At 30.4% G+C, this 72,089-nt stretch overlaps 4 protein-coding genes and 1 long non-coding RNA gene across 9 annotated transcripts; 2 read left to right on the top strand and 3 right to left on the bottom strand.

Annotated features, from left to right (window-relative positions):
• Positions 1-375: 375 nt before the first annotated feature.
• On the bottom strand, positions 376-5,172 carry LOC109814673 (trifunctional UDP-glucose 4,6-dehydratase/UDP-4-keto-6-deoxy-D-glucose 3,5-epimerase/UDP-4-keto-L-rhamnose-reductase RHM1). 2 transcript variants are annotated; one of them, XM_029274626.2, is made up of 4 exons: positions 5,037-5,172; positions 2,550-2,919; positions 1,294-2,469; positions 376-1,052 (listed from the first exon to the last, which is right to left on the bottom strand). In XM_029274626.2, exons 2-4 carry the CDS (start codon positions 2,907-2,909, stop codon positions 606-608), a joined length of 1,983 nt encoding a protein of 660 aa, XP_029130459.1. In that variant the 5' UTR covers positions 2,910-2,919; positions 5,037-5,172; the 3' UTR covers positions 376-605. The 2 variants fall into 2 exon arrangements, with proteins under 2 accessions (XP_029130459.1, XP_020234746.1); XM_020379157.3 differs by having other exon boundaries at positions 2,550-2,911.
• Positions 5,173-20,972: 15,800 nt separating this feature from the next.
• PDF1 (protodermal factor 1) lies at positions 20,973-23,291 on the bottom strand. 2 transcript variants are annotated; one of them, XM_020379159.3, is made up of 3 exons: positions 23,041-23,291; positions 22,285-22,615; positions 20,973-21,521 (listed from the first exon to the last, which is right to left on the bottom strand). In XM_020379159.3, exons 1-3 carry the CDS (start codon positions 23,207-23,209, stop codon positions 21,188-21,190), a joined length of 834 nt encoding a protein of 277 aa, XP_020234748.1. In that variant the 5' UTR covers positions 23,210-23,291; the 3' UTR covers positions 20,973-21,187. The 2 variants fall into 2 exon arrangements, with proteins under 2 accessions (XP_020234748.1, XP_020234749.1); XM_020379160.3 differs by having other exon boundaries at positions 23,059-23,291.
• A 6,867-nt stretch (positions 23,292-30,158) lies between these two features.
• LOC109814679 (xyloglucan endotransglucosylase protein 1) lies at positions 30,159-32,935 on the top strand. Its single transcript, XM_020379166.3, has 3 exons — positions 30,159-30,669; positions 30,986-31,179; positions 32,420-32,935. Exons 1-3 carry the CDS (start codon positions 30,370-30,372, stop codon positions 32,820-32,822), a joined length of 897 nt encoding a protein of 298 aa, XP_020234755.1. The 5' UTR covers positions 30,159-30,369; the 3' UTR covers positions 32,823-32,935.
• Positions 32,936-39,856: 6,921 nt separating this feature from the next.
• On the bottom strand, positions 39,857-41,938 carry LOC114916925 (uncharacterized). 3 transcript variants are annotated; one of them, XM_029274627.2, is made up of 2 exons: positions 41,372-41,938; positions 39,857-40,296 (listed from the first exon to the last, which is right to left on the bottom strand). In XM_029274627.2, exons 1-2 carry the CDS (start codon positions 41,826-41,828, stop codon positions 40,220-40,222), a joined length of 534 nt encoding a protein of 177 aa, XP_029130460.2. In that variant the 5' UTR covers positions 41,829-41,938; the 3' UTR covers positions 39,857-40,219. The 3 variants fall into 3 exon arrangements, with proteins under 3 accessions (XP_029130460.2, XP_029130461.2, XP_082926105.1); XM_029274628.2 differs by having other exon boundaries at positions 41,352-41,937; XM_083069979.1 differs by lacking the exon at positions 39,857-40,296 and adding an exon at positions 40,341-40,444 and having other exon boundaries at positions 41,352-41,937.
• A 22,644-nt stretch (positions 41,939-64,582) lies between these two features.
• LOC145954370 (uncharacterized) lies at positions 64,583-66,580 on the top strand. Its single transcript, XR_014431575.1, has 2 exons — positions 64,583-64,771; positions 66,353-66,580. It is a non-coding gene; the product is annotated as an uncharacterized LOC145954370 (long non-coding RNA).
• The last annotated feature ends 5,509 nt before the right edge of the window (positions 66,581-72,089 follow it).

Raw genomic sequence — 72,089 nt, 5'->3', positions numbered from 1 at the left:
AATATGAGAATTAATCTCTTTAAATTTTTTTAATAAATATTAAATAGATAGACATGTCTTTTCAACATGAATTTTTTACATTTTCAAAAATCAGGATTTGAACTTTCGTACACAAGATAGTTACTTAAATTGATAGGTAGTCATACAACTCTAATAAAGATACAAGAAGGTGTTTAAAAGTGGTTTAAGATAGTAAATATAAATTTGTGCTAAGTTTTTTAATACATGACTTATTAATAAATAAAAAACTATGGACTCATGGGCTGTTGCAACTACTTTTGCTATGGAACAAAATAGTTGTGTTATAAAATACAACATTAGCAAAAAAAATTACAAATAAAACCCAATGAAGGAAATACAAATGAGGAAAAAAGGTAAAAGAGATAAGAAATGTCATTCAAATTTATTTATCTAAAAGAAAATTTGGGTGGGAGGGGGGATGGAGCTATAAGATACATTAGCTTATTGAACATAATATTGACAAAATAAAACCTAAGAACAGAAACTAAATGCGAAATACTATCAAACTAATCCAGACAAAAAGAAGGAAAAATACCTAGATAGAGACCAGGTGTATACATTTATATAATGATTAATTATGCTACTCAATAATCTAAGTTTTTCTTTTCTGGTTCAAAGACATATTTGATCAACGAGTCCTTAACATGCAACAACTCAGGAAATTCCTTCTTCAGTTTTGATGAATCCATCTCATTAGTGCTTGGAGAAGGGATGTGAGCTTGTTGTTCAAGTGTAAAATTATCCCATTTAAAACTAGGGTCAACATAATCCTTGTACATCTCAAGAATCTCATTGCAAGTCACAACACCAGGGTTTGTGAAGTTCCAAATGCCTTTGCAATTCCTTTTGGCCATCTCAATTGAAATGGGTACAAGTTCATCCAAAACAGTGACACTATTTGGAATGTTAGCCACTTTATCAGACCTTGTTATCTTAGTGATGAAGTTATGTGGGTTGCTGAGATCAGATGATACTGGAAAATGGAGTCTTACGGTGCATACATTTTCATATTCCTTTAGGAAATCTTCAACCTGAAATCATATTATGATAAAAATAAGTTAGTTACCCTGCAAAAAAGAACAACAAAAATAGCATATTGGAAAGGAATTTTACACCGTCATCTAATCACATTCCATTATGTATGACAAGTTTGTTAACTTTGGGAATAACTACTTTATAAGTCATACCAATGATAATTTTTGACTAGTTGATATAGTAAAAAAGTGCATAGAAATTGAACTTATTGCAAAGTGTAAGTTTTGTTGAACCTACCTTGGCTTGTGTTCTAAAATAGAAAGAACCGGTGGAATTTGTTTTGCCTTCAAAGTTACCACCAAAGGCATAATGCATCACGGGGAGACCATGATCTCTGCAAACATCAGCCAATGTTAACACACTAACAAAAATCGCATGTATGGTTTCTGGCTTATGAGCTTCAAACCATTTCACATTTAATGCTCCATTCACACCAGAAGCATTGAAAACATGAGTTGGTTTAATGGTCCTAATGTCAACCAAGATTTGTGACCTATCATCCAACCTCGCTGTTCCATATTCAAAGGGTATCCCTTGCTTCTCACAAATGTTTCCTATAAGTCCCCCAATCCACCCTGCACCACCATATATCAAGAACTTCAAAGATGGCTTGTGTGGTGACACAATATTGTTCCTTGTAGATGAAACCACCATTTTGTTATGATTAGAATGGTTCACGTCATCAACATTAGAAGCATTTTTGGTCACATTTGTGACATCATTGCATTTCTCAACTCCTGGCATAGTGAGCATTCTTGGATGAGGAAGCAAAGCACCAGAAACATCACCCCACCAATCATGATTCTTAACATACCAATCCATGGTTTTCCTTAGACCCTCTTCCCAAGTAGTGCCCTCAGACCACCCCAAATTCTTCAGCTTCTCATCATCCAAGAAGTACCTTTGGTCATTGAAAGGCCTATTCTCCACAAACTTGACATGTGTTTCAGGATCCAAAGAGAAAAGCTTGCATATGTCCCTTGCCACATCAATCACCCTTCTCTCTTTCTTTGTCCCTATGTTGTAAACATGCCCTACCTCACCCCTATGGAGAATGATCTCAAAAGCCTCAGCCACATCCTCACAATAGAGATAACTCCTAACATTGGACCCATCCCCATGAATTGGGAGAGTCTTTCCTTTCATAGCCAAGAGCAAGAACTTTGGAATCAGCTTCTCAGGAAACTGATTTGGCCCATAAACATTGTTCCCTCTTGTGGTTATAACAGGCAAGCCATATGACCTACCATATGCCATGACAAGCATTTCAGCACCAGCTTTTGTGGCAGAATATGGATTGGTTGGTAACAATTGAGAAGCCTCATGATTTCCCACCGTTGCATCCTCATCTGTCTCCCCATAAACCTCATCAGTGCTCACATGAATGAACCTCTTCACTTGGTCACGTGAAACCTGAAATAACAACTCAAATTTTCATTTTCAAATATCTAAAATAACCTGAAAGATTTTATTTTATTTTTTCTCAATAATACCTTGCAAGCCTCTAAAAGCACATGTGTGCCATAGATGTTGTTCTTGGTGAACTCAAAGCTGTTGCCAAAGGAGTTGTCAACATGGGTCTGTGCTGCAAAGTGCATTATGGTGTCAATGGACTCGGTGAGGAGGATGTAGTTGACCAAGTCAGCACTGCCAATGTCACCCTTGATGAACTTGAAATTTGGAGATGAACGTGAGGGAATTAGGTTCTTCAAATTTGAACAATAATCAAGCTTGTCAAGAACAACGATTTTGTAATCAGGGTAATTGTGCACTATCCTGTTGCATACATGGGATGCAATGAACCCTGCTGCTCCAGTTATAAGAATGTTCTTTGGCTTATAGGTGTTGGCCATATCTGCATAACTTTGTTCAAATCAATGCAATTTCTAGTTACATTTATATATATATCACAGGTTTAGCACAAAAATGTTGAATCATGTCACATATAAGAATGTTTAGGAAAATTTAGGACAACCTCCTAAACCCCACCCCCAGGCTAAATATCTATTGTAGAACAATTAAACAACAAAACTCTTATTCTATTACCAAGGTTGATCTAACAATAAGTGATGTTTAAGACAAATTTTGAGATAATTTTTTTTAATGAGAAAAACATATGTTAGGTCTTTTTGTCAAAATGTGAATTTTTTTTTGTCAATATATGAACTAAAAATTTATAACAAATACTGAATCTAAAATTTAAACTTTAACACTCTTACTACTTCCTATGTTAATTAGTTACGTTAATATAAAAAGAAGGACAACATCAATTACATACGCAACAAATCCAATTCCAAATAATAAAATATGCAGATAAACAAGTAGGACAGTGTCTACCTTATCGGTAATCAACGTAAAAAATTTTCACCTTATTAATCAATTAAAAATTATCCTATATGATTTTCTAATTAAATTCGTGTAGTAAAGTTAAATATAAAACAAGTCAACCAAAAAATACAGATTATGTTATGTTTCAATTTTCATTTAAAAAATGGAGGTTTCAAAAGATGGGTCATATCAAACAAGTTTGCCAAGATAACCCAACAACGTAAAAAGACAGTGTTGTCATAATGCAAAAAATTGTTTAGGCCCGTGACCCTTAGGCTTTGACTATTGTGGACCTATCAACAATGGGTTAGGTGAAATTGTAAGTCTTTTTTATTGATTTTTTAAAATGTTATTATTAACCAAAATTGATTTTTCAAGTAAGTTTTAATATAAGTTAAAATATATTTTTATATAAATTAATGAAATAAATAATTAAAAATTGACATATTTAGACTTTGATTACATAGATAAGTAAAAAAAAATTGTATATAGGTCAATAAGCTAATTAGAATAATATACTATACGAAGTTGGAACAAAAATTTACTAGTTCAAATTACACTTGACTCTTATTACAGGAAAGTTCTCATTTTGCTCAAATGGGGTTAGCTTGAATTAGTCAGGCATCGAATAAAATAACATCTTTTCAACATATTTCAGTAAATTCTCATATGATAATTTGTTATTAAATAAATGTTTAGTTTATAGGATAATTACATTAACTTTTTCTTGGAGCTATAATAGTAATTAAACTCATCATTCTTGGTTGAAAAATTAGGCTTTCCTTTCTTATAGCACTATCTTTTTTAGCTTTCTAAGGAGGTTATGTGTATAATTCGTGTATAAAGTTAATTGTGGAATGTGTAGTTTTTCTTTTTAATAAGGGGTATTAATGCCATGATGTGTAAATATGTATAATAATATTTAAACTTAAAAGTTAAAACGGTAGGTCTAATTCAATAAAAAGAATGCAAACTAGATATAACTATCACTTTCTTCAAGGAATGTGATCTTAGTTTATTAATCCAAATATTTTTCTTAATTAATTCCTTGATTATTATATCATTTATGAACGACACTAGTCATAATATTTTAAATTTGAATCAATAGTTAATTCGGTAGAGATATTGAATCAGTGGATTCGCAGATCAAATCAGTGGGTCTAGCATGAACACATATAAATAAATTAAAATATAATTTAATATATATATATATTTAAATGGTTTAGTGGTAATATAAATAGTCCTCAACCTATTCACCATGGCTCAATTCCTGCTCACTACAATTTTATTATATCTTTTACTGAAAAATTGACTCACCCTCACACTAGTTCATTCACCAAATTAAAACCAGCCTTAACAATGAAGCAGAAAAATATAACTAGAAATAATTGCCTGATTTAGTTGGATGAATAGAGTGCATTAATTACTATAAATCTTTTGAGATCAAGTTCCATTCTAATGGATTAAAAAACCACAAACACAAAAGAGTATAATATAGTAAGAAACTAAAATCCGAAACAAAAAACACAAACAAACACTATTATAGTAAGAAACTAAGATGCGAAACAAAGACATAAGTCGCATAACACAAAAGATCAAAATCTTCAATTAATCATCGAAACTCAACAATTCAAAAGTGGGAAATAACTTACAGAAGCTCCTAAGCAATGGATCAGAAACTGAAGCAAAAATGGAAGTTTGGTTAAAAATAAGGGAAGAAGACGAGGGAAAGTGTGAGCATGAACAAAAGATCTTGCACCATGTATTTATAGTTCATAACAATAATAATAATAGATTAATATATGGTTCTCTTTGTTTCATCACTCTCATGGTGCACGAGTTACGTTTTTTTTATTCCTCGCTCCTATCTTTCTCTTTTCTTTTTTAATTTATTGCTGTAAAAATAAAATAAAAAATTCAATCACAAAACGACAACCAACAATCAATGTATATTGGCACGAGGTTCATAAGTTTTAATAACTTACCAATTAAGTGGCTGACAATTTACAATTAACTAATAGTTTATAAGATAGCAATAAATTAGGAGTTAAAATGTCAGAAACTTATAAATTAATTGATTAAAATGAAAGTTATGATAAAATTAGTTAACATGTTAACTGATTAATGTAAAATGGAATATTTATTTACTTAATAATAAAAATTAGTTTCTAATGAATTAAAAAGACAAAAAGTTTCAAGTAAATTAATGAAGATAACAAATGAAAGAGGAAAAAAACCTAAGAGCTTCTCTCTATATATATATATTATTAAAGGTAAAATATTCTGTTAAATTTTTTTACCGCTTAAAACTACATAGTTAGAACTCAATTTTTTCTAGAATTTTACCGCCTTTTAAAATTCAAATATATATTTTTTATTAATTTTAAAATAAATTTATTAATATTTAATAAATTTAATGACACTAACGTCAATTAAGGACATAAATTTCATATTAACTCTATATATTAAATTTGCAGGAACATTTTCTACAAATTTAAATTCAGAAGAAATTTATGCGATATTAATAAATATATTCTCATGGAACAATGAGATATTTGATTCAATTTTTAACTATGTTTTTTGCTCTTTTTTTTCTGGTTCAAATCTATTAAACTTTAGGCAAAAATCTCAAATATAGAAAATCTTGTGTAATAATTATTTAGATTCTTTATATTATATTTTTTTAATTTCACTATATCTGTGTTATTTTCTTTTTAATAAGTATGTGAATTTTTGAAGGCATTTCCAATGAATTTTTAAGGTATGTGTTGATTTTTGTAATTAGAATTTTTTTTTAATATTACTCGGAAGTAACTTCAAGAACCATATGTTTTACTTGTTAAAATATATATCTTTTGAAAGTAATTTATGAAATTATGTTTTAAAATATTTTTCTAAAAAATTATATAGAAAGTCCTATTAATAACATTTAAACATAAACTAACTAACCATTTGACCTGAGATCTCACTCTCGCTAGATACCATCAAATTGAGAATTTTGTTTTTTTAACAAGAAAAACGAAGATTATATATAAATATAAATAGGTACAAGGGGTACCTAAAGCCCTTTTACAGAAATGGACACTACATAACTATCAATGATTTGAAATTATCTGTCCACTTCCTACTTAACATTATCCTTTATTTATGCCTTTCGATCCACTGTTTATTTATACCTTTAATCTAGCTAAGCACAAACCTGGATTAGCACACCATTGAAAGAGAAAATATTCAAACTTATCAGCTAGTGTTGATAACCAAGCCCATGAGTAAAACATGATGTCTTTTAGTAGATTTTGTTCTTAGAATTGACCTTTCTTAAAAATACACTGTTTTCTAAGATTTCATGTACACTATGTAGTAGTACACTACACAACCTGCCAGTATATCAACTCCATATTGGACCTCAGAGAGGTAGAAATGACAAAAAAAAAAAAATGTTGGTATTACAAGTAACTTCCAAAACATTACCTCTTAACTCACAATTTATTTGTATACTACATTAATTATAATCATATGCAATGGACACATTAAAATCTAATCACTACCTAATAATAACGAATGGTTATTTGTGACACACAACACAAATATTACTAGTTTTTGTAATCTATTCCAGGTTGTAATTATGTTCTTACCTGATAAGCGATAACTACTTCTACCAAATGAAGTTCAATTTTCATACATAGTTAATATAAAGAATTTTAATCTATCAATCAATTAAAAAATACTTAATACATAGTTGGTTTATGTCCATTCAGTTTAATCCCATCACAAGTAAGCTATTATGTCTCTTTGAAACAGTTTGGAAATAAATCTCCATAAAAACATCCCAATAACTCAAAAGACAAGTCTGTTTGAAATAGTCTGGAAATACGTCTCCATAAAAACATCCCAAAATCTCAATAGACAAATAAAATATATTCAGTTTTGCATAATCTTTGAATACCATGTGTTGAAAATAAAAGATGTTCCATATGCATGATATACCATTGTTTACGGTGGAATTTGATTTAAGGATTCTTTTTACTCGGACTAGCACAATCAATGTTTCAATTTAGGTATGTTAACGTTCTTATGTATTTGAAACACAGTGCAAAGAAAAGAGACAGAGTGGAAACTTTCAAGAATTGCTTGTCTCTAAATATTCTTTAAGTATTATCAAGCAATAATGTTCATGTATGTAAATACTTAAATGCACAGAATGAACAACACGTATATTAGCAATGCAAATCATAGTTCATTTCGTACAATGGTCAAATTACATTACACTTGAAAACATATTGATCAAAGTATATGAATACACTATGTGATTAAACGAAGAACAAGAAAACTATTCTACTTCTACTCCTAAAAAGAGAAAAGAAAAGTGGCCGAGAAGTAGTCATACCCAAAGATAATTCCTCGTATGGAAGCCATGTGTGCAGACAGAGAATGCTTCAGAATTTGGTTCAAGTATGAGTTTTCCGACCTCGTAAAAGGCTGAAATTGGTCTATTTATAGAGCTTCTCGAGGACAGTTTTCTTTTACATGCAAGCATTGTGGGTGGGTAACTGCTTTTCCTATCAGCTACGTGCCCGTAACTTCCCATAATCGCCTATCCCACGTGTTTTTTATCGTTTCGATTGTTTTTTCGTAACTGCTCCACTTCCCTGTTTAGGATGTCCACAAAAGCTTCCATTTCGAGTAGTCTTTGCTTTCTTATAAGGAGTTTTGTGCATGTTTTTTTAAAAGTACTTTTATATAAAATTCACCTTTGAGTCTTTTGAAGAGATTCAAATCTCCCTTTTAGCTTCAAGTACTCTTGTTAGTTACTCTACTATATACAAAGACAAATGACAAATGAAAAATATCCAATCTGAATTCGAAGAAATACAATGATAAAAAAGTTCTACCTTTTTCAAATTACAACCTTCTTTGCTATCTTACCGATCTAGTACTTCAAGATCAACACATAAAAACACACAAAAAAATAAACCCTAATAGAGGTGGTTTTAGATAATATGTAAATATGAATAGAAAAAAACATATAAACCTTTATAAAGAGAGGAATTAGGAAAAAGAGAGAAAAAAGAAAAAAGAAAAAAGAGAGTTTGTCTTCTTTTTTAACCTATGCATAACATATATATATAGAATTAGAAACAAGATAAATCACATGTTACAATAAAAAACACTAAGTGAAGAAGCACTAAAAGAGCAATAGGAGAGAAAATTATGGCAAAATCAAAAGAGGAGTAGTTTGGTCACCGTGAAGGTATGGTGACAATGCGGTGCGTCGAGTGAATAATATATAGTGCAGTGCTAAGTTTGCGGTGGTGCTAGTAAAGAATGTGGTGCAATCCAAATATAATTAAAAAACTAGAAAAAATTTCAACACCTTTTCTAATCGAAAAATATAGATTTCTTTTTTCATTTGATTACAATATTTATTTAATATAATTAATTAAATATGAATCTGGTATAATAATTATTATAATTTACGTAGAAAAAACTACAAAAGCATAAAATAAATTTATATAAAATTATTCAATAATTTTTCATTAGATAATTTTATTTTAGAATTTATAATTAAATTAAAAATTGGTTACTATCATCAAATTATTGTATTTATAAAATTTATATACTTAAATTACTTATTATCTAAATTAGAATTATTAATAATGAAATATTTATAAATAATTCAATTGCTTCACCTTTTCATCAGAAATTTTGAAGAGTTGATTTTACTTTTGGAAATAAGTGGTGAAAGGAAAGAATTTTTATTATAATAAAAGGAAGGAAGTGTGTGATTCTTTTTTCCTGCTCAAAATAAGGGTACTTATATAATTTTATCTTATCATAATTATTCTGAATTTTATTTTTTATTTTAATAAATTCTGAACATAAAAAAATCCTTCATCTTTCTCTTTGTTTTATACAAAAGAAAAACCCTTCTTGTTCTTCTCTGCTTTATACGTTTCCCATCAAATTGCTTGTATTTAATTGTCTTCCACTCAGAGAAGCAATTATGGATATTTATTTCCTATGTATTGGTTGCAGCTTTTCAATGTCAATTAATCTCAATTATCCTCTAATAAGATTGTGGAGGCTGCTAGAGTTTAAGAATCTATTGCAAACAAATTCCTTGGAGATGATTTTGGTGGATGAAGATGTTTTTTTTTCATAAATTATAACAATTATAAATTTCATTGTTGGACAGTGTAGTTCTTATTTTTGCTTCTGTTTGAAATTTTCATCTTCACAAAAAAAAATATGATTAGTGAAGATATTATTAAAAGTTTTATCCTTTTTACTTTCATCTTCTTTTTAAGGGACATGACTCAGAGATTTATATTACTAAAGGACATTGTAGCAGGGACAATTGACTAGAAAATAAGAGTTCGTATAATAAGATTGTGGAGGCTGTCAGAGTTTAAGAATCCATTGCAAATAAATTTCTTGGAGATGATTTTGGTGGATGAAAAGGTTTTTTTTTCCCATAAATTATAACAGTTATAAATTTCATTGTTGGATAATATAAATTTTGTTTTTGCTTTTGTTTGAAATTTTCATCTCTACCAAAAAAAAAATAATTAGTAAAGATATTGTTTTTAGAATCAATTACAATGAGTCAATGATCTTAGTAAAAATATCGATAAATCTTTCTGCACGCATGTTATTTTTTAGAAGTTAATGTATTTTTTCCCTTTATTCTTTTAATTATTTTTACCTATTATAATTCAAATAATAACCTTCTTTTAAAACAAATAAAATTGGTCTGATTCAAATCTTTCAATTTTTCTTTTAATCAAATCCTACAACTCAATATCTTTTTTTAAAAAAATTTAACGTCACTTTTTTATGTACAAATCATTTTGTTTAAGGCTAACTACCGTCAGTTTTTTCTTTTGATAATATTTTTTTAACATGAATGAAAAGTATCTATACATAACTTCTTATGTATTGATTACAACTTTTTAATGTCAATTGATAATTTTTATTAACAGAGAAATATTGCACGAGATTTGAATCAAATCATATAATACCATGAAGATAAATGTACACCAATCATATATGTTATAAAAAAATAATATTGTTTCATATTTTATTAATTTTATCTTTTAAAATTTATTATAAAATTTCTAAATATAAAACTAATTTATAATTATTAAAAAATAATATATAAAGATATATTGTAATATTAATTATATTTATGTGTTTACACAATTTCTTTTTAAACAAATATTATAAATTTTGTTTAGTTTTTTTTTTCTATAATGATTTTCAAAATAATTAGATTTTATACTTTGATTACTGATTCAAAAATTAAATTAAGGTTTCTACCACTAAAGATGTTACACAAGTAAAAAGGAAAAATAAATGAATATCAAATAATTACTACAAAATTAAAAAGTTACACAAAGAAAAAGAAAAAAAATTCAAAGGTTAGTATATTTTTTGATTAGTGATGGTTGGTTAAAGTAAATAAGACAAAATAATCACTACCACATCAGATAATTAAAGTATTTGGTTGTTGGTTACTTTAAAATAACAAAACAAAAAACTTTGAAAGGTGGTTTTACTGCGCATTTGGTGAATGATTTTTTACATAAACTCAATTAATAAAAGTAGGTGGATTTTTCTTTCTTCGATGATCATTTGGTGTTTTTTTTCTTGCAGTGCATGATTAAAAGGTATTTAATATTAAAATATTAAAGTCCCATTATATTTAGATTGTTATGTTAGAAGCTGTTCATTTTTTATTATGTCACAGGTAGTACAGAGTTATTTATATGACAGAAGATAGACACTTTATATTTTAAAAGAGGTATATGTTATGTTATTTATTTAAAGTATTTTATTAAAATACATTATTATAATATTATTATTCTCTCTTTATTTTTTATTTTTTCTTTTCTGAATATTCTTCTCTCAATGTTATTCTTCTTCTTTTTTTTTTTCTCTCTTTGAACACAAATGATTCAATTGATGGATTTATCTACTGCATCGTATATACTGTGAGTGATTATTGATTTCTAAAATTTAATCACCATCCAAGCTGAACATGTTATGTCTCATACATCTGTTGTATATATATTTCTTCCTCTGTGACTATTCTTCTCTCAATATGACTTTTTTTTTCTCTTTCAATGCTAAAGATCTCATTGCCTCATTTATTTATTGCCTAACATATACCGTGCAGGTGATTTTTAAATTATCTAACCTTTTATTTTCTTGCCAAACTATAGTTTTCTAAATGTTTATGGTTTTGATTCATATTGAAAAGACAAAGGGTTGTTGTATAACTCTTTATGGTTGTTTGAAAGGTTTTAATTGTTAATTTAAAAGGAAAAAAGGAACTTAATAGGTGGGAATTTGGCTTCTACTAGTACACCGCATACCCTCCCGGTAGTATTATCCTTTTAGATTTGGTTCCCAAGCGAGAGTCATTTAAGAGAATATATAAATAATTTTATTTATTGACAGGTTGAACTTATTAAATTTTCTTTCAATGCTAAACATTTTAAATTATTTATAATAGATATTTAACATTTTCTTTAGTTTCTTCAGATTTTGAGTATTTAGAGACAAGTAGTGTTATGGATGATAATGTTGGAAAAAAAATGAAATAACTCAAAATCATTCGATGAAGATGTTCAATATTGTAATTGTAGTAAATGTGTCAGAGTGTGTCATTAAAATGTCACCAATGGCGAGTGATAATATGTCCCAATGTTACATATTAACAATAAGAAGTTTTTCTGTCAAAGTATTTAATTATATAAAGCACTTTAAAATGTAATTAATATATGAATGTGTATTTTATAATTACAGGAAATAATATTCTAAGTGATCATTCCCGTGGGTATTATCTAAATGATTTTATTGAAGAAGTGTGAGACCCGTAGCTTATTCTTTTTTTTGCCTCACTTCTCTCACTTTCATTATTCACTCATATTCTCTTCTCCCCAATTTTCCTACTCATTGTTGCTTGATTCTTCCTTCTTTGGTGAGCTAGGTGCTGAGTAGCTGGTGATCTTGCTGACACTTCTTCTCCTCCGTTCTTCATTTCCTCAAGCTTGTTCTTCTTCTTCGTTCAAGCTTCTCTTTCTCTTGCAGCTGTCCCGGAGCTTAGTTTTTTCTTCACACTGAGGTAAGGGAAGCTAGGTTTTGTTGGTTTGGGTTGAGAATGAGTTGAAAAACTCTTGAGTTGTTTGATTTTGGATGATTGACGAGCTATTTTGATGAAATTTTCATTTTCGGGTTTTCGAGGTTTTGGGTGAAATTTTGGGGTTTTGATGATTCGTGGTTGCATGTTGAAAAAGAAGGGATTTTTGTGTTGATTGATGAAAATGTGGCATTTTGGGCTGGTTTGCATGTGTTGGGATTTCTCTGTTTGCAGGTTGTTGTTCAAACATGGAGGAGGGACTGTGTTTCTGTCACAAACGGCTTACTCATTTTGAAGGGCTGAGCCCTTTAGGGGCTGCGTGACAAGGGAGAGTTTCTGGAGCAAAATGGCTGAGCCGTTTTAAAGTGTTGAGCGCTTTTGAAACGGTTGAGCCATTTTGAAGGGCTGAGCCCTTTGGGGGTAGAGAGCTAGAGGAGAATCCCTGGAGGTAAAGCGCCGAGTGCTTTGGAGGCACTGAGCGCTTTTTTGCTTTCAGAATTTGACTTTCTAGTCTTCATGAAAGTTGTAGCCTTGGATCTTAGATTTCCAATGGCGTTGGAATCACCCAAAAAGGAGTTCTAGAACTCCAGATATGGCTGTTTTAGTGAAGAGGGGTCAAACTGTCAGCATTGGTTAAGTTAAAAGTTGTTTTAGGTGCTTAGGTTGATTGGTGTTGTTTGGGTGGGTAATTTGGCATGATAGATGAGTTGTAAACAAGACGGGTGAGTTGTATTATATGTTGTATGTTGTAAAGTTGTTGATCATGCTATTAATAATGTTTGAGTTGTTATTGCTGTTATGCTGAGCTGTGCCGAATGTTGTTTATGCTGATTAATGCTGTGAGATGTTCATGCTGAATTATGATGTTTAAGCTATGTTGTATAATGTTGAGCTATGCTGTATGCTGTTATTACTGTTATGTTGTGTTGTGCTGCATGCTGATATGAGCTGTTGTAGGCCGTAAGGCTGAGCTGTTGTAGGCCGTAAGGCTGAGCTGTTGTAGGCCGTAAGACTGAGCTGTTGATCACTAAGACTAGAGGAGATGTTTTTGAAATTTCTCATCCCATGTGTGGATTGAGTAGTTGTGGTGCTCTTAGAGCCCAAATTTGTTGAAAACCCTTCTTGGGAAGCTGATCCTTGGAGTGGTCATTGTTGTTCTCCTCTAAGTTCTTAGTGATCCCGTGTGTAGGCAAGGTCGAGGCACACGTGTACAAAGCGACCACGGTATAGGGGCCAGGTCGAGCTATACCGCTTACAAGTGACCAAATTATAGCTGATATGCGTGACGACGCATTGTGTGTTTATTGCTGTTTATGTTGTATATCTGATGAGTTGTATGCTGATGATGTGCTGATAGGTGTAGCTGTTTACCATTCATGTATTTATATATATGTATGCTGATTCTTTTCACTAGCTTACCCTTTGTTGTTTCCATGTGGTTTAGACTACGATGATCATACGTTGTATGGGAGCAGAGCAGGGATAGGTTGGTGTTCTGAGGCAGGTCTGCAGCTGGCAGATGTAGTGGATGTATTTTTGATGTTTTGTTGTTTTAGCTAGTTGTGTAGCATTGCTGGATGAATTTTATATACTCTGTTTTTAGTCCCAGATTGGACCTTGTGTATATATTTAGCTGCTTATATATATGCATGTTCTTCTGTGGGGTGCTGTGGTGTTGTTGCTGTGTGTGTAGTGACCAGCCGGGTCGTTACAAGAAGTGCATCCAATCAAGTAGAATTATGTAATATTCTATTGTTGGATATTACTAATGGTAAAATTAAATTTTGTAAAAGATGTCTGCTCCTTCTATTTATATGTTTGAAAATTAATAATTATTCATATTTTCTTATCATTATTACTAGGCGCCAACAGTCAAAATGTTACCCCCTCTTTTGCTGGAGATAAACTATTATTTGGTAAAGTTGCACCTATGTAACGTCGATGTAATATGTCTCAATCTTCTGATGTAACAACTGTCACGTTAATAGGTTAGTACTAACCAAATTTTTTTGATATATTATTTATTTCTCAAAATTATTTATGGAGAAACTTATTTACAAGGTTAGTTTTTTTTCAGTCAATGATAGCACACATAATGCACATCGATTTAACACTGTCTTAAATAGAGTTGTTAGAAGAGGTGTATGTATGACAGAATAATTTACTCAATCTCCATTGTCAAATGTCACAAATGGCAATTTATGAAGTCTTATTTCTTTTGATATAACCATATTATTTAATTTTATAATGTTTATGTTTCCATTTCTTATTTGATTATCCTTTTATTTTGTTATTTTGTAATTAAGATATTATCTAGCCAAAGAGCAAATCGCACATCAAATCAAAACAATGAATTTGATGACATGTTCGAAGAATGTGAATCAAATCATAATAACCATGCACAAGGGAAATGATCACAAAAGTTAATATGGAACAATGGTAGATTAATCAGAACTTCAAAACATAATGTAATTATTGATGGTATACATGAAGATGTATCCACTACCGATTATATGTCTTCAATATTGTATTTTATTTTAAGTTTTATATTTTAACCATTAATCTATTACATGAAGACTTATTATTTTCTTATAATAATAAACAGTTTATCCTACTTGTGAGTGCCAAGAATGTGGAGCAATGATGTGGTATTCTAAGAGAGTGCAAAAGGGTTACAATCCAGCAAATCCTAGATTCTCTTTGTGTTACATGTTCTACTGAAGGACAATTAGGTACACCTAATGATTTTTATACCCTTGAATTCCTTAATATTATCACTGCTTCTGAACTTCCAAATCATGAGGTGAAATTGAAAGTTAGTGTTTTGATAATGTTGTTGAGAAATATAGATTAATATTCTAAGTTGTGTAATGGAACTAGACTTATCATAATTCAGTTGGGTAAATATGTTTTGGAGGCAAAAGTGATATCAAGCAGCAATATTGGACAAAAGGTTTTTATTCCTCGATTGTCCTTAATTCCATCATATAAGAGAATTCTTTTCAAATTTCAACATAGACAATTCCCAGTAAATGTCTTTTTTGTCATGACAATAAATAAAAGTCAAGGACAATTATTGAAGCATGTTGCCATCTATCTTCCACAACCTGTTTTTTCACATGGCCAATTATATGTCGCAATATCTCGAGTCACATCTCGCAGTGGACTAAAAATTCTTATATGTGACGATGAGGTAAATGGTTCAACATCTATTACTAATGTAGTTTATAAAGAAGTCTTTTAGACTCTGACATAAGTAACTTGCATTTTTTTATAATAACATTATAAAAGGAAAATATGTCTACTTTAGTTCTAATTTTTCAAACATTTCATCAAGTTTATTTTTCATGATGGATGTGTTCAGGAATCATTACATAATCACTGTATAAGGTAAAAATTTAATTTTTTTTCCTTTCTATTTGAATTACTACATCTTTATAGCATTTTAATATTACACATCTTATAAGTTAATTATAAAGTTTTTTTCTTCAGGTTAATGCATTAACTCATATTGTAGATGTTGATGTTTTTAAAGCTGAGACACAATGCAATTTAGTTTTTCTAATACATTATATTATCATGTTTTCAATCATTTATCATTATTGTTTCATTTGTATATTCAAATTTTTTTTTCATGTTACGTTGAGTTCAATTAATTTTCACAATTATATATATATATATTAATTATTAAAATAAAATTTATTAACTATAATAATTTATTTTTCGTGCAACGTACGGGCACAAGTATGACACACGTTTAGTAAGAGAGAATGAGCACTTACCATAAAACTTGGATGGAAGCCATATCCATCGAACAATTAATTTCTTGGTTGTTTCTTGCGTCGTAGTCATGAAAGACTTGAATGGAAGAACTTTGAATCAAGAGTTTGAATCTGCTAACTTTTTCCCTATGAATATTGAATATATAAGCTCTTAACATTGTATGTTTTTGTAGTACTTCGTGTAGACAGTTCGAGTTCATCTAATTTTTAATTATATTAAATTTTTTATTCATAATAATTATTTTAAAATAAATTTTTTAATTTAATTATAAAATATTTATTAATGTAATATGTTTTATTTTACAATATTAATATTATAAATTTAGATTTTGTTAAATAAAATATACATTAAAGAGAAAAGTCAAATCACAAATTTGTAGTATTGTTTTCTATCGGAATTAAAACGCATCAGGGACAAAATATTAGATTCACATGTAGTCTCATTAATTTCACCATTTTTCCCTGTTCATTGTACCACAAAATTGCCAAGTGAATTATATTTAAAAGTATACATTTTTATTTTTATTTTCTAAGTACAAGAATTAATCGATTTAACTTATTATTACATAATTATTTTATAATATATTTAATTTAAGAAATTTATTTGGTTTTATATTAAATATTTTTATTTTAGTCATTTATTATAATTATTAATATTTATTTTTATAAAGAAATTACCTGTAGACTTTCTTGTAGATTTAAACTCACAACAAAATTTGCAATTAATTTTCATTAGATAATTTTATTTTAAATTTTATCACTAAATTAAAAGTTAGTATTGTTAACTTATTACATATCTATAATTTTTTTTGTATCTTATTTTTTAAATTAATTTTTTAATGATGAGATATTTATTAATGATTTAGTAAAATATTATTTTATTAAGAAAAAACTTTATTATTTTAAACTAATAATTTAAATATTTTTTTTTAATTTTTCCTAATGATTAAAATTTGCAAATCCGTAGGTAACTTTACATGTGAGTTTTCCTGCAACTTATTATAATATTGCCTGCGAATAATACTCATAAAAAGGATTGCATAAAGAAAAAAGTTTCCTATACGACTTTTTTACTAGTACAAAAATCACTTTTAAAATTGGAATTTTAAAATCGGCTCTCAAGCAGCCTATGTTAAAAGTGACGCAGTAACAATTTTGTAAATAATGACATTACTTTTTAAATCGGTTACCTTTTAATCAATTTTAAAAGGTCTCTGATGCAACTTTTAAAATCGGTTCTTAAGGAGCCGATGTTAAAAGTAGCTTTTAAAATCAGTTCTTAAGTAACCGATTTTAAAAGTAACACTTTTAAAATCGGCTACTGAAGAGCCGATTTTTTAAAAATGTTACTTTTAAAATCGGTTACATAAGAACCGATTTTAAAAGTGCTACTTTTAAAATCGGTTACTTAAGAACCGATTTTAAAAATCTTTTAAAATCGGCTCCTTAAGAACTTTTCAAATCGGTTACTTAAGAGCCGATTTTAAAAGCTACTTTTAAAATCAGCTCATTAAGAACCGATTTTTAAAAGTGCTACTTTTAAAATCGGTTCTTAAATAACCGATTTTAAAAATGTCAATGCCTAAATTTATTCTCTTTCCCTCCATTCTCTTTGATCTTTCCCTCTATTCTCTTTAATTTTTTCCTCCATTTTTTTTACTCTCTCTCGCACTCACATCTAAAGTCCCTAACTTCTCATTTTCTTTACAAGACTATATCAAGGTAATATTCTAATTTTTTTCTCATGTCTTGCATTTTCGTAAATTTCAAATCTGGAACGGGCCGCTCTGCAGTCAGAACAGCCCGTTCTGGTTGTAGTACGGCTCATACTGCAATCAGAACGCGTCGTTCGAATTGGAGAACGGCCCGTGCTACAATCAGAACGGCCTGTTCTGCAACCAGAACGGGCCGTTCTAATTGCAGTACGGGCCATTCCAGACTACAGTTTTAGGCCTTTTAAGGAAATTGGAACGACCTGTGCCAATTTAAAAGTTTAACTTTTAAAATCAATTTATGCATGACAGATGTTAAAAGTCTTACTTTTAAAATCGGTTGATGCATGTACTTTTAACATCGGTCAATGACCGATGTTAAAAATGCTACTTTTTAAAATTAGCTCTTTTAAAATCGGTCAAAAAATCGATTTTAAAAGTAAAAAATGACCAATTTTAAAAGTGTATTTTTTACTAGTGTTTCTGGAATTTATTTTCCATAAAAAATAGTTTTTATATTAAATAAATTCGTAACAATTCATAAAAAATTCTTCGCTAATTTATTTTGCAGAAACATCACCAAAAATTTCCCTGCAAATTTTTATTTGTAGGAAAATCCACAAATATTTCCTGCAAATTTTTGTTTGTAGGAAAATATAAAAAAATAGTGAAAATTCAAATGTTATCTGTAAATTGTAAAGAAGTCTATTAGTATTTAATAAATTTAATGACGTTAATATCAATTAAGGATATTAACTTCATATTTATTATATGGATTGTGTAATTAATAAGTACAAAATTTCTCACCTATATTATTCAATTTTCTTTTTGCATTCATCATGGGAAAGATAAAAGATACATTTTTTTTCCCTTTCTTCTCTTTATGTTATCTATATCTATATCTATCTATATTTTATTAAAGGGAGAGTACATAGTTTGTTATAAAAAAAATTCTGGTCAAAACTACATAGTCAAGGCCCACTTTTTTCTAGATTTTCTTTTGCCTTTTAAAATTCAAATATATTTTCTATTAATTGTAAAATGACACTAATGCTAATTAAAGACATCAATTTCTTCATATTGACTTTATGTGGATTTCACTATTAATAGTTATAAAATTTCTTTGTTAAAAAAAGTATAAAATTCTCACTCCTATGTATGAATCAATTTCCATCCTACACAAGACTATCAATTTATCTCCAGCATGATGGGTCACCATGCAAATAAGGTCAAATTGGGTCATCCTGCAAATAAGGTCAAATTAGACCGATGGTATAAATAGAACCAAGACATTTTGTCCTAACTCGCTAAGCCCTACAGGGTTAATTGTTGAAGTTGGGCTAGCCCGCAAGTTTACGAGTTGGTCCATTAAACTAATAAATGAAAAAGTTGGAATTATTATCAACCTATAAATCTATAATGTATTATTATGTAATAAAATAAAATAAGATATAATAGTAGTGATAGTTTTTGACTCTTTTGTATTTGTTTATAAAATTGTGATTACAAGCTTAGAGTTATGATTAGTTGCAATGAGAATTTTGTTGCTCTCGTTGCACCCTTGATAACTTCACCTCTTAATCTAAGTTTAGGGTATGATGATTGAGACAAGTGAATCTAAGAACGTCGAATTCGAACGGGTTAAGAAACCTCTTAATCTAAGTTATGATAATAAATGTAATCATAATTTAATCACTAATACAGAATCAATTATTGACGTATTATCTAATTGTTAATTTTAAATTGCAGTTCAGTAAGATCTGGACCTATTATAGTTAATATAAATAATATCGTATCTTGAGGTAAAAATATTATTCATTAATTGCATTTAATATATTGAAAGGATAACTTATTTGAGCATCAAAATGTCTATTGTGGGTGCACTTAATGTGTCTGGGCAACTAATTAAATTGGGAAGTAAAGAGAAATGAAAACATCTACGAGAAGGAGAAAGAAATATCTCTATGTAGGTACAAAAATACTATATGATTTTGTAAATATAATCTATGTAGATCACTAAACTTTCAATAAAAATAAAATTATCCAATAAAAAATTATTAAATATTGTAATATATATATATATATATATATATATATATATATATATTACACATATATGTATGTATATATTTAAAAAATTATATTATTAACAAATTATTATTTGATGAACTAGTAGCCTAATAATTGTAACTGAATAAATTATAGCTTAAATATATAATAAATCATTTGATCATTATATTTGCGTCAACTTTTTTGTTTTAATATCTTAACCAGAAGACAGCCTTATAGATATATATATATATATATATATATATATATATATATATATATATATATATATATTATTTTCGGAATAATTAACTAGGCACTAACAGTAACTGGTCCTATCATTGTATTCACTTGCTTCTTTTCATATAAAGGGAATTCCTCTAGGATATAAGGGTAACTCCTTTTCGTGTAAGTTTGTTTACACACATGTATATAGACATCTAAACCATGTACTTTATGTAACTAGGAAACAATCCTAGACAACTTTAAACATTTAAAAGGTTGGGACCTTGCTCGAACGTCTACAAGACTCACCAATCATCTATTTGAATTGATGCCTCCGGCTACTTCAGAATTATTACTCTATTTGGGAAATTAAAGTCAATCCATTTTGACCCAGGTTAAAAACACAGGGATTTAGGGTCCCTTCTTTGAGGGTTTTTTTTTCCATAAAGAAAAACAATACCTTTTTTTCTTAAAAAAATAATAATTAAAACATGTGTTTGAAAAATTATAAATATTTATGTAAACTTTTGGAAAAGGATAAAAATTTAAAAAAAAATGTCCATTTTATAAATTTAAAATGATAACTTCTTAAAAAGATTTATCTTATATAAGTACTTTTTCATTTAAATTTGTAATTTTATGAACTAATGAAGGTCTATATCCTAGAACCATCAATTACGACAATAAATAAACTTTATTCAAAACCAAAACCATAAAGTTTGCATTAAATTTCGAAGAAACAAGATATCCATCTCAAGACATATTAATTAACACATGTGATGAGGAACCTTAATTAAATGACACAAACTAACAGAAATCTTAGATATAAATGCTCTTAACTGAGTAAATTGACACACCAAATGAAACTAAGACTAATTAATCAATCCATCTCATGGTCTAGGCTTCATTCTTCCTTCATTGGCCATCTTGAAGAGCTGTGCTTGTGCTGCCGCAGCCTTGTTGGAACTGAGTGATTCCACAAATCTGTCCCTGACTTGGTTGGTTGTGTAAGGGAACTTGTTGTTGACCAAGGAGTTGAGGAAGGAAGCTGTGCCTTCTCTGTAGAGTGCTCCAAGCCCATCATTTCTTGTGTTAGAAAGAGCTTGTGGCAAGCTCATACCAGGACTGAACCCTGGAATAGTACTTGTGGCACCAAATGCACTCCCTAGGGTTCCCCACCAGCCAAGAATTCCCCATATGATTCCTGGATGAGACCTCCAGTAGCTGAAGGTTCAAGGAAAATTAAGGATCCATCAGGTTATATATATAACTGGAAATGATGTATATTATCAAAAAAAGTTTTTTTTTTTTTTTCATATCTCTTGAACATCTTGAGAGAAAAGAAAAGAAATAATCGACATGATAAGCCATGTGATGTACAAATAAATAAATAAAGAAGGATGTAATAAGGAAAAGGTTCAATAAAATACATAGAGTAATGTGATTTGTATTAAAATTTTCACAACATTTTCAATAATAAGGAGAGAAATGAAAGGAAAAAGGAAATAAATACAAAGAAATGAGTAATTTAATGAAAAAGATAAAAGGAAGAATATGATAAAAAAAATTGTAATTTTTTTTTTGTTGGAAATAATATTACTCTAAAATATTCCAATATATTAAGTAAAAAATATTCATTTCACAACACTCTTTTTCTGTACCTCTTCTTATACCCTAGCTTATCCACATGAGATAAACAGCTAAGTGACATGAAAGGAGGAAAAAGAGACAGAGAAAAGTGCAAAGGTGACTCTATCAAGAAGAGTTAAAAGTGGTGTAAAATAATTGGTATAATAAATATATTAATTGTATAACCCATGTTATTTTCATATCATACTTTTTCTTTCTTTTGTGTGCAAGGGTTAGGTCTAAACTCTAAAGATAGAGTAACCACAGAGGTAAAAAAACAATTTTTCTATTATATACTTTACTGTATCTTACACATATTTAGTAGGTAACGTTGAGCAAAGTTGTGCAATAAACTTACTTGCATGTGCCAGTGAAGGGAGATGGGGAAGGAATGAAAGGTGGTGAAGGGATACTGGGGGTGCCAGGGTCTACTGGTGTGGTTGGTGGGCTCACAGTGACAGGTGTAGGGGGGCTACCACCTCCATGAGATGGTGGGTTGTTATAGTATCCACCTGAAGGAGGGTTTGATGGTGTTGATGGGGTTGAGGGTGTTGGATCATGATGTGGGGGTGATGATGATCCACAGTTTCCACCTGAGGGTGCTGATGGAGTTGGACGGTAACTTCCACCACCATGTGAGGGTGGAGAGCTTCCATGGCCATGAGATGTAGGAGGAGGACTGTGTGAGCCTGCAGTGAGTCAAGAAGAAGACAATGTATATCATCTTTTTTTATCGATAGAAAAGATTACAAATAATAACAAAGTTTTACCCTAAAACTTTACTCGTTGTACTCTAACCTCTAAAAGTAAGTCGACCTATATCATCTAAATGGATGATTGGAAATTCAATCAGAAACCCTACCACTAGATTGATCTTAGAGACAAAAATAAGTGGAAGCTACGACCAGTAGTTTCTTGGTTTCTTAGTAGATGTGCAAAGTTATATATCTGAGATGAAACACACTATAATCTTTTAAGAAACATTTAATTTGGTCATTTGAAACTTCATGCTACGTAAGAATAACAAATATAATAATATTATGCTATGAAAATTATTATTTTTGCTTGGATAATTAATATTGGACTAATGTAGTACTTCAGTTAGAGGGATTACACAAAGAATCAGTGAAACCTGTGGGGGAGCTTCCTGCATGTGGATCTGGCCAGTAGTTCTTCTGATCTTCAACAGTGGTGGAGATTACAGGAATGATAAGGTGCTGAGAGAGCAACCCAAGAAGCATCGTAAACATGGTAATAGAGACATGGCTTCTTTTCCTCTCCATTGCTTAGAACACAAGAGAGATAGCAGAGAAAGAAGGGTTAAGAGTGGATTTTGGAGTGGTTTGGAGAAGGGAGATAGCATGGAATATAAAACGGTTCATAGAACTGAATTGTAGTAGTAAATATTAGCAGGTGGGAAGTGTGTGTGGTTAGTTGATGTCTTGCAGGGTGCATTTACTCATGGTATTAATTCCCTACTTCGTGTAATAAAGCCTAAAATATTCTGAAAAACCTTGAACATGTTTTACACATCTAAATCCTCTCTCCCCAACCCCATCTTTATTTTTATCAAATATTAATGCTAAAGCAATGGGACAAAACTTCGTAAATTCAAAATTGAACAAAACTTAACTATAGTTCTTTAAGTATAATTAGTGGTGTTTTTCAATTAGAATTGAAATTTTATTTTGATAAATATATGTGTAAATGTATATTAATGAAATTTGTAGGAAATGTAAGTGTATATTATTTAAGTAAATTTTCAATTCTGAATGAGAATAACATTAACAACATTTAAAATATTGTACTTAAATTTTGTCCTAAGCAATAAGTAATTTGGGTGGGTGCAAATGTGGTATTGGTTTAAGATACGTACAATAATTTTTTGCCATGCTTACTCTAAAGAACTTTAGGATGTAGGAAGCTTAGTTAGCATTATATCTATGCCTCTTCAATATAATTAGGAAACTTCGCTTGTTTATACAATATCAAACACTTGACAGTGAAATCAACAACACAGTACCCCCACATTTGAGGGAGCGTGATGGAGACATACCCCTAGGTATGAATATCAATCAATGTACATAATATTTAATTTACTCTCAGAAACAGTTGTGGTTGATTTTAACAGGCTGTACCAATCAATACATGGTATATATACAAGTATCTGCTTCTCTGTTTTCATAAATAGACCTTCAGAAGGTGTTACTTGTATAAAATGTTACATTGTATATAAACATGGAAGATTGAGTGGACCTGATAGAAAGCAAATTAGTCTGATTTACCAGTTTGAAATTTCCAACCCACTTTGGATACTACAAATTTCATAAAGAAAATGGGATAAGTTATTTGGCAAGGAAAAGGGGAAAACTTTAATTACTATTGCTTGGAAACAGCTAGCAAGTTCATATAGGTTGCTTTTCAGTAGAGTAGCTGTGGCCAATAATATTCGTACACTAAATTTCTACCATTGTTGATGTCTGTGGTTCGGATCAACTGCCATAGGTTATGAGTCTTACATTAAATGGGTCTGGCCAACATTATTTTGTCTGAAGTATGGTGAACAGATATATTGAATTTGTGTATTCACTCATTTAGTGCACACCCACGTATGTTTCCTATAGGCTTTTTATTTTTATTTTTATTTTTATTTTTATTTTTATTGATTTCCTAGCCTTGCTATATCTACTAGTACTACTTAAATAAATTGTGTTTATTCAAATTTTAATAAAAAGATTGGTAATATTAAATATCACATCTTAATAAAAAAATATTTTATTTAAATTCTTTAACATTTCTATATATTGATAAAAGTGACAACTACCGTATATATTACTAAATATAATGCTAATGACATGATGAAACTGACCATAGAGACTAGCTCAATTGAAAGATTATCACACATTATACTTTTTTATTTAAATATAAACAAAATTAGTGTTTGTTTTTGGAACATGTGTTGGTAATTAAAATAATTTTTACTATTCATTTAACTACTTCAAAAATAAAATATTAAACACTTGTATTTTTTATTTAATAATTTCTTTGTCTATTCATTTACATTTGTTCCAAGTATAAACTAAAACAGAACTCATTCTTTATGTATATATATAGATATAAAAGTTGTTTGTCCTAAACTTAGATGCATGATACTATTTCAACAGTACACTATAACAGCAATAATAAAACGTATTCATTACAAAGCATTGTTAACGTTTTCTCATGATTTTTAAAATTATAATAAAATGAGTTTTTGTTAACTCTTTAAATAACACAACTATTTTTTTTTTTATGATACTAGCTATAGCAAGAACTAGACATGTATCTAAATGTTTGCCAGACAGTATTCGTATGAGAATTTGGCATTTCGTTGGAGAAGAGAGGGGGGCCCAAACACTGAAATTACAAGTGAGTGAGTTATTCCGAAGTAAATGGCATTGACAGAAAGTAGGTGAGTTTGCACAAAATGTTGCAACAGGATTGAATGTGGGTAGGAAACCTTGCATTGACTCGAGCTTTTGTTATTAGGGTTTAAGAAATTAATAAATAATTTTTTTATTGAAGATTATATTTGAATTATATATGAAAAATCGTGAAAGAGAGTGTATTGTTACCATTAAGTAATTAATAATTTATTTTTAAATTTCTTAAACAATATCCACAGTACCCTCAAGGGTAAAGACACTTGTTAATATTTTCCGTATAAATAAACGAGCTCAATACTAGGAAGAAAAGTCGTAGGAAACAGTGTGGCTATGAGCTGTTGCATAGAGGCAAGAAGACACTGTTACAGATGACAGTTCACAAACTATTTATGACAAAGTAAAATGGTAGCAATATAAGTAGGTCGACATATATTTAGGTGAAGTCATATATTACTGTAACTGTTTTATTGAAGATACTATGCTTGTGGCCAGACACTCCGTTTTACTGTACATAAGTGTTTGACAAAATTAAGCATAAAATTAGCCAATAAATGTAAAATCAAATAATGTGTTAATATAATTTTAGGTTTAAGTAAGACTTTGGTCTATATAATATATGGTTATTTTCATTTTGATTCTTTTATAACTTTTGTTTGGTTTGGTATATATATATATATATATATATATATATATATATATATATATATATATATATATATATATATATATATGAGGAGGGTTTAAACGACATCGGTGTAACTTTTACTAAGTGTTACACCGCTCAATAACTTTATATTAAATGTGAATTTTGAAAATCTAACCGTTAGATTGAAAGTTCATATCTCTTAGATCATATATGTCAAATTTTGTATTAATCTAAGATGATTTGATACTTCATTATCATAAAACAAAATTGACGTAATATATACATTTCAAAATATACTAAAATATGAACACTTTGAATACCTTCAAGTTGTTGTTTAATTTTAACAAAATTTGACATATATGATCTAAGAGATATGAACTTTCAATCTTACGGTTAGATTTTCAAAATTCACATTTAATATAAAGTTATTGAGCGGTGTAACACTTAGTAAAAGTTACACCGGTGTCGTTTGAACCCTCCTCTATATATATATATATATATATATATATATATATATATATATATATTTGTTTGATAATTAAGGAAGTATATAGTTTCTTTCTACTAGGTGGGTCCCTTTATGACTAAAGTGATACTTTTAGTTACAAATTCATGTCCAAAGCAGAGATTAAATTTTGGTTTGGTTAAAAAGTTTAAGTGTTAAACCACTTAAAGTTAATGACTTTTGTTATTTAATGTGTATATATATTTAGTGTAAATTAACAAATCCTTATATAGATATGTATATAAATCCTAAAACAATAAAACTTATTAATTTAAGTAGTTTAATTTGATATTTTGATTCTTTAATCAAGGATCAAGATTCGATACTTGAGCATTAATTCATTATATATATATATATATATATATATATATATATCCTAAATCTTAAACCTTATATATATAAAGATAAAATGAAATCAGTTTGAAATAGATTCAAATATTTTATGTCATAACAAAGATAAAATATGTCTCTTTGTTTGAGAAAAAATATGCTTAGAATAAATCAATATTTTTTGTCGTAGATTGGAAGCTGATCTCTCAATGAAATCAGTTTGTCAAAAGAAGAGGAAGGAGACTTTATAATTTTAACAAGAAGTTGAAAGACAAGTGGAAGAACTCTTGAAGGTTGGATATATAAGGGAGGTGAAATATACCATGTGACATGCTAATTTATGTTGGTAACAAAGCATAATATTATTGGTGTGTTTTGTGTTTACATCATCATTTAGTCTTGATTTGATAGGAAGCTCGCAAAGAGTGATACATCTCTTATTAACGATCAATTGGTCAGCACATATCTAATTTGGTGACTAGGTCTATTTAATTTGTTGGTTGATCTAATATAATTGGAGGCCAATTAGTCTTTCTTTGTACAAGTGTATTTGATCGTTTTTTTATCTTTTTTGATTTGTTTGTGGATTTGGTTTGGTTTCCAACTTTGTATTTCTTTTCACTTTGAATAATAGTTTTTTTTTTTATAATACATCCATCTTTTTTTTTTCTTTCAAAATTTGGGCTGTAATTATGTGTTAATTACAAGTTAAATAAAAAGAACCTAAAAACAAACAAAATTTCTCAACAAAAATGCAAATCTACATCGATTTAGCTACAAATAAATGTAAATAAGGATATAATTCTACATTAGTTCATCCAAAATCGATGTAGGTTTTAGAATTTAAATCTACATCAATTTTCAAATAGAATTGATGTAGATTTATGTCCTAATCTACATCGATTTTCATATAAAATCAATGTAAATGTAAATATTTTGCACTGGTTTAAAAATCAATGTAGTAGTCTATACATTTTTAAGTCACTTTATTCTACATTAGTTTCAGAACTGATGTAGATGGCTTCACAAAATCGTTGTAGATAATGCATCCTATAGTAGTAAGATCTACTTACTTCAAGTGTAAGTTATGCTAGAGTTACTTTAGTCAATAATTCATGTTCTACATTGAATTTCAATTATCTAAATGTTGAAGTAAGAGTTCTTGTTCTTAGTAAATAGATCAAGTCTAAAAAATTTAAAAGCTATTTGATATTTGATTACATTAAACCAAATGGATGTATATTCTTAAAAGCATATTATACGCTAATTTGAATCTTTATAACAAAATATTATATAGTTTTAAAACTTTACAAAATTTTGTAAACTTAATATATTCATTAAAAAATCATAATTCAACAGTTGAATTTTTGAATTCAATATAAAGCATGAATATATATATATATATATATATATATAAATATATATATATATATATAGAGAGAGAGAGAGGAGAGATCCTTTTATTTCAGAGTAAGTCTACCTAGACTTACTCCGTTCAATAACTCATGTTCTACATCAAATTTCAACGATTCAATCATTCAATTTAAAGTTCTTAATACATAGATCAAATCTGCAAATTTTTAGAAAATTTGAAAATCATTTGGTACTTTGTTTCATAATTCGAATTAATGTATAAAATGATTTTATGATTATCCGTCAATTTGAATTAACGAAATGAAGCATCAAATGATTTTTAAATTTTCTAAAAATTTGCAGATTTGATCTATGTATTAAGAACTTTAAATTGAATGGTTGGATCATTAAAATTTAATGTAAAACATGAGTTATTGAACGGAATAAGTCTAGGTAGACTTACTCCTAAAGTAAAAGAATTCCTCTTCATATATATATATATATATGAGTCAGGGTCCATTGACATTACGTGTAATGCATTCAATAACTTTTTATATAATGTAAATTTAACTAATCCAACAATTGAATTATATGATTTATATTAAATTTCACATGATTCAAAAATTATTTATTAGTTCATCACATTGTTTTATTTTTACGTATAATATGACATTAAAAATATTGTGTAAATACCTATTTTTGGATAACATTTCTAGAAAAATTTAAATCATTTGAAATTTGATATAGATGATCTTAAGTATAATATGATATAATTTAATAATTGTATAAGTTAAATTTACATTACACAAAAGTTATTAAAGATATATAATTTGGTATATGTGTCAATGGATCATGTCTTTATATATATATGTGTGTGTGTGTAGACAAGTTAACTTAGTAAACCAACTGGATGGACCAACCTAACCCATCCTACTTTCAACATGCTAGATAGGCAAGTTAGGCAGAGTGAGTAAGTAAATTGAACTATTTAACCTATCATGTCATTTTCAGTAGATCAAATGGGTTGACCTGACATGTTCAACCCACTTTATCATTACTAAGATTGAGGAGATACTAAGAAGGGCAAAGCTTCTTTTTTTTGCTTAGCTAGCTTTTGAAATTTGTTTATTTTTCTTTATTGAGTTATATGACCTCTAGAATGAGAGTGAAGTTTTGTTTTTCTTTTGAGGATTTGTCAGGTATATATTGGTTACCTATTTTTTGTTAATTGACGTACACTTTTATAATTTTTTAAAAATATTTTACTAGTATTTAATTTAAGATTAAAACATTCTCATTTAATGATGTATGTATGTTAGTAATGTCTTCTTAATGTAACACCTATAAAGAAAATGATGAAAAAAAAGTGAAGGTAGCTTGAGTATATGTAAACAAAAGTACCATCGTCACGATTGACAACTGACAACATATTAGGAAAGAACTACGACAAATGGTGTACAATTATCATATTCAATATTAATTAAAAATAATATTTGATTAAATAGTTAATTAAAATATTTATTTGATTTGCTACAAAATCACAAAATGAAATAAAAATAAAAAAATAAAAAATAAAAAGACACATGACATCTTTATCTTATTTACATGACTAACAACTAAAACTTATTATGCAAAGGTGGATAATAAAATAAATAGTTAATATTTATTAATTATATCTAAGAATGAGCCTTTGATTATTGAGAAATATCCTTGACTTATGCTAGAGAAAAAAAACAAAAAAAAAAGAAAAAAGAAAAACTAATCCTAGCCAATTAATTCATTTTTTTCTTAAAAACATCTCAAAATAAGTAAAAGGCCTAATCATTCATGGAAAAGTAAGATTTTATTATCATATTACTCCATGTTTAGAATTTCTATCTTAAGTAATCACCCATTTTGAGCTTTGACCTTTTGTCCATCATCAAATTTGAAGAAACAGCTATGCAAAGCTAAAGAACTCTTGTCACCAAACCAACTTTTCTCGCATCTTTCTCCCCCTTTATAATACCATTTTATCTACCAATGTTTTGAATTGCAGTTTGGAACTGCAATTATGATAACCATATTGGGGTTAAGGCAGTCATCACAACTTGTGTTTGACATGTGAAACAACTCCATTGTGTCCTAATTGTTGCAAATTTGTTTTTGAATTCAAATAGTGATTTAAATAAACATAGTGTTTTAATGCGTACATTCACAAAATTGAAAATGGCTTATTCATATTGCAACTCTCTTTTTTTTCTTCTGTCTATCTTCTTAGCCTCAAGCACATTTGCATTGGGTGGGAATTTCTACGAAGATTTTGACAATCTCTTTGGAGATGTAAGGGTTGACATTCAAGAGTTAGGCCAAAGCATGACCCTCACAATGGACCAATATTCTGGCTCAGGCATTGTATCCAAGAATGAGTATTTGTTTGGAAGATTTGATATGCAAATCAAGCTTGTACCAGGAAATTCTGCAGGAACTGTCACAGCCTTTTACGTATGTCCTTCTCCAAACTCATTATATATTAAGCTTTTCTCACATGTTTAATATATATAAGTGATAAAAAATAATTAATATTGACTATAAATTATATATGAACATAAAGTTTTTTCTTATTAATTAGGTGAATTTTGCTGCATAATAACCACACATTTCATACATATATAGTTAAAAGTAAAATAATTAAACTAATTTCAATTATTTGTATATGATTATGGTCATCATTATTTACTTTTATTTCATAAGGTTTGATAATCTCACTATATTTATTTATAGATTATGGCAAAGTTATTGATATGTGTTTTGTGTGCAGCTTAGCTCTCAAGGAAATAACCATGATGAGATAGATATAGAGTTTTTGGGCAACTTATCTGGTGATCCTTATTTGCTTTCAACAAATGTATATGCTGATGGTGTTGGGGGTCGTGAAATGCAATATTATCTTTGGTTTGATCCAACAGAGGACTTCCACACTTATTCCATTGATTGGAACCCTGATCGCATAATGTAAGTAGCAAAATGTATATATATAGTTAGATATATGCGGCTACATATTTAAAAGAAATAATTACGCTAATTTCTTAAGATTAATGTTAATTACACTTTCACATTTTGATTGAAAAATCAATATTCCTGTTTCCCTAATTTATCTTCTACTTTGTTGTTTTTAAAATTACTATATATATATAATTAATGTGTAACTTTTCAATAAAATATATTAATGTAATTAATACTTTAGTGAAATTTGGATATATTATTGTTATAAATTTGTTATAATATCAAATATTTTTTATTTCTTTTTATTTTAGAGAGTAAAACCAATGTAATAACATTTGAGTAACAAATGCAACCACTTTGAATAACCAATGTAATGCAATCACATTTTCGTTCTCTTATTCATACCTTTTTCTTTTTGCAACAACAAATTAATAACCTTTAGCACAACACAATTAAGCACATTTGTCATCATAAGAAAGAAGCAACAAACCATATAGAAATACATGCATGCATGCACTCAATTTAACTAACCAACTAAAAAACTCGCACCCTAATTAGTAATTGTCTCATCGCTCTTTTGAAAGTAACAACAAAGCACAACTTGTTAGTGACGATGTAGCAAAAGGTGCACATGGCAATACCATCATTGTTTGAAAATCGCTACCAATCGTAGAAGGTGGCCCAACCACAATTGAGCACATAGTAGCCTAGTATTTCGTGCTTCTTGAGCATAATCTCAAACTTGTGCCCTCGTGTGTTGTACATGCACATTGGAAGTGCGTGGCATAGGTCCTCGTCGTTCCTCAGGAACCCTAGCACATTGCAATCCTCAAATGCAGTTGTAGGCAAAATGAGGTTCCACTTGTCATTCTTGGCTCCCAAATGCGCCCTAAAGGGCTTGTTGAGTTTGAAGTCCTTTACGAGGCCCACGTTGAGGAGGAACTCCAACTTCAACTTGTCACTGAGGGCTTCTTCATGGTGTTTTTTGATGTCTTCTTTGACCACATTTTTGCCCTTATTATTATTTCTTGTTGGATTTGAACCCTCTACAGCCATTGCCTTTTTTTTGTTTGTAATCATGGGTTTATGTTTGTGGATTTCTCTTTCCTCTATTTGTTCCCTTAAACATTTTGATATTGTCTTTGAGAAATCATAATAGTGACCCTAAGATAGGACAATGTAATTAATTTCTTCAAAATCATGTATTTAAGATTTCAAATTTATTGATATATATTTCTTGTGGTTTCAGAATCCTGGTTGATAACATTCCTATCAGAGTTATGAAAAATAGGAAAACCATTGGTGTTCCTTTCCCAACAAAACAACCCATGAGGCTTTACACTACTCTTTGGAATGGAGATTCTTGGGCAACAAGATGGGGAGCAGTAAAGCTTGATTTGTCAAATGCTCCATTTGTGGCAGGCTTCAAAAATTTTAATGCCAATGCTTGCATTGCAAAGAATGGCGGTGCAAATTGCAAGACTTTTAATAATGGAAAATATAGAGGTCTTGATGAAGAAAGCAAGACAAAAATGCAAAATATTCTCTCAAAATGGGTAGTTTATGATTATTGTCGTGATTTAAGACGTTATGCTCATGGTCTCCCATTTGAATGTCGCAAGGATAATCTATTATTAGATCAATCAGAATAAAGGTTGCATTAATCATGAATGTTGCACCATCATAATGTATTTAATCCATCATATAATGTATTCAATTCAAATGAATGATATCTAAAGGAAAAGTTGGATCGACCATTACACAAGATGCAATCGTTATATTTTATAATGTGTGTTTGAATTTCCTTGAAAGGTCATAATTTTATTAAAGAAAATAAAATATTAGCTATTAATAACCTTGAATAGATAATAAGTAAGATGAATTACATATATGTTCAACAAAATTAATACTTGAATTATTTGTCAATTGTTTCAATATATTAGCTATTAACATCCTTGAACAAATAGATTCCCCCAATAATGCACAAATTAAGGAATGTAATTATAATATAATATTCTCATATATGAAAATTCTTTTAAAATTTAAAATATAACATCCTTTACACTAAATTTTATTTTTAATTTGAATAAACTACTTTCCCTTATTTTATAATTTAATCAATATTAGCTTTGTCTCTTATTTTTCTTATAGGTGATGTTGTCTATGTGGAAGAATCACTTGATTTGAGTAAAAATCCTTTTGAAGAGAGAGGGGATGATGGAAACCCACTTCCCATGTAATCCCTTTAGAAGAGATAAGACCAAGAAAGGTGAAGGATGATAAAGTTGGTTAGAAGAATTGCAGGACAATTACCCTTATTTTGTAGGGTACCCTACCTTTGGAGGCCTAACCTACCTTAGAGGGCTCCTATAGTTTTTATACATCTTTTTTAATTCATTTTAGTAGTGATTATATTAAGATTTTTTTGACCTTTTATTTTGGGTCAAGTAATATAGGTAATTTTGTTGTATTATATATTTTTATGACAAAAATATATTTTTCGTCCCTTATATTATTTATTAGATTCAATTTAGTCTCACTTTAATTAATTGAATCAAGGTAAAAATACTAATTTGGTCCCTTATAATATTTTTAATTTTTAATTTAGTCTCACCTTAATTTTTTATTTCAATTTGGTCCCTAATAAGTTAAATCACTGTAATGTCGGACCTTCCGTCCAAATTTCTTAAACGGAGTTAACTGTTGGCCACATGGATGCCACATAGATGCATAGGTGGTAAGGTCCCATGTCTTCCTCCTCCTCCATCTTTAATGCATCTGGAAGGCCCGTTCTGAAACCAGAACGACCCGTTATGGTTACACTATTTGTGTTTTAATTTTGTATCTAGAACGGGTCGTTCCAGATGCAATATTTTAAACACAACGAGTGCAAGCAGAATGATCCATTCTGACACCAGAACGGGCTGTTCTGGTTCCAAAACAGACGTTCTGGATTCAGAACGAGCTGTTCTAGAAAGCCAACGTATGTTCAACAAAATGCAGCAATGTGGTTCAAAGATTGAACACAAAAATTCATAATATAACATAAATTCAAAGACTGAAATATGATTCAGAGACTACAAACAAAAATTCATAACATAACATAAACTAAGAAAGTTCAAATAAATTACTAAGGAGGGAAATAAAATCATGTTGTTTCATCCTTGACTGTATAGTGTCGATTTGGTAGTAAGTGATTCACTCCAACTTGACTAACAATGAAATAAAATCTACCACCATTGTCCTTAGTGTCCTTAGTGATACACTACATTGCATAACAAGTATTATAATTAATACTTCTAGGAGTTCCTATATCCTGCAATTGGTCCAAAAAGGGTGTATAGCCCAAATGTTTAGCAATTGAAGTTATGAATCCCTCATTGACAATATTACCAAATTCAGTGTTTGAAATGTTTTGTCCTTGGGCTTTTTTTCCTTGAACAATTCACAATCGTGATTTAGAATCACAAGCGTGAACTATAATCATTGACCGTTTATGGTTGGCGTTTTGGGACTAGATCGACTCATTCTGAAACTAGAACGGCCCGTTCTGATTTCAGAACGGGTCGTTCCAGATGCATTAAGTGGCACCTTGCCACCTATGTATCTATGTGGCATCCACGTAGCCAACAATTAACTTTGTTTAAGAAATTTGGATGGAAGGTCCGACATTGTAGTGATTTAACTTATTGGAGACCAAATTGAAACAAAAAATTAAGGTGGGACTAAATTGAAATTTTAAAATATTATGAGGGACCAAATTATTATTTTTGCCTTGAATCAATTTAGTCCCACATCTTTAAAATGTATCTCAATATTTAATTTTTCGTCTCCTCTGTTTAAATACTTAACAGATATGATATGTGTCATGCCACATGGCATGATGACATGACACGTAGCATGACAACATAACATGTAGCATGACAGCATGACACGTGTCATGACAACATGACACGTGTTAAATCTGTTAAGTATTTAAACGAAGGAAACGAAAAATCAAACATTGAGATATATTTTAAATTTATGAGACTAAATTGATTCAATTAACTAAAGTGAAACTAAATTGACACTAATAAATAATATAAGAGACAAAAAATGTATTTTTGCCTATTTTTATTTAAGGGTGTAATTAGTAGCTTTAGGGATGTGTAACTAGTTAAAGTCATGATAGGCATATTGGGCTTGGATGGCCCAAACCTTTTTATGCCCCATAGGTTTGGACGTCCAAACCAAGCCAAACTAGTCATTTAAGTTGTTAAATAAGTCACATGCATTTGATAGTGACATTTCAACAACTTGCTAACAATAATCATTAGTTTAATAGTTGTAATGATTAAGCTAGGTAGTTGGAGTTAACTTAAGCTAACCTAGGTTAAAATGCACTATATAGTAATTCCACCACCACCATAGTAATGGAGAATATGTAGGATTGGAGGTTAAAGGGTATGTTGGGCATAAAATGACACAAAAATGCAGGAACCATTGTCAACCATAATTGGAAATTTTGGGGCTAAAGTGATAGATAATTTTAGGTGATATGTAATGCAGAGCTAGAGGATATTGTGAGAGTTTCCTATGTCGATCATGACGAACACTGGTAGCCCTAAAATAGAACCCTAAGGCCATAGGGTCTAGGGAAAAGGAAAACCAGGTATGGCTTGGGAAGAAAGTTGGAAGTGAATGACTAGCGAAAAATATTGCTCTAGAGAGGTAAGGGATGCGCTAAGATTAGGTGCAGGTTTAGGTGTGAAAGCAAGGAGTAAGGGTAGGGTCTTCTAGTTAGAAATTTGGGGATTTGACACTTGTGATCGTGGTTATACTTTTCATCACTGTTAAAAAAAAGTCCATGTGCACGACATTTTTGTAACTAGGTTGGGGATAAAAGTTTAATAAGAATGGTGGGGGTAGGTTTTGGGGGAGGAGAGAAGGGCGTTAGGCAGTTTAGAGAAACCCTGGGTTTAGAGTCTTTAAGTATGGCAAGCTCACATTTGATTTTGGGTAATAATCTAAAGTAAAAAAACAATCAACCATAGCATCAGGAGGGAGGCCATAAACTTGATTAGAAATACGCTCAAAGTGGTGTTGGTATTCGATCACTATGAAGTGCTAATGGAGTTTAAACACTTTTGGCCAAAAACATTTTTGTATCCAATAAGACCGATATGGAGTTCCAAAGCGCACTCAAAAAAGGGCCAATCTATGATATTTTAGTTGTGGTACATCCATTTAAACTACACCAAGGCATCACCTTTCATATAAAAAGCTATAAGAGCGAGATGGTTGTCAAAGGGGATCTGATGGTAGTTGAAAAATTGCTCCATCTAGAACAACAAATCAAGGGGTTTTGTTCCTTAACATGGGATAAGTTGAAGCTTGAGTGGGCGACCAATATTGGAAAATGTAGTTGGGGAAAAAAGTTGGTGAAGTGGTAGGGTAAATAGTAGTGGTGTGAAGGGCATAAAAAATGGGTTAGGGGAAATAGTTGGAATAGGAGGTGTAGGTTGAAGGAAAAAAAGGGTTATGGTGTACCGATCCTTCAAGGCCCAAATGTGTAATTTTATTATGAGGAAGGGTGTTGTGATTATCAATGGTAGAGGATGAAAGTGGTTGTAAAGCGGTGAGTTTTTCAATGCTAGGAGAGAATACCATTAATAGAGTCATAACAAGCATACATCAATGATTAAAAATTCTCAAAGAATGTATCATGTTGATTCTGTCGAAAATAGCGACTAGGGTTTCCTCAACATCTTTATGAGGAGGCATGGAGGAATATGAAAGCACCAATTTTTTAAGAACTTGGTAAAATTCCTAATAAGTCTTACTTCGAGATAGACCAAGTCCCTGAACTACTAAGACTATAAAATTGAAAAGGGACAATACGACTTGCCATTTCATTCAACTATATCAGAATAAATACCACTGGAAACATTAAAGTTATGGAGAAAAGACAGACATTAAAAGTGGGTTGAATAGAGTTAATAAAAAAACTTAAACGTTTTTTAAGTAATGATAACGCTGACAGTGAAATGTGCTAGAGAAAAGGCAAATAAAACACTCAGTAATTTTATAATAGTTCGTCTCAATCATATAGACTACGTCTAGTTCTTAATCTAACTAAAAATTGAGTTCTACTATCTTAAACAAGATACGTGTATTCTTTCAAAAAGTCACTTCTGACTCAAACCTAAGTGTTCTTTGAATGGCCTTTTCAAACAATCTACCTAAGTATTCTTTTCACACAAAGTCTTTCTAGGTTTTAAGACCGTGTATTCTTTTACAGTCAAGACTCTAGCTCAAACAACAAGTATTCTTTTACAAACAAGTCTTTTTAGGCTCAAACAAGTATTCTTTTAAGACAAACCTCTCTAGGCTCAAACCTAATAACTTATAGTCATTAAGGTTTACAAGTTGTTTCATCTTCCTATCAAGACATGATACAATAGTTTAAGTACAAAGATCTTTTACAAAAAGAATGATAATTCTAAAAAATATTTCTTCAAAAGTTCATCAAGAAGTCTCTTTCTTTCTGATCGTGAAGTTTCTTATAGTAGCCCGAATGAAGATCATTACAAAACCTTGAGGGTTTCTCACAAGCTTTCTTTGTCTGTCTTCATTAGAAGTTCTTTATGATTGGAAGTGTCTGTTGATGTATTAAATGCATGCATTAATTGTATTTCATCAAATTGTTATTTCTTATATAATTAAGGAGACTACTTATCACTTTAGGATACCAAACAGACTATCTACGTATGACAAGGAGAAACAGGTTTTGCATCAACTTTTGCTGACTTTCTCTATGATTTTAGAGATTTTTTTGTCCTTATTTCTCGTGCAAAGTATGACTTTATTCGCTTTAAAAGATTTGTGAGTTCCAACAAACTTTCTTAGTTTGATTTATTAAAGAAACATTTTAGACATGCAACAAGTATTTCTTATTTATTATAAATATTATGCATATAAGACTTTATGAAGTCAGACGGTATATTTTGTCTGATGGCACACAATATGTCTAACATTTTGCGTCTTATTTTTTGTCTAATTTATATATATTTTGTAAAAATATCTTCTTTTATAATATTTTGTTTATCACCATTAAAACTTAAAAATTTGAGAGATCCAAAATCGTCTTTTAACTTAACAAGAGTGTTGTTGAGCCTAAATTGGGGCCATTGCTTAAAGTTGCAAATCATTCAAACATTTTAAGTGCAGAGGCATTGTATGGGTTGAAATCTCATTCAGAACTCATAGTCTTGGTATCAAATGGGCCTTTTAGTCTCTCTTTTGGTTTTGGACTCCGTAACTTCTTGTGTTGGGCTGGAGGATCCATCAGATCACCCATGATCTCCTACTTGACGTGAAGTGGGAAATTGATCCACAAGGCAATGTGTTTATTCAAATTCAAAAGGTCACACATGACAATTCTTGGGAACGCCATCAAGACCATGTGTCCAAGGAAGTGGGACATTATCCAAAACACAATGGGTTTATCCAATTCCAAAAACCCTTATTGCATAAGCTGAAGTAGTTGTACGTATTTTTTCTTCTATAGAGGTTCTCCATCACCCATTCCTCCGTTCATTCCAAACAGGGAAGAGAATTATGTTGTTTAAAGTTGGATTTGAATGGAGTTTTAAGGTAAATGAAAAGCTTTTAAAATCGGTAATCTATTAATGAATTTTGTATATTACATTTAAAATGGGTTAAATTTTTTACTGATTTAGAATATAATATACTAAACTTCTTGTAATTTAACCAATTCTAATTACAAATATTGTTATAATTTCGAAAATGTCATCGTGTCTTCTACTCAATAAGTTGTAGCACAACCAATTTAATTAATAGTTTGATGTTGTAATTAAGCTATTTGTGTACCAGTGAAGAGAATGTTATTCCAATTTACAAAAAGATATATAAAAAAATAATATAGATGAGTTAGAAGAATAAGTAAAAGAATGGGTTGTTTAAGAATGGTGTCAACACACAAGCTACTTGTTGTGCTCGTTGTCCAACACAAGCACATCGCTACACATTGACGCATGTAGTTCAATACTCCAACAAAGGAAATTGGGTTACTCAAGATTGGTATTGAAATCAAAATACAACTAGGTTCTTCATCAATTAAATATAGTATATATATATATATATATATATATATATATATATATATATATATATATATAAGGCATGATTGAAGTCATTTTCTAAAGGAGACATTAACATTTCTAATCTAATTGGGAGGTAGTATTCAAAATTAAAATTGCATGTCGTAGAAAACGACATTCAATTAATTGATCATCATTAGATCAAGACATTCAAATTATGAGTTGGGATTTAGCCATGTTCACAACCAAATTGATTATACTTTCTATACATAGCTACGTAATATTAATCCGAATTTAAATTATATATTCACCTAGAATTTAATTGATAAAAAATTGAATCATAATCGCAATTCAAAAATTAAAATTCATTTCAAATTGATTTTATTAACCTAGATTACTATTTAACTAAATTTTAATCGATTTCAAATTAATCAATCCTTTCAACCACTTTAGTTATGAGAATAAAACCCAAATCCAATTAGAATTAGGTATATATATATAAAAATAAAAAAAAATTATCATTGTGTAGAGATTCGTAATTGAAGAAAGAAAAATACATATGAAGCAACAATTAAGCAAAAGAATATAAAATCCCAGCCATATTCCTTGAATTCTTTGGATTTACAAGGTTAGTAGTCTTCCACGTCCATCATAATTAGAGAAGCTTTAACAAATTAATGGTGCAAAAAGCGTAAAAGAGAAGAAAATTTTTCTTAGACCTAAAAGGAACAAACTACACAAATGAATTTTCTAAGCAAAATCACACTCTAAATTGACCTATTTATAACCAACAACTCTTTTAAAATTCTTAATTAACCCTTCTTAAAAGATGGGCCACGAAATAAGTTTCCAAGAAGTACTCATATGTCTTAATTGGACTTAAAATGAGTAGGATATATTCCCAAATTAATGAAGGCGTGTTGAACACATTTGATCCAACTTCAAAGCTAAATTTGACCTTTGACTTGCTTGAATTGGCCAATTTGATAATCTACAAAACTTTTAGATCTTTCTTTTAAAGTGCCTAGCAAAATGAGGAAAATCAATTATTTACTCAAGTTATAGTCAAAACACTAAATTAAGGTCAATCATATACATCGAGATGAAAATCTGCTTCAAACTACAATTTAACTCGATGATCAAAATTGGCATCCAGATCACCTGATTAGAACCTACACATCATTAATAAAGAACTTATGTAGATAATTAATGTGTCAAAAACAATAACTATTGATAACTTTATACCAGTAGCATATGATTTATTATACTAACATGTGATATACTAATATTATATATCTATATTTTATTGGAGTTAATTGTTAGTATGATGTATCATATTAATAGCTTAGAAAAGGCTCGTAAATTTGATAATAAGATTTTTAAGACTTACATTTATTTGTCTATACTGTTTTACGGTTAATTATAGTAACTATAATCGATTACAATACATTTCATTATCTTATTTTATTTTCTTAAGATAACTCATCTTCATACTAACTCTAATATGAAGATTTCGTGGGTAGAAAGCAACTGAATGTCAATTTCGTAAGGTCACAAAATTGAAGTTTTTTAAATAAATAAAAAATGATTAAAAAAGAAGATTCAGCCAAAAAATAGTCTAACAAAATTATGGCAGAAATTAATCATCAATAAATCTAGTATTGTAAACATTTTGCAGCAATAACTAACATGAAGAAAAGAAAATGATATATGATTTTCATGTTTAATTTTTTTAATTTATTTAAATTTAATTAATTTTTGTCTATATAACTTCATAAACTTTATCTTTAAGAAATTATAATTAAATGTTTCCATCTTAACTCCTGTACATTCTACTTTTTCCCTTTTAGTCTTTATAATTGTATAAATTAAACTTTTCTTTTAATCTCTATAAAAATAGACAATAAGAATTAAAAGAAAAAATGGTATAAATAATGTTTAAAATAAAATATTTTCAACATCTATAAAAACTAAAAGATAAAATATGTGAAAACTAATTAAACATCTTGTTTATGCAAATAGAAGCCATAAATTCATAATCTATACAAAAAAAAGAGAGAAGATGAAGTTGAATATCACCTTGGTGAAACGTCACCTACGTTTTCGAAAACAGAAATAGAAGACAGCAACAACGGTTCCACAGCCTGCTGCAACGACGGGCCACACAAACCCTAACCCTAACCCTAACCCTAACCCTAACCCTAAGGCATTGTTTTGTTCATCTTGAGCATCGTCCCTAACCTTGGCAGTCTCCAAATCCAGAATCCTCTGCTTCAAGGCTTGAATCTCAGCGACCTTCTCTCTGACCTCGTCCTCAACCCTAACCCTCCTGCTCCGCTCCTCGCTCTCCCTCACTTCCCAAACGCCCACTTTTCTCTCCAAACTCCGAACCTTCATCTCGCTCTCCGCGTTCGCTTGCTTCAACCCCATCACTTCTCTCTCCAGAAACGCCATCCTGCTCTCTCGCTCCTCCCACGCCTCCCTCAGCGCCGCCGCCTCCTCCTCCTCCTTCTCCCGCTCCAACGCCTCCATCGTCGATTCGCCATCCATTGCCATTTGCCACGCTCAGGAAAGCAAGTTGTGAGAGAAGCAATCACGAGGTCGATCGCAAGGGACAAATTTTGGGAGGAGATGCAACTTTTGCGTGCATGCATCATGCATCAACTAGACTTTTATTCTATTTTTTTAATATATTTTTTTTTTAAAAAAATTCTTATTTTATAAAGTATTATTTTTCCTGTCAAAGGAACTAGTTAGTTAGTTAGTTACACTTACGTTTGCATGGGTTTCTACGCGTTTTTCGTGATGATTTATGTATATAATTAATTAACAATTTGTTTAATGGGTTGTTTGGGGTGGTGATTTAATAGGGAATGAAGAAGAAAGAGATGGATTATCAAAGAATTAAAAAAAAAATGTATGTTTAGAGGAGATGGTTTAAGTAGATTTGTGAGAAAATTGTGATGGGGTTTATATAGATTTAATTTCACTCTTTTAAGGGTAGACTTGTGTGAAATTTTTCACCAAAAAATGCATGGACAAGACCACTCTTACATTATTGTCTAAATAGTTAGTTAGTAAAGAATAAAAATGTAATTGTTTAAATAATGTACTTTTACGTAAAAATCTAATTGTGTAAAATACATTTTTAAAAATATCAATTTCTCTATATTTTTACATAATTCCATTTATTAAATAATTATAAATTTTAATATTTTTATTTATTTTTTATCAAATCAATTCTCACATATTCTGTTTCATTCTTGATGAAGCATAAAAGTAAATATTAAATATGCATTTGTTTCACGAAAATAAGAAACTAAAACATGAATGCTTAGTGTAAGAACAAGAGAGCAAGAGAATGGTTGACAATTATACAAAATGTATTGTTAAGTGTGGTCTCCCAAATCTTTGTAATAATTGTACATCATATGCACGACAAAGAAGGATCTTGTTTTTTCTTTTTCTCTATTAGAATAATGAACCTTGTTGGCAGTAATTTGTTCAGTGCCCTCCATAAAAATAAATAAAAATAAATAATAAAAAATCTACCATTTCGTACACAAGTTAATCTATATTGTAGATCTTGTCATTGTGCCTTGTAGCATGTTGTGCATGCAATTTGATATTTCTCATGTGATAACCAAAAGCATTCTTTATTCCCAAAATGATGGAAAGGTTGGGATTAATTTGAAGTTTGATCTCCCACAAGAAGCAAAATTTGAGTCCTTGTATAAAAATATTTATTTATTAAAAATTTTAATTATGGTATAATTTAAAGATTCAAAAATAATTATTTCTTACAAATCATAAATATACAAATTTAATATTTATCATGCGCGTTACATAGACTTAAATACTAATTAATTTTAAATATTATATCTTCTCTATATATAAATTTGTATAATTATATTGGAATAGTTATTTACATATATGGAACACATTTATTTATTTATTAAAAAATTAATTATATAAAATAGACATTCATTTTGTGTATTGCAAAAATTAAAATTAAAATTTTGTTGATAAAACGTTTTATTTCTAATTTTTTTATTAATTATATGAATAGATATAATAAAATGAAAAATATCACTAATAAAAAAATTAAAAAATATATCAAAGAGTTTAAAGTTTGAAATATTGTTTGAATCTAAATATGAAACGAATCCTAAATTTTATTGAAATTAGCCTATTAAAATCAGGGATTAATTATTGAACAAATGAAATTAAAAGCGTAATTATCATATTAAATGGTAATTAACATATCTAGTCAATCATGCCAAATGCGAACGTGATAAAAAGGCATCTGACTTCTTTACGTAGAGCGCGAGGGATGCCTTGCCAGGTGTAGTATCTGTATCGTTGATCGAAAGTAAGCAGTAAACATTGAGGCTTTTAATTTAGAGAGTGATTACATAAGTAAATAAGTGAAGAAAATAGAAAAGAGAAAATGAGAATTATAATTGAAAAAATTATAGAGAAAAGGGATGAGAATTATAATTAGATAAGTGATTGTGAGAGATTGCTATAATTGAGAATTATGGAATATGTTGTGTTTGACTTGAAAATCTTTCATGTAACATTTTAGACGTTTGACGTATTATATGGTAGTGAGAAAATTCAAGTAAGGCTTGGTCATTCGAAAAGTTCATACATAGAGGTGTAGCATATGTTGGGGCATGGAAGTTTTCTTGATCAAGTGCAGAAGAGAGTAATTAATAACAACATGAGGAGATGTACTTTTGCTTCAAGGTAGTATAACTTATTTTGGTCTCAAAGCTACATGGGTGAAGGTTGAAAACTGAAAAGAATAAGTGTTTTTCTTGCTTGTGCTAGAGTTGTGGGAATGATCAATGGATGGTTATTTTTTATTTATTACCTTCATAATTTAAATAGTTTGTAACCATTTGTAGCGAGATACTATATACTTTATGATATGTTCCATGTTATGTATATGGATTTTAGTATCTCTTGTATCTCTTTAATTTAAGCTTCTTTTGTTGATTTAAAGAAAGAAATTAAAAAAAAAAAAAAAAGGTTTAGCGGTGTGACTAAGATGGTGGTGCTTTGTATATGTGGTGTGATGTATTTAGAATCCATGCACATGTGCATATTTTATTGGAAGTGGATGTGTTTTTGTGTGAGAGGATATTTATGGTCTTCTATCCTGACCTTGAGGGTGTTATGGTGGGGAACTTCTAACATTGGATGGGAGGTGACCATGCCAACTATGATGCCCAAATTCACTCTTGATGGAATTCCTTTTAGTGAGAGTGAATTGTGTTAAGATAAGTGGGCTTGGGTGGTGACCTTGTGTTTTGTCCAAGTGCTCCTAGGCTACTTTGACTTTGAGCGTCTTGTGAGATTTTGAGATTGATACCACATACATATAGAATTATAAGAGCATGAGTTTGCATAAGTCCTTAAAAAGGAGGAGTGTGTTATCTAATGTTGATTGAAATTTCTTGAGATTGAGATATAAATTAAATGAATTAACATTAGATGTTGTTACATATTCATATTCATGTATGCCTATGCCTATGTGAGATATATTCTAACTCCTCTTATGTTGTGTTGTTTTTCTTGCTTGGGTTGCACGTCAATTGTAGCAACTAATCAGGTATATGAGTTTGAACTTAATGGAAGCAAAGCAAGCTTTGGTTTTCTAGTGTGATGGGAGTTGCTTTGATTAGTCTGACATTAAGGTTTGAGAACTTAGATTTATGTTTTCATTATATGTATTTGAGAACTTTGGTCATAACTTTAGAGTTTCTTTATTATGTATATTTTTTTTCTTAATTTCTTCTCAGAACCTGTAAAGATGATTTTGCTTAGTTATTTCTTTTACTAGAACTCGCTTCATTAATGAACATAAAATAGGTTTTATTCAATTAAAAAAGTGATGTGAATAAATAAAAGGGTTTATTAAATCATAATAAATAAAATTATCATAATTATAAAATGTATTTCATAAAATTTATTAAATTGATTTTCATGTTATATAAAATAATTTTTTAAGATTTAATAACTTAATTGACTAATTTAATTAAAATATATTTCTTTTATAATCACCTTAATATAAAATTACAAAAAAGTGCCTTAATTATTATATTTAAATATAATAATATATTTTTATGATTAGAAAAAAAAATAGAAATAGATAAGAACATCTTTACCAATTACTTTCTCCTTCCTTTACACTAAGTTAGAGGAAGTAGAAGTCTCAGTTCCCATCAAAGCAAACACTCAACCTGCAGTAGTAGGTCGATTCACTCTCTAAACACTTTTGGGCTAACTAGCCCTTATTGAACAATCTCTAGAGATATGGTTAATCTTGTCACATTTGTAACACTTGTTTTCCTTCTGGGAATGATCCCTAATATAGTGAGCTTCCCCACACCTAAAGCATTTTACACCTAGAGCTTCACCTTGAGAAGTCACTGGAGGTCGCCTTACAACAACGCTCCCATTATTGTTGAGGAGGTGTATTGTAATATTCCAAATTTTATTAAATAAAACAGGTTATTTTGATTTTAAATATTTATTAAGATTTTTAGAAGGTTTATCATATTTTTATACATATTTTACCATTTACGTATACGTATTTACATATTTATGAATAATAAATATATTATTATTTTAATGAATAGTAAATATATCATTATTTTAATGAATAGTAATATATATATAATAATTGTAGTAATCATGAATTCAATCAGACGGAATTCAATCGAATTCCAATTCCTTTCATTTGAATAAAACATTATTATGAATAGTAGATTTTGTAATAATGCACGGAAGTGTGGAATCCAAATCCAATCCTAATTCTAATATAATATTAAAATGAATAGTAACTAGATGATTATAATATTATTATATGAATAGTAATCATTATAAACTTTTGTTATAAATAGGCTTTAGAATTGAGAAGAACATGCAACTGAAATTTGAGAAGAAAGCAAAGGTTTACGAATAGAAGAAAAAAAAAATTAGTGAGAAGGAAGAGAAAATAGAGAGAGAGAGAAAGTAAGAGGGAAAGAGAGGGAATTCAAAAGAGGAGGTTCTGCTCAAGTTGTAGCTCTTGTTTATTTAGGTAAGGGGGAGGAGAACCTTATCTTTTTAAAATTTTATATATTATTATGTATATTTATTTATGTCATTTACTTGATTATATTTATTTAGTGGGGTGCCCCTAACCTCATTATTGTTATATTTATTCAGTGAGGTGTTACTAACCTCATCTAACTCTTTAACTTTTAATTACCCTGTTTATTTATTTATGTTATTTCTATTATTTAGTGGGGTGATCCTAACCTCATTATTGTTATATTTATTCAGTGAGGTGTTACTAACCTCATCTAACTCCTTAACTTTTAATTACCCTGTTTATTTATTTATGTTATTTCTATTATTTAGTGGGGTGATCCTAACCTCATTATTGTTATATTTATTCAGTGAGGTGTTATTAACCTCATCTAACTCCTTAACTTTTAATTACTTTATTTATTTATTTATTCAGTGAGGTGTTCCTAACTTCATCTAACTATTTAACTTTTGATTACCATGTTTATTTATTTATGTTATTTCTATTATTTAGTGGGGTGATTCTAACCTCATATATTTGTTTAACCTTTAATTACTATTACTTATTCTATGATTATTCTTATCCATAATAATTATTAATATATTCACATTTTATATTGTTTAATTATTTTATAATAATTGTCATTGGCATTTAATTAATTAGTGTTCTTAATATATTTTATTTAAATTTGTGTTATTTAATTAAAGCTTAAATAATGATAAATTCTTAAATTTATTTTGAGTAATTTTTTTTATGATTAATATAATTTGTTAAAATGTCTTTTACTCATTTTAAAGATAATTAATACTCTATGGCCATAGACGATAAAGTTTGAATTATTTGTAGCTGGAGGTTTAACCTTGGATTTAAATGAGTAAGAAATGGAGGTGGAATATCTTTTGGTTGGTGTTATAATGATGCTCATTTATCCTGACTAGTCACTACAAGTATAATTCAAATTTTATTGTATCAAGAAAATCTAATATTTAATCTGTATAAATATTTATTTATATATATATATGTGTTAAAATTTTATTTATAAATAATTATGTTTATTCGTTCGAATTATTGTATTTATTGGATATTGTTCTTACTCCTTTCTTTTCTTTGTTTTTTTTTTTTAATTAAATATATTATAAATAGATGGATCAACTTGAGATTCCAGATCATTTTGCTGTTATTGTTACTGCTGTCCTACATGGAAGGAAATTGGAATATGGAGGCTATTTGATGGATCTGTTATAACTTTACTTGTCAATCATATTATTTGTAATTTTCTTTCCGTTATGAATATATATATTGTATTAAAAGAGTAAGGAAAAGGAATAATGTGTAAAATAATAAGATATGTTATGTATTAAATTCACAAGATATTCTTTTCTTTACTTTTATTTTTATTAAATAAATATATAGATATTGTTAATGATATAATTGCGAAAATATTATAAAACATTATAATTTTATATTGTATAATTTGAGTATTAGAATTAGGCGTTACATTTAATGGTATCAGAGCAACGTTCCATGTGTAACTTGGGGAAATGTGCTAACCATGTTTCTATTATTATAAACTGATCTATAAAATTACAGATGGCAGGAAGAAGGAATACCGAACTAACAGAGGCTGTACAAGCTATTAGGGACATGGCTGCCGCCTTGTTAAGGAATCAACCACCAGAAAGAACAGGAGAGTCACAAGGACTTGTAGAATTCAGAAGCAATAACCCTTCCCAATTTGATGGAGGATACAATCCTGAAAAAGCTGAATTATGGATTAAAGAAATAGAAAAAATATTTCGAGCTATGAACTGTCCTGACAACCAAAAAGTAAATTATGCAGTATTTATGTTAGTAGGAGAAGCAGAATATTGGTGGGATAGTACCAGGAGATTATTAGAAGGAGGGGGAATAATCATTACATGGGAAGTATTTAAAACCAAATTTTTTGAAAAATATTTTCCTAATGATGTTAGGAGGGCTAAAGAAATAGAATTTATGCAGTTAAAACAAGGGAATATGACAGTGGGAGAATATGCTTCTAAGTTTGAGGAATTGGGAAAATATTCTACTTTCTTTTATCACCCTGATGAGAGGATGAAGTGTATTAAATTTGAGGATGGACTTAGACCAGAATTAAGAAAGGCAGTAGGGATATTAGAAATCTCTGATTTTCCCACATTAATACACAAGTGTCGATTTTTGGAAGGTTTTGATCATAATAAGGATAATAGACCAAAATCTTTTGGCCCTCAATTTAATAAGAAAAGGGATAATGAAAGAAAACCTTATGTTCGACCACAATGGAAACCCCAATCCTCTCAATTTGCAGGAAATTCCAGTAGGTCCATTAATAATCAAGCCAAGTGTTTTAAGTGTGGACAGGGTCATTATACTAAAGATTGTCATCTCAAAGGACCTGTTTGTTTCAAGTGTGGAAAGCCTGGTCATGTATTTTCTGAGTGTGGACAACCAAAGACGCACGTGAATACTTCCGGATCCAAACCAAGACCTTCTACAACTGGAAGAGTTTACACCATGACCGGAACTGAAGCTGCTCAAAACAACGATCTAATACAAGGTAAATGTTTCATTAAAGGCAAAACTTTAAATGTACTGTATGATTCAGGCGCAACTCATTCTTTTATCTCCAATAATTGTGTTCAATACCTCCAATTACCAATTTCTTCTTTAGAGAATAATTTGATTGTTTCAACCCCTACAAACAAATCTGTAATTGCCAATAAGGTTTGTTCAGACTGTCCTATTTTTATTGGCGATAAAAAATTTCTTGTAAATTTGATCTGCTTACCTTTATCACAATTAGATGTGATTTTAGGTATGAACTGGTTATCTTCCAACCACGTTCTTCTTAATTGAGCAGAAAAGTCTATAATATTTTCTGATCCTAAGGACCTATCGATTTCATTATCTAAACCAATAAACAAGTTTCCTTGTGGTAAAGTTCAAGGATATTTAATCTTATCCTCTATGGAAGCTAAAGAGGAAGTCAACTTGAAAGATATAGCTGTCGTTCAAAATTTTCCTGAAGTCTTTCCTAATGATATTCCTGGTTTGCCACCTGACAGAGAGATTGAATTTTCGATTGATTTAATACCTGGAACTGGACCAATTTCAATGGCACCCTATAGGATGTCACCTTCTGAATTAGCTGAGTTGAAGAAACAATTAGAGGAGTTACTTGAAAAACAATTCATACGCCCTAGTGTATCACCTTGTGGGGCTCCTGTTTTGTTAGTCAAAAAGAAAGATGGAAGCTTTAGGCTGTGTGTGGACTATCGGCAATTAAATAAGTTTACCATAAAGAATAAATACCCTCTTCCTAGGATAGATGATTTGATGGATCAATTAAAAGGAGCCACTGTATTTTCTAAGATAGATCTAAGATCAGGATACCATCAAATCAAAGTGAAAGCTGAAGACATACAGAAAACTGCATTTAGAACAAGGTATGGTCATTATGAATATCAAGTAATGCCTTTTGGAGTAACCAATGCACCTGCAGTGTTCATGGATTATATGAATAGGATTTTTCGTCCGTATTTAGACCATTTTGTGGTGGTCTTTATAGATGATATCCTCATATATTCTCGAACTCATGAAGAGCATGAAGAACACCTTCAAACTGTTCTCCAAATCCTGAAAGACAAACAACTGTATGCCAAACTTTCTAAGTGTGAATTTTGGTTAGAGGAGGTTAAGTTTTTAGGACATGTGATTTCCAAAGATGGAGTGTCTGTGGATCCATCTAAGGTAGAAGCAGTTCTACTATGGGAACCTCCAAAGACGGTAACAGAAATCCGTAGTTTTTTGGGTTTGGCAGGATATTACAGGAGATTCATTGAGGGATTTTCTAAAATAGCTATGCCTTTAACTCAACTCACCAAGAAAGGACAACCCTTTGAGTGGACCGAAAAATGTGAGAATAGTTTTCAGGAGCTTAAGAAAAGATTAACTACTGCACCAGTCTTAGCCTTACCCAAACCTAATGGACAATTTGTCATATTTTGTGATGCCTCAAAAATGGGATTAGGGTGTGTTCTTATGCAAGATAGAAGGGTAGTAGCATATGCTTCTAGACAGTTAAGAGCTCATGAAAGGAATTACCCAACCCATGATCTAGAACTAGCTGCCATTGTTTTTGCACTCAAAATATGGAGACATTATGTGTATGGTGGTAAGTTTGATGTTTTTAGTGATCATAAGAGTTTGAAATATTTGTTTGATCAAAAGGAACTGAATATGAGACAAAGAAGGTGGATGGAATTTTTGAAAGATTATGATTTTGAATTACATTACCATCCAGGGAAAGCCAATGTTGTGGCTGATGCACTGAGTAGAAAATCCTTACATGTCTCCTCATTAATGATTCAAGAGATGAATTTGATAGAAAAATTTAGAGACATGAGTTTATCAACTACGGTAAGTCAAGATAAAATACAATTGCATGCGGTTCAAATTACTAGTGACTTACATGGACAAATTGGTGAGGCTCAGGTAGTTGATAAATTCATTCAGAAGAAAAAGAGGTTGATAGGTCAAAAGGATGGTGAAAAGTTCGATTTAGATCAAAGAGGAGTTTTGAGATTTAATAATAGGATATGTGTACCCAATGATTCAGAAATTAAGAAAATAATTTTAGGTGAGGCACATAAGAGCAAGTTGAGCATACACCCTGGGGCAACAAAGATGTATCAAGATCTCAAAAGAATGTTTTGGTGGCCCAAAATGAAAAAGGAAATAGCACAATATGTGGCTACATGTTTGATTTGTCAAAAAGCTAAGATAGAACACCAAAAGCCAGCAGGAATGTTACAACCCTTAGATATACCTGAATGGAAATGGGACAGTATAGCAATGGATTTTGTAGTTGGTTTACCACGAACAATTCATAAGTTTGATTCCATATGGGTTATTGTGGATAGACTAACAAAATCTGCTCATTTCTTACCCATCAACATTAGGTATTCTCTAGAAAAATTGACTGAACTGTATATAAGAGAGATTGTAAGGTTGCATGGGGTACCATCTAGCATAATATCTAATAGGGATCCTAGATTCACTTCTAGATTTTGGGGAAGTTTACATCAAGCATTAGGAACTAAGCTTCATCTTAGCTCTGCATATCATCCTCAAACAGATGGACAATCAGAAAGAACCATACAATCCCTAGAAGATTTATTGAGAGCTTGTGTGCTAGAGAATTCTGGTAGTTGGGACAAATATTTGCCTCTGATTGAATTCACTTATAACAACAGTTTCCATTCTAGCATAGGTATGGCACCCTATGAAGCTTTATATGGAAGAAGGTGTAGAACTCCTTTGTGTTGGTTTGAGACAGGAGAGAATTTAATCTTGGGTCCTGAATTGGTGCAACAAACCACGGAAAAGATCAAAATGATTCAAGAAAAATTGAGAATGACTCAAAGCAGACAAAAAAGTTATGCTGATAAAAGAAGACGACCTCTTGAATTCCAGGAAGGTGATCATGTATTTTTGAAAGTTACACCAACAGCTGGTATTGGTAGGGTAATGAAATCAAAGAAACTCACTCCTCGATTTATTGGTCCTTATCAAATCCTTAGAAAAATAGGTCCTGTTGCTTACCAAATTTCTCTACCACCTTTTCTTTCTAATCTCCATAATGTCTTCCACGTATCTCAGTTAAGAAAATATATTTCTGACCCTTCTCATATAATAATGCCTGATACAGTACAATTAAAGGATAACCTTACATTTGAAACAATGCCTGTACAGATTGCAGACAGGAGGATCAAGCAGTTGAGAGGCAAACAGATTGCACTGGTAAAGGTAATCTGGAATGATGTTACTAGAGATGCTACTTGGGAACTCGAAGAAGAAGTTAAGAAAAATTATCCTTACTTATTTTAAGCAATAAAAATTTCGAGGACGAAATTTCTGTAAGTAGGGGAGAATTGTAATATTCCAAATTTTATTAAATAAAACAGGTTATTTTGATTTTAAATATTTATTAAGATTTTTAGAAGGTTTATCATATTTTTATACATATTTTACCATTTACGTATACGTATTTACATATTTATGAATAATAAATATATTATTATTTTAATGAATAGTAAATATATCATTATTTTAATGAATAGTAATATATATATAATAATTGTAGTAATCATGAATTCAATCAGACGGAATTCAATCGAATTCCAATTCCTTTCATTTGAATAAAATATTATTATGAATAGTAGATTTTGTAATAATGCACGGAAGTGTGGAATCCAAATCCAATCCTAATTCTAATATAATATTAAAATGAATAGTAACTAGATGATTATAATATTATTATATGAATAGTAATCATTATAAACTTTTGCTATAAATAGGCTTTAGAATTGAGAAGAACATGCGACTGAAATTTGAGAAGAAAGCAAAGGTTTACGAATAGAAGGAAAAAAAAAATTAGTGAGAAGGAAGAGAAAATAGAGAGAGAGAGAAAGTAAGAGGGAAAGAGAGGGAATTCAAAAGAGGAGGTTCTGCTCAAGTTGTAGCTCTTGTTTATTTAGGTAAGGGGGAGGAGAACCTTATCTTTTTAAAATTTTATATACTATTATGTATATTTATTTATGTCATTTACTTGATTATATTTATTTAGTGGGGTATCTCTAACCTCATCTATTTGCTTATATTTATTTAGTGGGGTGCCCCTAACCTCATTATTGTTATATTTATTCAGTGAGGTGTTACTAACCTCATCTAACTCCTTAACTTTTAATTACCCTGTTTATTTATTTATGTTATTTCTATTATTTAGTGGGGTGATCCTAACCTCATTATTGTTATATTTATTCAGTGAGGTGTTACTAACCTCATCTAACTCCTTAACTTTTAATTACCCTGTTTATTTATTTATGTTATTTCTATTATTTAGTGGGGTGATCCTAACCTCATTATTGTTATATTTATTCAGTGAGGTGTTACTAACCTCATCTAACTCCTTAACTTTTAATTACTTTATTTATTTATTTATTCAGTGAGGTGTTCCTAACTTCATCTAACTATTTAACTTTTGATTACCATGTTTATTTATTTATGTTATTTCTATTATTTAGTGGGGTGATTCTAACCTCATCTATTTGTTTAACCTTTAATTACTATTACTTATTCTATGATTATTCTTATCCATAATAATTATTAATATATTCACATTTTATATTGTTTAATTATTTTATAATAATTGTCATTGGCATTTAATTAATTAGTGTTCTTAATGTATTTTATTTAAATTTTAAATAAAATACATTAAGAACACTAATTAATTAAATGCCAATGACAATTATTATAAAATAATTAAACAATATAAAATGTGAATATATTAATAATTATTATGGATAAGAATAATCATAGAATAAGTAATAGTAATTAAAGGTTAAACAAATAGATGAGGTTAGAATCACCCCACTAAATAATAGAAATAACATAAATAAATAAACATGGTAATCAAAAGTTAAATAGTTAGATGAAGTTAGGAACACCTCACTGAATAAATAAATAAATAAAGTAATTAAAAGTTAAGGAGTTAGATGAGGTTAGTAACACCTCACTGAATAAATATAACAATAATGAGGTTAGGATCACCCCACTAAATAATAGAAATAACATAAATAAATAAACAGGGTAATTAAAAGTTAAGGAGTTAGATGAGGTTAGTAACACCTCACTGAATAAATATAACAATAATGAGATTAGGATCACCCCACTAAATAATAGAAATAACATAAATAAATAAACAGGGTAATTAAAAGTTAAGGAGTTAGATGAGGTTAGTAACACCTCACTGAATAAATATAACAATAATGAGGTTAGGGGCACCCCACTAAATAAATATAAGCAAATAGATGAGGTTAGAGATACCCCACTAAATAAATATAATCAAGTAAATGACATAAATAAATATACATAATAGTATATAAAATTTTAAAAAGATAAGGTTCTCCTCCCCCTTACCTAAATAAACAAGAGCTACAACTTGAGCAGAACCTCCTCTTTTAAATTCCCTCTCTTTCCCTCTTACTTTCTCTCTCTCTCTATTTTCTCTTCCTTCTCACTAATTTTTTTTTTTCTTCTATTCGTAAACCTTTGCTTTCTTCTCAAATTTCAGTTGCATGTTCTTCTCAATTCTAAAGCCTATTTATAGCAAAAGTTTATAATGATTACTATTCATATAATAATATTATAATCATCTAGTTACTATTCATTTTAATATTATATTAGAATTAGGATTGGATTTGGATTCCACACTTCCGTGCATTATTACAAAATCTACTATTCATAATAATATTTTATTCAAATGAAAGGAATTGGAATTCGATTGAATTCCGTCTGATTGAATTCATGATTACTACAATTATTATATATATATTACTATTCATTAAAATAATGATATATTTACTATTCATTAAAATAATAATATATTTATTATTCATAAATATGTAAATACGTATACGTAAATGGTAAAATATGTATAAAAATATGATAAACCTTCTAAAAATCTTAATAAATATTTAAAATCAAAATAACCTGTTTTATTTAATAAAATTTGGAATATTACAATTCTCCCCTATTTACAGAAATTTCGTCCTCGAAATTTTTATTGCTTGAAATAAGTAAGGATAATTTTTCTTAACTTCTTCTTCGAGTTCCCAAGTAGCATCTCCAGTAACATCATTCCAGATTACCTTTACCAGTGCAATCTGTTTGCCTCTCAACTGCTTGATCCTCCTGTCTGCGATCTGTACAGGCATTGTTTCAAATGTAAGGTTATCCTTTAATTGTACTGTATCAGGCATTATTATATGAGAAGGGTCAGAAATATATTTTCTTAACTGAGACACGTGGAAGACATTATGGAGATTAGAAAGAAAAGGTGGTAGAGAAATTTGGTAAGCAACAGGACCTATTTTTCTAAGGATTTGATAAGGACCAATAAATCGAGGAGTGAGTTTCTTTGATTTCATTACCCTACCAATACCAGCTGTTGGTGTAACTTTCAAAAATACATGATCACCTTCCTGGAATTCAAGAGGTCGTCTTCTTTTATCAGCATAACTTTTTTGTCTGCTTTGAGTCATTCTCAATTTTTCTTGAATCATTTTGATCTTTTCCGTGGTTTGTTGCACCAATTCAGGACCCAAGATTAAATTCTCTCCTGTCTCAAACCAACACAAAGGAGTTCTACACCTTCTTCCATATAAAGCTTCATAGGGTGCCATACCTATGCTAGAATGGAAACTGTTGTTATAAGTGAATTCAATCAGAGGCAAATATTTGTCCCAACTGCCAGAATTCTCTAGCACACAAGCTCTCAATAAATCTTCTAGGGATTGTATGGTTCTTTCTGATTGTCCATCTGTTTGAGGATGATATGCAGAGCTAAGATGAAGCTTAGTTCCTAATGCTTGATGTAAACTTCCCCAAAATCTAGAAGTGAATCTAGGATCCCTATCAGATATTATGCTAGATGGTACCCCATGCAACCTTACAATCTCTCTTATATACAGTTCAGTCAATTTTTCTAGAGAATACCTAATGTTGATGGGTAAGAAATGAGCAGATTTTGTTAGTCTATCCACAATAACCCATATGGAATCAAACTTATGAATTGTTCGTGGTAAACCAACTACAAAATCCATTGCTATACTGTCCCATTTCCATTCAGGTATATCTAAGGGTTGTAACATTCCTGCTGGCTTTTGGTGTTCTATCTTAGCTTTTTGACAAATCAAACATGTAGCCACATATTGTGCTATTTCCTTTTTCATTTTGGGCCACCAAAACATTCTTTTGAGATCTTGATACATCTTTGTTGCCCCAGGGTGTATGCTCAACTTGCTCTTATGTGCCTCACCTAAAATTATTTTCTTAATTTCTGAATCATTGGGTACACATATCCTATTATTAAATCTCAAAACTCCTCTTTGATCTAAATCGAACTTTTCACCATCCTTTTGACCTATCAACCTCTTTTTCTTCTGAATGAATTTATCAACTACCTGAGCCTCACCAATTTGTCCATGTAAGTCACTAGTAATTTGAACCGCATGCAATTGTATTTTATCTTGACTTACCGTAGTTGATAAACTCATGTCTCTAAATTTTTCTATCAAATTCATCTCTTGAATCATTAATGAGGAGACATGTAAGGATTTTCTACTCAGTGCATTAGCCACAACATTGGCTTTCCCTGGATGGTAATGTAATTCAAAATCATAATCTTTCAAAAATTCCATCCACCTTCTTTGTCTCATATTCAGTTCCTTTTGATCAAACAAATATTTCAAACTCTTATGATCACTAAAAACATCAAACTTACCACCATACACATAATGTCTCCATATTTTGAGTGCAAAAACAATGGCAGCTAGTTCTAGATCATGGGTTGGGTAATTCCTTTCATGAGCTCTTAACTGTCTAGAAGCATATGCTACTACCCTTCTATCTTGCATAAGAACACACCCTAATCCCATTTTTGAGGCATCACAAAATATGACAAATTGTCCATTAGGATTGGGTAAGGCTAAGACTGGTGCAGTAGTTAATCTTTTCTTAAGCTCCTGAAAACTATTCTCACATTTTTCGGTCCACTCAAAGGGTTGTCCTTTCTTGGTGAGTTGAGTTAAAGGCATAGCTATTTTAGAAAATCCCTCAATGAATCTCCTGTAATATCCTGCCAAACCCAAAAAACTACGGATTTCTGTTACCGTCTTTGGAGGTTCCCATAGTAGAACTGCTTCTACCTTAGATGGATCCACAGACACTCCATCTTTGGAAATCACATGTCCTAAAAACTTAACCTCCTCTAACCAAAATTCACACTTAGAAAGTTTGGCATACAGTTGTTTGTCTTTCAGGATTTGGAGAACAGTTTGAAGGTGTTCTTCATGCTCTTCATGAGTTCGAGAATATATGAGGATATCATCTATAAAGACCACCACAAAATGGTCTAAATACGGACGAAAAATCCTATTCATATAATCCATGAACACTGCAGGTGCATTGGTTACTCCAAAAGGCATTACTTGATATTCATAATGACCATACCTTGTTCTAAATGCAGTTTTCTGTATGTCTTCAGCTTTCACTTTGATTTGATGGTATCCTGATCTTAGATCTATCTTAGAAAATACAGTGGCTCCTTTTAATTGATCCATCAAATCATCTATCCTAGGAAGAGGGTATTTATTCTTTATGGTAAACTTATTTAATTGCCGATAGTCCACACACAGCCTAAAGCTTCCATCTTTCTTTTTGACTAACAAAACAGGAGCCCCACAAGGTGATACACTAGGGCGTATGAATTGTTTTTCAAGTAACTCCTCTAATTGTTTCTTCAACTCAGCTAATTCAGAAGGTGACATCCTATAGGGTGCCATCCTAAACTTGCTAAATGTAACGCCTAATTCTAATTTTTTAATATATTTTCTCTCTCTCTATTTTCTCTTACTTTCTCTTATGAATAATAAATATATTATTATTTTAATGAATAGTAAATATATCATTATTGTATAATTTCATAGTCTCAACATAGCTTCTATTCATACACGTATATTAACCAAGCAATTAGAACATACAAACAATATGACATACAACAAACACAGGATTGGGGGCCAATCCCACTACCCAGCATACAATCCTACACCCAGAGCGAGGTTTCTCACTCCCCCCTTACCTGGATAACAGGCACTGAAACTAAAGAAGAGCTTCCTCCTCTAGGCTCCTTCTACTAGGGTAGAACCACCTCCTATGGATTCCTCTAGGTCTTCAAAGAGAAGAAGAGGAGAAGAAGAGAGTATAAGAGAAGAGAGAATGAGAATGAGAATGAGAAGTATTTCTTGGGATGGTTTGCAATGGAGAAGTGAAGGCCTATTTATAGCCTCCAAAACACATTAAAAAATGTAAAATAATGGAGAAAAAGATAGACAAAACTAAGTGGAATGAATTAGTGGAATGAATTATAGAAGTTGGTGGGATGAATTAATGGAGTTGGTGTGAATTAATGGAGTTGGTGCCATGTTCTTTTCCTCACCGACTTTAGCTACTGATTTGGACCTTATAGACAGCCGAATCTGAAAATATTTCCTTCATGAAAGTTGTAGGATTTTCTCTTATCTTTCCATAGCCACCAAGTTTGTATCATTTGAACAACCACCGACCAAGTTATACCCCAAAAACCGAGGCTTGCCAATCAGTCCAGCGAGAAACAATTGTATCAATAAAATTCCAATTTTGACCTCCTAAACGACCGATTTTGCAAATGGCTATTTCTGTAAAAGTTGTGCGTTTTTCTCTTAGAATTCCATTGACACCAATTTTTCATCATTTGGACCATCACAGCCCAAGTTATGCCCTAAACACCGAGGATTGCCAATCAGCCCAGCGAAAAACGGTTTTAACAAAGAAAATCACAACTATCTAATTAAGCCCAATAATACACATATCTTTCTAAAGCCTACAATTAAGCATAAATGGAGTGTGAATTAGTTACAATTGAAGTAAAATATAATCACCAAATTATGACTAAATAATAATAATAATAATAATAATAACCATTTTGAAAACTGGGATGTTACAATACTTCCCCCCTTTTAAGAAATTCGTCCTCGAATTTTTGAAACGAAGAGGTTTGACTATGACTCGTTCAAGATTCTTCTTAAATTTCCTTGGAAAATCCACAACAGAGTCTAGACATATTATTTCACTTCCAAACAGGAACATGTAAAGGCTACAAAAGTCCTAAAAGGCTTCTGATGTTCTGTCTCATACTTATACCATACTAAATATAAGTACATAATATCCTCTATTCCTCTCTTTACTTAAGGCCACCACGCTTCCGCTGCGCCACTCTGATACCATTATAATGTAACGCCTAATTCTAATACTCAAATTATACAATATAAAATTATAATGTTTTATAATATTTTCGCAATTATATCATTAACAATATCTATATATTTATTTAATAAAAATAAAAGTAAAGAAAAGAATATCTTGTGAATTTAATACATAACATATCTTATTATTTTAATGAATAGTAAATATATCATTATTTTAATGAATAGTAATATATATATAATAATTGTAGTAATCATGAATTCAATCAGACGGAATTCAATCGAATTCCAATTCCTTTCATTTGAATAAAATATTATTATGAATAGTAGATTTTGTAATAATGCACGGAAGTGTGGAATCCAAATCCAATCCTAATTCTAATATAATATTAAAATGAATAGTAACTAGATGATTATAATATTATTATATGAATAGTAATCATTATAAACTTTTGCTATAAATAGGCTTTAGAATTGAGAAGAACATGTAACTGAAATTTGAGAAGAAAGCAAAGGTTTACGAATAGAAGAAAAAAAAAAATTAGTGAGAAGGAAGAGAAAATAGAGAGAGAGAGAAAGTAAGAGGGAAAGAGAGGGAATTCAAAAGAGGAGGTTCTGCTCAAGTTGTAGCTCTTGTTTATTTAGGTAAGGGGGAGGAGAACCTTATCTTTTTAAAATTTTATATACTATTATGTATATTTATTTATGTCATTTACTTGATTATATTTATTTAGTGGGGTATCTCTAACCTCATCTATTTGCTTATATTTATTTAGTGGGGTGCCCCTAACCTCATTATTGTTATATTTATTCAGTGAGGTGTTACTAACCTCATCTAACTCCTTAACTTTTAATTACCCTGTTTATTTATTTATGTTATTTCTATTATTTAGTGGGGTGATCCTAACCTCATTATTGTTATATTTATTCAGTGAGGTGTTACTAACCTCATCTAACTCCTTAACTTTTAATTACCCTGTTTATTTATTTATGTTATTTCTATTATTTAGTGGGGTGATCCTAACCTCATTATTGTTATATTTATTCAGTGAGGTGTTACTAACCTCATCTAACTCCTTAACTTTTAATTACTTTATTTATTTATTTATTCAGTGAGGTGTTCCTAACTTCATCTAACTATTTAACTTTTGATTACCATGTTTATTTATTTATGTTATTTCTATTATTTAGTGGGGTGATTCTAACCTCATCTATTTGTTTAACCTTTAATTACTATTACTTATTCTATGACTATTCTTATCCATAATAATTATTAATATATTCACATTTTATATTGTTTAATTATTTTATAATAATTGTCATTGGCATTTAATTAATTAGTGTTCTTAATATATTTTATTTAAATTTGTGTTATTTAATTAAAGCTTAAATAATGATAAATTCTTAAATTTATTTTGAGTAATTTTTTTTATGATTAATATAATTTGTTAAAATGTCTTTTACTCATTTTAAAGATAATTAATACTCTATGGCCATAGACGATAAAGTTTGAATTATTTGTAGCTGGAGGTTTAACTTTGGGGATTTAAATGAGTAAGAAATGGAGGTGGAATATCTTTTGGTTGGTGTTATAATGATGCTCATTTATCCTGACTAGTCACTACAAGTATAATTCAAATTTTATTGTATCAAGAAAATCTATGGCACCAACTCCATTAATTCCCACCAACTTCTATAATTCATTCCACTAATTCATTCCACTTAGTTTTGTCTATCTTTTCTCCATTATTTTACATTTTTTTAATGTGTTTTGGAGACTATAAATAGACCTTCACTTCTCCATTGCAAACCATCCCAAGAAACACTTCTCATTCTCATTCTCTCTTCTCTTCTACTCTCTCTCATTTCCTCTTCTTCTCTTTGAAGACCAAGAGGAATCCATAGGAGGAAGCTCTGGTCTATTTTCAGTTCTGGTCCCTATCTAAGAAGAGGAGGTTCTAGCCTAATTTCTAGTTAACCAGGTACGGGGGAAAAGGGGATTATTTATATGTAGAGTACATGAGGGAATTGGGTAGAGGAAGAACTCCTTAAGATTATAATTATTATTTGGAAAATTATTAGTTTCATTAAAATTATATGTGTTGAGGTTTATGAATATGCTAAATTGTAGGAATGATGATGATCTGGGAGAAAGAACAAAATTGTAGGAAAATGCTGTGAGCTAGATATTGGAATAATTAGGGGTTTTACTATCTGTATTAAATTGATTATTCCATTGACTATTATATTAATTTAAGATTGTTATTGCTATTGTTAAGAATTAATGATATTGATGTGAATTGCTTGAGGGGTATGTAAACCCTATTATATTGAGCTTATCTGTTATCTATGTGATATAGAATTGCGTACGTGATATGAATTTGAGTTATAAGATGAAAGGATGTATGAATGTGACTTTGATTGTGATTGTGGTGTCTCACATCGATGACTAGGGACGGCACGGCCCCTGGGTAAGTGGTGCTACAGGGAGGGCGTGACCCTAGCATGGTGTGGGATGAGTAAGACAGTTAACACCACCATTTATGTCGTTTATGGCAGCCCTGGCATAGGGTTAATTGCAAGAGATTGTATTGATTGTAATGTGATTGTGTTTCCTCACACTAAATGATTAGGGATGGCATGGCCCCTGGGTAAGTGATGCTACAGGGAGGGCATGACCCTGGTCTGGTGTGAGTTGAGTGAGGCAATTAACCCGTATCACTTGTGTCAGATGTGGCGAGGTCTTGACATAGTGTTAATTGTGAATGATGGACATGGAAATGATATTATTAATGGTGAGATCGGCATGAGTTATGGTTATGGATGTGGAAATAATTATATGATTGGTATGAAATATTGATGTGATATTATGAGATTGACATATATATGTGAAATGAGAACTGAAATGTGAAAATGATGAATGATTGATAAATTATATATACATCTATATATTGCAAATATTTTAAATAATGAGTTATGATGAAGTTATATATGTTGTGTTTGGATGTACTTTGCATATAGATATTTTTCTTTTCTCACCGTATAAACTGTGGATATTTTAGGTGAAGAAGATCCAGCTACGAGTGGCATCTAGGATGCCAACAGTTAAATTCTGGGAATGCTCTGATAGTGTGACATCGGGGCAGAGGATTTCTAGGATGAAAAATTTATGTGTATTTATGTGAAAAATTTATACAATTTAATGTAACGCCTAATTCTAATACCCAAATTATACAATATAAAATTATAAAATTTTATAATATTTTCGCAATTATATCATTAACAATATCTATATATTTATTTAATAAAAATAAAAGTAAAGAAAAGAATATCTTGTGAATTTAATACATAACATATCGTTCTAAAATATTTAGAATAACGTATTATTTTACACATTATTCCTTTTTCCTTACTCTTTTAATACAATATATATATTCATAACGGAAAGAAAATTACAATTAAAATAATATGATTGACAAGTAAAGTTATAACAGATCCATCAAATAGCCTCCGTATTCCAATTTCCTTCCATGTAGATATTGTTAATGATATAATTGCGAAAATATTATAAAATTTTATAATTTTATATTGTATAATTTGGGTATTAGAATCAGGCGTTACATTTAATTTTAGGTGAGGCACATAAGAGCAAGTTGAGCATACACCCTGGGGCAACAAAGATGTATCAAGATCTCAAAAGAATGTTTTGGTGGCCCAAAATGAAAAAGGAAATAGCACAATATGTGGCTACATGTTTGATTTGTCAAAAAGCTAAGATAGAACACCAAAAGCCAGCAGGAATGTTACAACCCTTAGATATACCTGAATGGAAATGGGACAGTATAGCAATGGATTTTGTAGTTGGTTTACCACGAACAATTCATAAGTTTGATTCCATATGGGTTATTGTGGATAGACTAACAAAATCTGCTCATTTCTTACCCATCAACATTAGGTATTCTCTAGAAAAATTGACTGAACTGTATATAAGAGAGATTGTAAGGTTGCATGGGGTACCATCTAGCATAATATCTAATAGGGATCCTAGATTCACTTCTAGATTTTGGGGAAGTTTACATCAAGCATTAGGAACTAAGCTTCATCTTAGCTCTGCATATCATCCTCAAACAGATGGACAATCAGAAAGAACCATACAATCCCTAGAAGATTTATTGAGAGCTTGTGTGCTAGAGAATTCTGGTAGTTGGGACAAATATTTGCCTCTGATTGAATTCACTTATAACAACAGTTTCCATTCTAGCATAGGTATGGCACCCTATGAAGCTTTATATGGAAGAAGGTGTAGAACTCCTTTGTGTTGGTTTGAGACAGGAGAGAATTTAATCTTGGGTCCTGAATTGGTGCAACAAACCACGGAAAAGATCAAAATGATTCAAGAAAAATTGAGAATGACTCAAAGCAGACAAAAAAGTTATGCTGATAAAAGAAGACGACCTCTTGAATTCCAGGAAGGTGATCATGTATTTTTGAAAGTTACACCAACAGCTGGTATTGGTAGGGTAATGAAATCAAAGAAACTCACTCCTCGATTTATTGGTCCTTATCAAATCCTTAGAAAAATAGGTCCTGTTGCTTACCAAATTTCTCTACCACCTTTTCTTTCTAATCTCCATAATGTCTTCCACGTGTCTCAGTTAAGAAAATATATTTCTGACCCTTCTCATATAATAATGCCTGATACAGTACAATTAAAGGATAACCTTACATTTGAAACAATGCCTGTACAGATTGCAGACAGGAGGATCAAGCAGTTGAGAGGCAAACAGATTGCACTGGTAAAGGTAATCTGGAATGATGTTACTGGAGATGCTACTTGGGAACTCGAAGAAGAAGTTAAGAAAAATTATCCTTACTTATTTTAAGCAATAAAAATTTCGAGGACGAAATTTCTGTAAGTAGGGGAGAATTGTAATATTCCAAATTTTATTAAATAAAACAGGTTATTTTGATTTTAAATATTTATTAAGATTTTTAGAAGGTTTATCATATTTTTATACATATTTTACCATTTACGTATACGTATTTACATATTTATGAATAATAAATATATTATTATTTTAATGAATAGTAAATATATCATTATTTTAATGAATAGTAATATATATATAATAATTGTAGTAATCATGAATTCAATCAGACGGAATTCAATCGAATTCCAATTCCTTTCATTTGAATAAAATATTATTATGAATAGTAGATTTTGTAATAATGCACGGAAGTGTGGAATCCAAATCCAATCATAATTCTAATATAATATTAAAATGAATAGTAACTAGATGATTATAATATTATTATATGAATAGTAATCATTATAAACTTTTGCTATAAATAGGCTTTAGAATTGAGAAGAACATGCAACTGAAATTTGAGAAGAAAGCAAAGGTTTACGAATAGAAGAAAAAAAAATTAGTGAGAAGGAAGAGAAAATAGAGAGAGAGAGAAAGTAAGAGGGAAAGAGAGGGAATTCAAAAGAGGAGGTTCTGCTCAAGTTGTAGCTCTTGTTTATTTAGGTAAGGGGGAGGAGAACCTTATCTTTTTAAAATTTTATATACTATTATGTATATTTATTTATGCCATTTACTTGATTATATTTATTTAGTGGGATATCTCTAACCTCATCTATTTGCTTATATTTATTTAGTGGGGTGCCCCTAACCTCATTATTGTTATATTTATTCAGTGAGGTGTTACTAACCTCATCTAACTCCTTAACTTTTAATTACCCTGTTTATTTATTTATGTTATTTCTATTATTTAGTGGGGTGATCCTAACCTCATTATTGTTATATTTATTCAGTGAGGTGTTACTAACCTCATCTAACTCCTTAACTTTTAATTACCCTGTTTATTTATTTATGTTATTTCTATTATTTAGTGGGGTGATCCTAACCTCATTATTGTTATATTTATTCAGTGAGGTGTTACTAACCTCATCTAACTCCTTAACTTTTAATTACTTTATTTATTTATTTATTCAGTGAGGTGTTCCTAACTTCATCTAACTATTTAACTTTTGATTACCATGTTTATTTATTTATGTTATTTCTATTATTTAGTGGGGTGATTCTAACCTCATCTATTTGTTTAACCTTTAATTACTACCCCGACACATATATCAGAAAATTATAATAATTTTCAGAAGGTTTAAATTTTCTAAGTTAGTAAAAGGGTTCACATAAAAATTCAACAATCACATTAATAGAGATATAAAACATAAAACACAAGAGTTTTACAAATTGTTTTCAAAATAGTATCAAATACACATAAATTTTTCATCCTAGAAATCCTCTGCCCCGATGTCACACTATCATAGCATTCCCAGAATTTAACTGTTGGCATCCTAGATGCCACTCGTAGCTGGATCTTCTTCACCTAAAATATCCACAGTTTATACGGTGAGAAAAGAAAAATATCTATATGCAAAGTACATCCAAACACAACATATATAACTTCATCATAACTCATTATTTAAAATATTTGCAATATATAGATGTATATATAATTTATCAATCATTCATCATTTTCACATTTCAGTTCTCATTTCACATATATATGTCAATCTCATAATATCACATCAATATTTCATACCAATCATTTAATTAATTAGTGTTCTTAATATATTTTATTTAAATTTGTGTTATTTAATTAAAGCTTAAATAATGATAAATTCTTAAATTTATTTTGAGTAATTTTTTTTATGATTAATATAATTTGTTAAAATGTCTTTTACTCATTTTAAAGATAATTAATACTCTATGGCCATAGACGATAAAGTTTGAATTATTTGTAGCTGGAGGTTTAACCTTGGGGATTTAAATGAGTAAGAAATGGAGGTGGAATATCTTTTGGTTAGTGTTATAATGATGCTCATTTATCCTGACTAGTCACTACAAGTATAATTCAAATTTTATTGTATCAAGAAAATCTAATATTTAATCTGTATAAATATTTATTTATATATATATATATATGTTAAAATTTTATTTATAAATAATTATGTTTATTCGTTCGAATTATTGTATTTATTGGATATTGTTCTTACTCCTTTCTTTTCTTTGTTTTTTTTTTTTAATTAAATATATTATAAATAGATGGATCAACTTGAGATTCCAGATCATTTTGCTGTTATTGTTACTGCTGTCCTACATGGAAGGAAATTGGAATATGGAGGCTATTTGATGGATCTGTTATAACTTTACTTGTCAATCATATTATTTGTAATTTTCTTTCCGTTATGAATATATATATTGTATTAAAAGAGTAAGGAAAAGGAATAATGTGTAAAATAATAAGATATGTTATGTATTAAATTCACAAGATATTCTTTTCTTTACTTTTATTTTTATTAAATAAATATATAGATATTGTTAATGATATAATTGCGAAAATATTATAAAACATTATAATTTTATATTGTATAATTTGAGTATTAGAATTAGGCGTTACATGTATCATAAGGTTTCCTCTACTAACTGCCCCTCTTGTCCCTTCATCACTCTACTACCACACTCCAACCCCTCCATAGTCTTTGCCTTCTCTACCAAGGCAAGGAACTCCGTGATGCTCATAGGCACCACACCCTTTCAGCTCATGTCTCAACCCCTCAATGAACTTTCGCACCTCCAAGCCTGAAAGATACCCTAGGAATAAAAACAAGTCAAATGCCCAAATCTCATGGCATAGTCTTCAACATACATGCTCCCGAGATCCAATTTCAAATACTTTGCTTCCTTGGCATACCTCATACTATCAAGAAAATACTTCTCAAAGAACACCTTGAAGAATTCCCAATCCACCACCTCACCCCTGGCCTTCAGCATCTATAGTGTACCCCTCCATCATTACTCAACCTCTCCAATTAGCATATAAATTACATAGGTCAACTTCCTCTCCTCTAAGCATAGCATCACTCGAAGTATCTTCTTCATCTCACTAATACATTGGTCAGCCACCTTTGGATTAGCCTCACCCTTGAGCTAGAAGGATTACACTTCTTGAACTCAACTAAGTCCATGTACTCTTAAGACACCACCAGTCTAGTTGCTTCAGTTGTAACCTGATTTGCTCCCATTTGAGCAAAGTTAACATTTTGTTGATGCATAGTCGCTACCATAATCTCCATGGCTTTGGCTATCTGATCAAACTAAGGTTTAACTGTCCTATACTAAGATCAAGTATCCATAAGCAGCATTGTTCAACAAACAATACAAAATAAAGCAACATTCACAATAGAAACATAATGGGATCACCCCCATAAAGTGCCCAAAAGATTTGACCAGCTCTAATATCATAAAAGTGTAATTAATGACCCAACAGATCACCACACTTAATATAGTACATTACTACGCAACAAAAAACATAAAATAATCAACTACACTAGGATTCTCATGCAATAACACTTAGATATTCATGCAACAAATATATGTATAAGGTGCAGAAAACATAAAACAATTTATGCTAATATAATTGAAAAACATAAAGTCCCTTATAGGGTTACATATAATCCAGGTACATATATGCATAATACATCAATATACGTTGTTGAATACACAATAACCATATCATTAGTCAAGCGCCTCTATACAATAATACTACATAAGAGCAATATACTCAAAATAGGTCATTTCTAGCATGACCATCCACCAACAAGCCAATACGTCCAAGCTAATCATGTTCTGCTCTCATACTAGTATGATCATTATTGTCCAACCATAAGGGAAAAAAGAGTAAGCTTGTTAGAGAATGAGCATAATAACTAGTGGTAAAATTACAACTTAAGCAACATCAACAACTTAAAATATTTAAGATAGCTCATAACATAACATCAATTTACTATCATCATTCTCAACATACAATAGCTAATTTAAATCATATACAACATTCATATCTTTAATCACAACATAAACAATTTCAACAATTAATGCATCGCCATACATATCAACTAATAGATATCTCCTACAATTGAAGTGTGCAGTCTAAGTAGTATGATCCTACCAAATTACTGCGTCTTACATATCACAACTAAGTCAAGTAGATATAACTTCAGGCAACTCAAGCACCTGTTTAATAATTCAAATTAATTTCTCAGATTTTGTCACTTTATGGCTCTACATTAGTCACTTTATAATTAGTATGGCTCGACCTAAACCCCATATTATTTCACATAAAACCTAGAGAAGATAACTTATAAAAAATAAAAAATAAATAAATAAAAAAACTTCTCATTCAGGAAACAACTTTTTCGCTGAAGGATTTTCATCTTTGGACTCTCATAGCATCATAATTTATATCCACATAATGAGATATTTTGATTTCTAAAACAACTTTACTCTTCTCTAGTTTTTATGTATCTCAACTTAAACATGTATCTCATCACTAAATATTTTTGTAACTTAACATCTTTAAGCAACTAACAACTTAATTCAACTTTCATTCATTACTAACTTACAACTTAAGAAACTTAAACATCATTTACATCATCATAAATCAATGCATAATGAAACTAGAATCATACAACAACATAAGTCATATAAGTAATCAATCTACTAAACAAATTTCCAACACTTAGTTGAATAAACAACAAACTTTCATTTAGTGACCCGCACCCGATGCCATTCTCCCATTGTCTAGCGTTATGGAGGCAAGGAGCCTCTAACTCGCCTATGTCCAACACCAATCCACTTGTGTCTAGCGTGGATGAGGTAGAGAGCCACTGTACCAATCATTTCTAATGTAGCTAGACCTATGCCCAACCTCATACAAGTAGAGAGCCTCTACTTGTCTCATGCCTGATGCCATAAAACTTACACATGGCATCATCCAAGCAAAGAGACTTTGTCTTAATCACGCTTGATGCCACTCATCTTGGGTCTGACATCACCAAGTCAAAGAGCTCATTACCAATTCCGACATGACCAAGTTAGAGAGTTCTTCACTAATTCACATTTGACACTACCAATTCCATGTTCGATGTCATTAAGGTAGAGAGACCCTAACTTGAACCATGTCCAGCTCTATGAAGGAATACCATAAAAGTGTAACGAACCGCCATGGTCTCTACACTTAGTGGAATCGCACTACTACTAGTGAACTAAGATAAATAATAAAGTTGGATAGCTTATAAATACAAAAACATAAAAAATATATATGAATCATTAAATTTTTACGTATTAGGTATTTATACAGTTATCCAAAAATACTATCTAGTGTCGGTCAAGCACAAACGGCTACCCAAGGTGATAACTCTAACACGAGGATCAAAACACCCCGTCTCGCAACAGTCACCTCAACTCCAAGTTGGCCCTGACCTGCTCCCATACAAAGTATGATCATCGCAGTCCATCCACATGGAAACAAGAGGGTAAGCTAGAGTTCAAAATCAATCATGAAGCAAGACACCACACATTTCATCATATTAACAATCATGCAATAAATGTATAACAATCATCACCACAAAAAACTATACAATTCAACATAAAAACCCAACTCATTCATACAACTTAGAAGCAACTTTAATATAACAACAACAACAACAACAATATACAACTTAATATTTAATGCGTCATCACACGTATATAACTGGGAGATCTCCAACAACTGAGGTTGAGCAGTCTAGGTGGCAAAAACCCTACCGAATCCAACGTTTGACCTATCTCCACCAGGTCAGGTATAGTACAACGTTAGGAACTCCGAAGAGAACCAGGTATAGATAACAATAGGTGATTGCTCAGGTGTGCCACTTAGACTCGGAGGTCTAGTACTACTGTCAGGACAGAAGGGTTTGGGTATGAGCCTACCACGGCCTTGGCTAGCTTCATCAATCCACATGTGGAGTTAGCCCACCCACTGTCCTCCAAGTACCACGCACCCTCCAGTATCTAGTTAAAGACTGCATCTCTAACTAGATACCTTACTCAAATTGGTCATTCAACCATGACATGGATCGACTATTTCCATGTCGCCCACACAGTACTAAGGGATTCAACTTTAAACAACTTTCAACTTTTAAAACAACTTTCAACTTATCACCTTAGTACTATGTATCTCAACATCTGGCCGCTTGTAATCAATATAGCTCGGCCTGGCCCCTATATCGTGGTCGCTTTGTACACGTGTGCCTCGACCTTGCCCACACACGGGATCAACTAAGTCCTAGAGGAGAACAATACAACATCCACTCCAAGGGACAACTTCCCAAGGAGGGTTTTTCAACAAATTGGGCTCTTTGAGCACCACAACTATCTCACTCCACACAATGGGATGAGCAACTTCGAAAACATCTCCCCTAGTCTTAGTGATCAACAACTTATCATCACAGTTTAATCAACTTATAAATCAACAACATATATCAACTCAACAACTTAATAAGCATAACAACTTAAATAACATACAACTTTTCAGCAATAGACATCACATCAACTTTACAACAATATACGACTTACAACTTTATAACAACTCACAACAATACAACTATAGACGTCTTACAACAAGAGGCAACTTACAACAATAAGCATCTTTCAACAATAGGCAACTTATACAACTTTAAACAACTTTTACATCAATAAACTACTTCAACTTATACATCTCAACTTATTAATAATTCAACAATAAACAACATAAAAACAACTTAGTTTTACCACGTATAGCAACTTTAACAACGTATCACATATTATCAACACACAACATATGAACAACTTAAGTTAACAACTACTCAATCCACACCCAACAACTTAATCATTCTACACTCTAGCTTCCCTCACCTGAAGATTGGCTCAGAATAGCTAACAACTGTGACGAAATAGAATTTCCTTCCAAAGCTCAACCCGAAACTTCAATCCTCCCAAAACAAGCTTTCTAATCCAGAGACCTTCTCTCTAAAAACTCTCATTTTCCTGAAGGCCCCCAACCCCTATTTATAGACTTTCCGAAGTGGCCAGAACGGCCTGTACCGATACCGGAACGACCCGTTCTGCACCCCTCAATCACGTTCAAAATTTCCATTCGGAACGGCCCGTTTTAAAATCAAAACGGCACGTTCTGGGACTCATCCGGAACGGCCCGTTCTCCCTCCGGAACGGCCCGTTCTCCCCTCCAGAACGGCCCGTTCTCCAACCAGAACGGCCCGTTCTCAACTACATTTCACAGGCTAATTCAATAGCTTGGAACGGCCCGTTCCAAATTGGGAACGGCCCGTTCCAAATTGGGAACGGCCCGTTCTGGCTACTAAATCAGCCACATTTTTTTTTCCTACGTTACACCTAGCACGATGGTGATTTTTGCACGTAACATAATCACATATCTCAAACCAACTAGCATGCAAATCAAATTTCAAAGTATATATAACATGTGCAACTCATTTTCAGAAAAATATGATGCATGCAACCATCATACATCAAAATCACTAATTCTCTACAATACACCTTTAAGAGTAACATTTCAAGCAAAACCTCTCATCTCATGATTTTAATCAATTCAACCATCAAAATGATCAATTACAGTTAGCATTAAACAATTATCAACCAACGACATCAATCAACAAAGTTCTCTTACCTCAAGTTGCTCAGCAAGCAAGGGAAAAGGAAGGAAAATCGAAAGTTTTTAGGATTATCGTATGACTTTCTCCACTTGAGATTCTCAACCTCTAAGTCTTGAATCTCCAATTTCTCAACTCTACTTAATTACTAGGAAAGGTCTAATGCTCTAAGGAATTTAGAAGAATAAAAAAGTCTTCCTAGCTTCATAGCTTCTCTCTGTAAGTTTCTTAGGATATGAACTAATTATGAAGTTTATATCTTAAGAAAAATCTCATATACCCTTTCCTAAAATTGG

The sequence above is a fragment of the Cajanus cajan genome, chromosome 2, assembly GCF_000230855.2.
Source record: "Cajanus cajan strain Asha chromosome 2, NIPB_CcT2T_4, whole genome shotgun sequence".
NCBI classification, from domain to species: Eukaryota; Viridiplantae; Streptophyta; class Magnoliopsida; order Fabales; family Fabaceae; genus Cajanus; species Cajanus cajan.
The sequence above is the reverse complement of the archived record's forward strand: the minus strand, read 5'-3'. Positions and strand labels throughout refer to the sequence as shown.

Coding starts and splice junctions, on each gene's coding strand:
- LOC109814673 (XM_029274626.2), bottom strand. CDS start 2,909: ATGGCCAACACCTATAAGCCAAAGAACATTCTTATAACTGGAGCAGCA. Junction 2,470..2,549: donor TGCTTTTAGAGGCTTGCAAG/GTATTATTGAGA, acceptor TTGTTATTTCAG/GTTTCACGTGACCAAGTGAA. Junction 1,053..1,293: donor ATTTTAGAACACAAGCCAAG/GTAGGTTCAACA, acceptor ATATGATTTCAG/GTTGAAGATTTCCTAAAGGA.
- PDF1 (XM_020379159.3), bottom strand. CDS start 23,209: ATGGAGAGGAAAAGAAGCCATGTCTCTATTACCATGTTTACGATGCTT. Junction 22,616..23,040: donor AGGTTTCACTGATTCTTTGT/GTAATCCCTCTA, acceptor GACTCACTGCAG/GCTCACACAGTCCTCCTCCT. Junction 21,522..22,284: donor CCCTTCACTGGCACATGCAA/GTAAGTTTATTG, acceptor TTGAACCTTCAG/CTACTGGAGGTCTCATCCAG.
- LOC109814679 (XM_020379166.3), top strand. CDS start 30,370: ATGCGTACATTCACAAAATTGAAAATGGCTTATTCATATTGCAACTCT. Junction 30,670..30,985: donor GAACTGTCACAGCCTTTTAC/GTATGTCCTTCT, acceptor TTTTGTGTGCAG/CTTAGCTCTCAAGGAAATAA. Junction 31,180..32,419: donor TGGAACCCTGATCGCATAAT/GTAAGTAGCAAA, acceptor TTGTGGTTTCAG/AATCCTGGTTGATAACATTC.
- LOC114916925 (XM_029274627.2), bottom strand. CDS start 41,828: ATGGCAATGGATGGCGAATCGACGATGGAGGCGTTGGAGCGGGAGAAG. Junction 40,297..41,371: donor CTATTTCTGTTTTCGAAAAC/GTAGGTGACGTT, acceptor TCATTTTGCTAG/GCACTTTAAAAGAAAGATCT.